At 42.0% G+C, this 55,582-nt stretch overlaps 2 protein-coding genes and 1 long non-coding RNA gene across 5 annotated transcripts; 1 reads left to right on the top strand and 2 right to left on the bottom strand.

Moving 5' to 3' along the window:
- Positions 1 to 4,967: 4,967 nt before the first annotated feature.
- LOC136991555 (uncharacterized) lies at positions 4,968 to 14,866 on the bottom strand. 3 transcript variants are annotated; one of them, XR_010883668.1, is made up of 4 exons: positions 14,673 to 14,866; positions 13,971 to 14,134; positions 13,549 to 13,664; positions 4,968 to 7,149 (listed from the first exon to the last, which is right to left on the bottom strand). It is a non-coding gene; the product is annotated as an uncharacterized lncRNA (long non-coding RNA). The 3 variants fall into 3 exon arrangements; XR_010883669.1 differs by having other exon boundaries at positions 13,971 to 14,131; XR_010883670.1 differs by lacking the exon at positions 13,549 to 13,664.
- Positions 14,867 to 15,039: 173 nt separating this feature from the next.
- On the top strand, positions 15,040 to 24,721 carry SDE2 (SDE2 telomere maintenance homolog). The gene is made up of 7 exons (XM_067292937.1): positions 15,040 to 15,148; positions 15,774 to 15,891; positions 18,122 to 18,233; positions 18,775 to 18,944; positions 19,686 to 19,797; positions 20,422 to 20,827; positions 23,935 to 24,721. Exons 1-7 carry the CDS (start codon positions 15,041 to 15,043, stop codon positions 24,148 to 24,150), a joined length of 1,242 nt encoding a protein of 413 aa, XP_067149038.1. The 5' UTR covers position 15,040; the 3' UTR covers positions 24,151 to 24,721.
- Positions 24,722 to 35,667: 10,946 nt separating this feature from the next.
- LEFTY2 (left-right determination factor 2) lies at positions 35,668 to 38,839 on the bottom strand. The gene is made up of 4 exons (XM_067294679.1): positions 38,575 to 38,839; positions 37,423 to 37,666; positions 36,339 to 36,578; positions 35,668 to 36,007 (listed from the first exon to the last, which is right to left on the bottom strand). Exons 1-4 carry the CDS (start codon positions 38,837 to 38,839, stop codon positions 35,668 to 35,670), a joined length of 1,089 nt encoding a protein of 362 aa, XP_067150780.1.
- Positions 38,840 to 55,582: the final 16,743 nt, after the last annotated feature.

The raw sequence follows: 55,582 nt of genomic DNA, 5'->3' as shown, positions 1-55,582 counted from the left end.
ATCCTCAACTAACGTAACTACTGCCACTATTAACATGTCCAGATTGCTTCAGGAAATTAGATTAGGATGGAAAATAGCTGGTCCAGATTGGAGTCAAAGACAACTAAATTGATAGTGGATAGAAATAGGAATAGTCAAATCAAGAGTTGTCGGAAATGTTTTTGCACCTTTCACAGGAAGCGCACAGCCCCCAGCCAGCAAAGAAAGGCACACTTTCAGAGCCCATATTAATTTTGGCTGTCCAAGTAGCATAAATTTTCCAGAATACCATCTTTCACCTTTACCTTGTTGAGAAACTTTCTCATCTTGCTGTGGACACAGTAAGACATGTATTTGTCACGTCAGGCTGGATCAATTGTAACTCATCGTAACAAGCTGAAAAGATCCCTTCTGAACTATACCTGAAAGCCACACTATCCCTAATAATACGTCCAGCAAAAGACTCAAGCTCAAATCCTTCAAATAGCTCCAAGTCAGCCTCAAATGCCAATATAAGGTTTTGGCCCTAATTGGCAAAACAGCTTACAGATCAACCCCAGCAACATCAAAGACAGCATGAGGATGTACAACCAACTGCAGCAGCTGCTTTCCTTCGCAACAGCACAGATTACAAGCCCCAAAACAAAACGGCAGAGCGGAAGATGAAGTGTGCCTTTTTGAGGTTATCTGGCCAAAGGAGAACAAGCAAATCCAGAGCATGATCATTACTAAGTAATGCTGCAGATATCTTTCAGAAACATGTGAAAAAGACTTTCCACCACAAGAGGCATTCACAGATTGGTATATTACCAAACAATTTCTTCTCTGATTAAAGAAGAAAATTTTGTTCCCTGTCCCCCCCCCTTCCCAACAGCACAAACAAACTAAAAAAACAAACCACTTAGTCTAGTTCCAACTCAATAAAGAGAGAAAATTCCCTTCCTATTACCCAGGGGAAGTTAGGGTTGCCATTAATTTTATTCAAAAGACACTCAGATATCAGCGAGGGCAGAAGTATAAAAGATGAGCTTTATTTATCTACAACAGACTCAGCCCAACTCGGATTTCCACACATCTCCTCCCACACCCAGTTCTCTCTTCCCATTCTCCTTCGGATCTGTCTCTTTCCTCTTGCTCCTCAAATCTCCAACCACCTTTTGGACTCGCATTGTGCATCCTCACTCCGGTTCCCTGTCTCGGCTCTAAGCTTGTTGGCCACCTTATGACTTCACATTCCCTACACACCTTCCCTAATTTAATGTATTTGCTCAGTTTCACTTTTTTTCTCACCTTGTCTCTATCCCCTCCTTCCATCCTGCTGATCTGCATGCCAAGCCATTCCCATCTTCACCTAGTTTTTCATCCAGTGCCAGTCTCTCCCCACACCTGCTGTGTTTCTTGTTTCCTTCTGCAGCTCCCAAATTCAATAGTCTTTCCTGGCCAATTCTAATCCCCATCCTTAAATTCCCGTGTTCCTTCATCCCTGCTCCAGTCCTGGCTCACCTCCAGTCCAGTTTCTGCCTGTGGCAGCTATACAGTTCTGACTTGTCCTAGAAATTTAAGTAAAATATACCTACAAAACCCTAGAAAGTTTTTTGGATTGTATCTTCCTCTTACCATATATTTTGGCACAATTAAAACATTTGTAAACCTAACTTTGTATTAACATTACATTTTGGTAGGGGCTTAAATTATTTTCCTAAATAAACATCTACATAAGAGATATAAATACACTATTTCCAGTGTTTTTACTAGGAAGTTACTTAGTGTAGAAATCATCAGCACTTACGAAGGAAAGTAAAAATTTAAAATTTCAAAATGATTAACAATAATTTTGTCTCTGTGTAAACAATTTTCTTTTATTATTTATGTTTTGAAATTGTCTATGTCATGAACTTGTAAACTACAGATGATATAGCATTGAAATAATGGCAGCAATGCAAAGTTCTTTGGTATGTTGGATTGCCTATTATACCAGACAGTGCATGTATCTATAATTTGTACTATTTCTACTCTCTGTCAATATAGATACAAAAAATACACAGGCCAAAGCTAGCAGGTGTATAGTATACTTATCTAATTTGCACCTACTGGAAATACAGATAAGAAGTTGCATAACAGTAGAATATACTGATTTTTTTCTCCTTTTCTTCTATTTTCATTGGGTCTTTGAATCATGTATTTAAGAGAACAGTGAAAGGCAAAATCCTTCACATAGATTAGACATTTTGGTCCTGTGTTTAAAGAAAGCATTTAAACACACATATACTTTTAAGCACCTACTTAAGCTCCATTGACTTCAATGGAAGATAAATGCACTTAAATTTACACACATGCTAAAGTGTCTTCCTGAAGACTGAACATTGAGGAAAGACATGCTATATAAATAATAATGAATGAATACATGTACCACATTAAGATTTCCTTGGACTTCTTGGCTTCTTTAGGAAAGCTTAAAAGAGACAGCTACTTTAAAATGCAGAATTTTCAGTCTTATGATTTCTTTTCACTCACTGAGCATTACACACTTGCAGAGGTTTCAGAATAAACCTCTCTATTTTTGGAGATGAACTGTATTTTTCTAATGTCTCACAACCCCAAAACAGTAAATCTGATTTTTTTCAATTTTTTTTTGGATTTATTCTATTTCACTGAGACTGAGGATAAAACGTTTCTTCCAATAGGAATTTCAAAGACAGTCCTAAGAGAGCTGAGATATCACAGAGAATAAGATTCAGGACTCCTGGATTTTGTTTCTCTTTCTGGATTATCACTAATTTTTAGGAGGTTTGATGAGTACGTCTCAGCCTCCACCTTTGTGGTCCCTCTCCTGCAAGACTTACCAAGTGCTTTGTTTCACTGATTACAGGCCTACTTCTACATACAGATTCCTGTCTCTAATTTCCTGCATATCATCCAGGATCCTCTTATTATAATCTCATTTGTATTGCCTATTATTAACATGCATGCACTGCTGGAAATCAGCTCGCATCCTCTAATGAGGTCCTACAGAACATGAAAGAGTAAATAACATTACATAAAACAGCACTAATTCTTTCTTTTCTGTGGTCTAGTGAGTTTCCTCTGGAGAAAAAAGCATCACACAGAAAAATTGTAAGGCCACCCAATAACAACATCCCTAAATTACATCCCTGTTTCTATCTTACTTACCTATTTGTTTTATTTGTAATATCCTTTTCAATATGCTTAATATTTTAATACCCTTAAAAATCAAGCCCATTCCGTTTTAAAGACTGGAGGTTAAAAAGTATCTTTAATTGCCTGATATATAGCTAACAACAGAGTTCCAGGTATATAAGATGAATTGTAACTGTAACCATTGAATCCATTTTTACTTACCAGCTTTCAAAAGCTTGTACACAACAATTGATTATCTTAAGGTGGAAAAAGGACTTGGAATATAATTACAGCAAAGCAGCAGTATTCCTATTATACTGACGCTACAAAAATCCTAAACAGAAACACGAATAACTTTTTTAACAGCTGTACTTCATCTTATATTATGTTTTCGTTTTGTATGGTTCACATGCTTACTCTTACATAATTATATTCTCACTTGTTTCAACATATGGGATGATAAAGGACAACGATACAAATAAAAATAGCACTACATATTTACACGGCCATGGACCTATCCTTGTCAAAAGAACTTCTGTTTCTTATTGACTTCTCTGAGCTTAAATCTTTTCTTCCTCCTTCTCTCAGCATTAGCATATGCTATTTTTCTTAAACAGATATCAGTTCACAATGCACTAAAGGGTTAACTGAAATAGAAATGGAGTCCTAGGAAGGGATACAGAATAGTGTACAACAGATAATTGTGAGGTTATTGTACAGTCTGGCCAAAGACTAGAAATTATGTGATATGGCAAAGAGTATCTGTGATTTTTAGACAAAATATGATCGAATACTTAGGAAACGAACTGGAGTTAACACTGTCTTCCACTGCCCCAAATGACCACTTAATCTTTAACTCATTTTACTTGTCATAATGTATTTCTGAGATATGCTGTTAACTTCAAATACAGAAACACACCTAGGACCCAGAGTGAAAGGACTGATGGACAAGCAAAAAGAAAAAGGGGGTTATTCCCTGCAAGATTTTGAAATTTACCTTATCTGCTTGAGTTAGTTTGCACTGCTAAACTCATGCAAAGTGGGCTTTTGCAAGGTTTTCTGCAATACGGGGAAGAGCAATTACTCTGGCGAACATTGCTTCCTAAAGTTACAGCACCACAAAATTATTAAAGTCATTTTAGCTCTCCTGGTCCTTCACACATGACTAAGTTGTCACAACAACCTTTTCCATCTTTTTGAAACATTGTATTGTCCTGTGGAAGGAACTGGATAGCCCACGGGCTTCATCCTAATAGAGACTACTGTAAATTCTTTTATTTCCTAGTACTTCTGTGTTGATAGATTCATTAAAGCTGCCAAGCAGAAACAACCAGGGCAAACTCTAATTGGTTCCCAAACAAGATCCCTACCACTACAATGATTTACTTTGAGCTCCAGTTCTAGCAGAATTTCAGCAAGCTGATTTGCCCCAAGATTCATATGCACTGGCAAATAAACCCCTGTAGGCTTGCATTAGGGAAGAAGAAAAAAGGGCTCACTGTTTTCCACCCGTCAGGCTCTCATTGGCCTCATTTTACAGTGCTGTTCTTGTAAAGGATGTCTCCTTTTGCACTGATGCTGTACCCAGCCCATGCTGACACTGCCTTGAAAGGCTCTTTCTAAGAGCTACTGTATTTGAGAGAACTAAAAGAATCGTATTATTTATTTCATTTCTTTGCTCAGTGGGGTAATCTCAGGAGATATGAATCTTTTCTTCATGAAGGCCCTGGGGATAGCAGTCACAGAGTGAAACTCAGTCATACTGTAGTACAATGCAAACAGCAGAGACCACAATGCTCAGGCTCAAACAACAAACATCAGACCAGAATAACCAGGTATGATCTAGAGCATCATAATTTATTTGGAACAGCAATATTCTGTAGATTTGCTATTTTCAAAACAGGTCTGCTTCTTCATTGTGAAAGCACAAGAGTGAGGTTGTCACAAGCCTGATTTCTGAAAGTCAGCTGAGGTAGGTTCTCAGAAACGAAATTATATTATTCTGAGGTCTGACCCTAATGTAGCTGTGAGGTGTTCTGCCACATCCCATCTCTCTTAAAAAGTACTCCCAAATCCCTAAATCCACTTTCAAGAAAAGTAGTCTCCCAAGGGAGAGCAGAAAAGGGAAAGAGAAGATGGAGTGGCAGACAGCGTATTTTAAAATGACAGCAAAGAATGCTTAATTAAGTTCTTTTCAGTCTGATGAGACTACGGAATTTGGTTTTTTTTATAGAAATAAAACCTTCCTATTTTCCTAACATTCTTGTAAATCACATGCTTTGTAGCCTGTACACTACTGTGCCACATTTTTGGTTCGTTTTTCTTCATTTCTCCTCCTCTTCTCAAATACATATGTCATGAGGCATCTCAATGTGAAAACTGCAATTGCTTTTAAGAACAGTGCTTCATATTAGTGTTGCTCATGCTCTCCTACATAGACATACAAACACACACACTGCAGAGCTTGCTAATGCTTGGAGACTTATCTGATATTATTCAAGTTCAAGCCTTCTGAAGAATAACGAACTTGCCCTGATCACACGTTGCTCAGTATCCGCCGTCCCAGCTGAAAATAAAAGGATTTGCAGGTATTCTGAAAATCAGGCCTAGTATACCTCGAACTGCATACCCAAATTCAGGTACCCCAAATTAGAGGCTGCTTTAAAAAATGCTTTAAAAATGCCCATATACATGCTTTCATGTCATGAAGAAGTCAGTGTTAAAGGCAGAATTAGAAGTTCCTGGCTCCCAGACAGGCTCTGACCACACATCTCTTCTGATAGAGATGAGCCGGAAGTAAGGGTGCAAAGGAATGATGTGGCAATACGTAGTTCCTTTTGATCAAACTGTGCCTGCCAAGACTTGCTCTCTTTGGGGGTACTGCAAAGCTACTTTAAAGGGGGCCCAGCTGCTTTAAAGTAGTCCAGCGTTCTTTGGTGCACAAGAAGAATTTGTCAGACAACACCAGATTTCCTATGTGACTTGGTGTATCTTAGCCAGTTGCTGACAGTACTCCCTTTTAAGTTTTACAGCAGGTTTGGGGAGTTTTAGTAAAAGCCCCAAATCCCTGCAGACAGGTAATAACATAAAAATTTCCTCTTTTGTTTTTGAATTCTAAAGAAAATGTCAGGCAGTTGTGCTTGCAGAGACAGGCTTGATCCCCTAACAGCTCAAAACCCACCAAAACAAACAAACAAGTAGCACAAGGTAAATGAGAATGCAAAAATCTATTGTGTTGACATTGTGTGATTTTGGCAAATCTTACGTTCTGTGGGGACTGGCTCCAATTTTGGTACATTAAGTCCTGGCAATACTACTTAACACATACTAGTGATTTGTTAAAATACATGTCACAATCTAGGCAACTAGAGTGGAGAACATTAACTGGGTTTACCATGGCCTGGGACTGCTGAGCACAGATCTCCAGACAGAGGAAGAGAAGAAGCACCATTTGAAACCTTAGTAACAAAAGACTAAAAGGAGAGGTTGCCAACTTATTTCCTTTGGGCTACATGGTTCATGAGCATGGTTCCCATGCTGGGACTGTCCCCCACATCCAACAGAGGGGCTGGGCTTACATGTGATAAATCCTCACTGCGAGAGGGAGTAATTCAGCAGATGCTACTGAATTTGACATTAAACACTTCGTCATACCTTGAAGTTACACCCTTCGGCCTAGCCCTGACCCACAATGGACGGCTAGCATTCCTGGGAGCCACTGTCACTTCCCCCTGCAAACAACACACAGCACCTTCTCCCGCGGTTCACTGAAGTATGAGCTAGCTGCCTGGCAGTGCTAGATTGTGGTATGCGGCTCAGAGGGCCAGGAAGGTTAGCCACCCCTCATCTGCAGGATTTAGGATTCTTGGTCATGAGACCCACAAGATCACTTGTAGAGTCTTTACAGATAAAGGGGCGCCTGTACAGCCATGCAGTGAACACACTTCTGTTGCAACGCCCACTTCTGCAGACCTGAGACATGGGTCTAGGGGCATGAAGGCTTCTCCTGAAAACTGTTCCTGTAACTTCCTCCTACAAAAGAACATCAACAGGGAAAAAAAAAAAGACCATCATTAACAAGATTTTTCAGTAGTGACTTTTACCCACTAGCAAGACATCTTCGTAGCCTTGTTTTGTGAATCTAGCAGTTCTGACATATTCTGAAACCAGCATCACTCCTAGGCCATAGCCCAAGTCAGACAGGAAGGAAAAGAAGCACAGCCATATTACTGTCATGTTGCTAATACTCAAATATAAGCACGTGAGGACACTGTTCTTCCAGGCCTCATATACATATGACTTAAGAAAGACCCTCAAAGGGCATGATGCTATATTACAAATTCCTCATAGATGACACATAATTACCTCCCTTTTGGAAAGGATTAGAAGAAACATTAGAGTCCAGAACACACCAGTGATATTTCTTAAACACCATACTAACAATTTCATTTCAAAGGCATAGTGCAAAAAGATGTTTTATAAACAAAATGGCAAACTATGCCAGTATAAAGCTGACAAGAAGCTATTCATGCCTATAATGTCATCAGGTCAGTGTTCTCCAGGTTTCAATTTATCATGTAAAAACAAACAAGGAAAAACAAGCATTTTCCTCCAGAAATATTTTTGTTTCTTTAAGAAAGAAACAAAGAAAAAAACTGCATCCATTGCTATTCATTTGCAGGTCCCCTTTAAGCTAGAAGAATATTGTCTAAACAAGGAAATAAATGTTACTGGTTCAAGAATGTTGTCTAAATATAAATGGGGCTTACGGTGATCCAGTTGAAAGGAAGCCATGCTAAATTCAGCATCCAAAGAATGAGTCCTCTCTATACTATAGACTGGATCCTTAACTTAGACTTTTCTTCCTTAAGTCAATGGAGCTTTGACAGTTTACACCAGCTGAGGATTTGACTCATAACATTTTATCAAGGGATGAACCAATTGGTGATATGGGCTGCTTTAAACAAGATTTACAAACACCCACAATGTGCCATGATGCCATGACCAGTAACGCTGACCACTAACTGTGACCTCTGCTGAGCATAACTCAAAATGAGGGTGTACCTGCTGGACGAACTCTGCTTTAAACCTTTGTCTTTTTAGGCTTGTCCTCTGTGCTCTCCCTTCCTTTTGTTGCTGTCATTTTCTGCTTTAGTTTCCTTGTAGTATCTCCCCCGATACATCAAAAGCAAGCAGATATGGGTGGGGTACTGTAATTTGGGAGCTCCTCCCAACTACTGGAAAAGCAACTTCAGTTTTAGTAAGGAACATTTCCATATCAACTTTCATCTCAGTTGAAAAACAATGAGGATACCTGACCTTTTTTCTTTCCTTTGGCTGATCACCTCAAGAACAGTATAATTTGTTTTGGTCTGGGAGCTTCAAATTATTGCAAACTGTGTCACGATTGGATAAAAATCTCACATTGCAAGGGCGTGCAATCTTCACTCTCTCCTATTTCTTAAAAACTTTAAGGCATAGGGATCTGAGAGATAATAGAAATACATTGTACATGGTATACATCTCATACCATATGTTGACTCTTAGCTTTGGATTTCTGCAGTGTTGCCAAACGTTCAGATGCCAATTAAGAAACTAGAATCCAGTCCTTACACAGAGATTAAGTAATTCAGCACAGTGTCTCTGCAGGCTATAATTAAAAGCAGTGAGCTTCATTATAGGGAGAGGAAAAGTAAAGAGGTAGAGACTTGGTTTTGGTATTGTTTTTCTATAAAACATACTGTATACTACAGCTAACCCATTCACTTTTCTCCAGCTCTACTCAGTTTAAATTAATTGGAAGAGATCAAACCTAATCACTAAGAAAACTAGCATACAAGAGGAAACAAAGTTAAGCAAATTCTAGAATCTGACCAGCAGAGAAGTATTAACTTCTGGAATATTACTTAGGTATCTAATTAACCAATTCATCTCAAAATAATGCTGCCAAATTTAATTATTATTAACAATACTAGCAATGCTGATGGTGATGATATCTATGGCCAAACACAAAGGGACCTTAGTGTCTCAGGTTCAATATACATATACAGAGAGCAGTAGATGTTCCTTCCCTGAAAGGGCTTCAAGTTTACACATCCTTTGATAGGATGGAGACAAAGATATTACACACAAAAAAGACAGTAATATGAGAGCAAAAATGTTTTACAGTTATTCTAAAATCTAGATCATGTGAAAATATCTGCATTATTACCTACTGCGGTCTATAAGAACAATAAAATATAGTTGTTAAAAGATTGATTTCTAGGCATTCACTGTGAAGTACCGAGTAGATTTAACAGTAGTTATTGCATTAATACAAAGATACAAAGATGGGTGTCTTCCCACCAAGTGTTCCCAACCCAGTTTCAGGTATCATAACACATTGTCTCTACCCATTGTGCTGATGACATAGAAACTGAAGAAGATGAGTACTGACATTCGGCAGGAAACTGCACTTGCAAATATCAACTTAGATTCATTACGGTTAATTACATTTCTGTCAAATGGTATGATGTCATACTATCTGAAGTGAAAAATGTTCCCTCAAGTCATACAGCATCTTACTTACTGTCCTGAGAGCACACACACACAAAGGTTTCTTTTCCTGCTATCCTGATCCTCCATGCAAAACTAATGTGAAAGTGTGTAACATTTAAAGCTTGCAAATACACCATCTGCAATGGTATCTTTGGGATACCATTAAAACGTAGAAGAAAATATATGTGGATATTCAGCTGAGCCAGTCTCTATATATACTGTAGTACTTGCCTGATTGTCTAGCAGATAGAAAATTCATTCTTGAAAGATAAGTTTTCAAATTCTTGAAATTACTTCAGTGGACAAAATTTACCTTTGTTAATGTCTCTGCACTTTTAGAATATTGTAAAAAGAACATACATCTGTTTCATATTTTAAATGATATCCTTTCTCCTTATTATGTCTAGGAACACTTTTGGAAGTGAGAAACTGATTTCTTATCAGAGCATCTTTTGACTTATCCTTCACTAATTTGGGTACCTTGCAAACAACATTTTTGTTCTTCCCTCCCACAGGCACCTTCCCTGTGCAGATTACAAGTCAAAGGCCAATGAGTGTCTTGCACTTTCTTTCTGGACAAGAGCCTTGTATAATGTGACCCTGGTCTTGACTGAGGCCCTTACTAAGCATTATAAAGTACTGTTACTACTATTAAAATGGAAAATACTAGAGGAAATAGTAAGGATGAATGAATGACACAAGGATTACATAGCTGATGGCTCCAGACAGATATTAACATTTCATGTTAAATGAAGTAACAATTTTAAGCAGAAAATAGTTTTCTCTAACACACTGCATATTATAGGCCACAGAACCACATCCAATAATTTGGGCATCAAAGTTTGGGTATCAAAATGAAATAAGAAAAGCATGGATAGTCTCATCTCTTAAGTACATTTCAAGATAAAAAGAAGTTTTAAATTCTAATCCTGGTCTTTCCACTGACTTGAGAAAGTAAGATAACCAGTTTGTCTGAGTTTTACTATTTAAAAAGTTGGAATACTTACTTATCCCATAAGGATGCTGTCAGGTTTAATTAATTATGTCTGTAAAATCCTTTCTAAATGAAAAGTGGTAAGCATGATTTATTAATTAAGTCTAAAACACTACTGTAGAATCAGAGAGTGATCATTGTTTTATCAAGAGAATAAAATTTCCAATAAAATACATTTCAAAATGGAAATTACAATAACAGCCTTTTTGACTTTTTAGACATTTTGTGGGGGGAGAAGCCAGGCAATAGGCTTTTGATGAGTTCTAGGAATAGGACTAAAATCAAGAACAAGAGATACTGAAACACTCACTCTGTTCTCCCACTGGCTTTAATGTGGCACTAGCTAAATGGCACTGCATAAATCATGAGAATGTGGGCCATATATCCAGCGCTGCTGTATGACCAAGCTGACAGAGAACTACTTCTCCTCTACCAATTAGACATCACTTGCTTGTATCCTGATTATGCGCAAGGCTCTGTGCAGGTCACCTAGATACAGCCACCCAGGACTGGGGAGACTACGTGGTGTTAATAGACAAAAACTACTTGTATGGTGACAATGTATGATCTATAAAGGGCCCGACCTTTCTTTCACATATTTGAAAGTTTGTATCTGTATGACTCTATTATAGTCAGTTCTAATGTTCGCTGGTGTATCAGAGTTACGGCATCTACATGTAGGCAGGATTCAGATGTCAAAGAGCTCTGAATGACAGTTGTAGGCAGGGTTCATTGACCAGACCTCCTCACCAGGTACAGTGGGCCCTCTGTTTTGGTCCTCTTTTGCCTGTGATGGCAGCTGTGTTAGCTAAGGTACTCCTTTGCAAGGAATTATAATTCAGTCAGAGCTCATTAGGACCTGGAATTCATCAGTCCAGATAGATACAAGTAGTTTGAAACATTCAGAAAAGAAGTGGATTAAATGATCTGTGAGTTACAGTGATTCAGCACATCTACTGGACAGTCCTGTGGCCCAACTCCTTCCTGGACAACTCCGCCTATTCTCCAGCCTGTACTGGCAAGCTCCACACCCTCAGTGCCAATAGCAGGAGTTTCAGAGAAGGAAATGAATCATGCCCTTGGAATGTAACTGAAATCCCTCAGATCTAAGAAAATAGTTATTCGTGTGTGTGTGTGTGTGTGTATATAAATATATATATATAGATATGGGGATACCTCATATATTGGCAATTATATTTAAATCTTATACTACGTATGAATAAGAATATCTCAAATCCAGGGGAACTCAGCATGAACTGCCATTCCAAAGATAAAGCATGGGATTATAAATGAAACAAGCACTACCATGTGACTTCAAATATAATGTAGCCTGAAATTGGGTCTGATCCAGCACAAAATAACCACAGCCCTTCCAGGCTACACAGACATCAGGTTTGAATGGTTGCACTGTAGCAACACGACACTTATTTCAGAAATATCAACTTGTTATGGGAACGAAGACAGTAAGGGATTGTCTAGCCTGGGCCAAAGCATTTTGTAAAAACATTTTAGCTAAGACTAATATAATAAGCAAGGGTCAGTGTAGTTTGATTTGTTAGATGGTCAGGAAAAACGCGTGGGGAGAGCCCCTTAATTAATTACTAATTTGTTTACATTTGTGTCTAAAGTCCCCGCTTGGAAGTCACATTACCTCCCCGCCTCCCTGCTTCCCAGCTCTCTCCTTTTTTAGCACACCTTAGACTGTTTGGGTCAAGAGCTACATATCTGCTTGGCCCGTGCTCACACAGGCCTGCCAAGCTCCGCTCGCTGCCATACCGGTAAAAATGGTGGGCCGGCCGCAGCGCAGAACTCAGCCACGAATCCCACTTTGCTTCTTTAAAGCAGCGTCGATACTCAGGGCCTGAGGTTAGTCCCAGGCTGTTCCCTAGACCTATCTCACCTCCGAAAACGGGGTATTTAGGGCCCGGGTGCTCCCCCTCGCAGGGACGCCCCCTCTCCCCGCCCCCCCGGAACCGAGGCGTGCCGTTTCGGGGGGGGGGGCGGAGGCGGCAGATTACACGGCCAGTGAGCACCAGATAAGCCACCCCCGCTCGGTGCCCCGGGGACCGGTTGCCCTCCCCGCCTGGCGCCCTTCCGCCGCAGGGGGGCCCGACGGAGCTGAGCGGAGCCCCCCAGCGGGCCCCACCTCGTCCAGCCCTGCTGCGGGGGCCGCCTGCCCGCGGGGGCTCGCCCGCCCGCCCGCCCGCCTGCCCACACCAGGCACGCTTCTCCCCTCCTCTCGCGCGGGACCGGTTTGGATGTGGTAAAGCAACGCGCTTTACACGTGAGCTGGTGTGGTCACCCCGAAGCGACTATCCCCTTAGTTTTGCTCACTAACAGAAAGCCATTTCAAGTAATCCCATTATTTGGAAATAATTTGAAAGGCATATTACTCTGAAAAATTTCCCCTAGCTGACTCACTCTAGTTACTGGTTGTGTTCAGCTCGTAACTCCAGTGTCAGTGTTAGCAAAGAGCAAATACAAAAGGCTCAAATCACAAATACACATCTGATTTTTCAAACTTGGATTTAGGCTTTACTGTGACTTCATTGAGCAATCATAATCCCATTTACGTATGAGACTAATAGGCCATCTTTTATTTTGTAAATATTTTGCCCACTATCCAATTTCAGTCACTTTGGTCTCAGGCCAAATTTGTGCATGTTTTTATCTAGAGAAAAGCTCTAGCTCTTCAGGCTGCATTCGCTTTTGCAAGGATGCTGTCCTCAACCAGAACGTGTGAGGCCCTACTTTATAAAATACATAATGATTTTTAAGAGGAAAGAATGAAATTAAACTCTGTCCTAATGGTTAAGACAGTAGGGAGGGTTGCCAAGCCAAACTATCTCTTCACCAGCAGCTGGAACAATTCCAACAGGAGAGAGTTGGTAGCACCCTACCTCCAAATATCCTCTAGTTGGACAGTCACTGAAGATGTGAAGGAGATTTGAAACCACAGAAGAATGCAGCTGTTACACTGTCTGGATCTCCATCATACCCTGGTATGGATCCTTCCCTGGAGAGCAAGAGGTGTACACTTCCTTGTAACCACTCCTCAAATCTTCCACTACATGTCATGAAGAGCCAAGTGTGGCCTTCTGCTCCAACCCAGCTTTTACCCCAAATTTAAAAATATTCTATGTAACTATGCTCCTGAATCAAGTCACCTCTTCCCAAACTATGCTAAATGCATGCAGGATTAAGCAGGACAGAAAGTCATAGGGACAGACTCCCTTGTTCTGTAAGTTTTTACATGAAACTTGCACCATAGCTGACTGGGCAATTAACAGCTGCACATTTCCATTACATTTACTTCACTTACCACATCACCAGTATTTGTGCCATGCATTCAGGAGGCAGGAATACCAGCAGCAGCTCACGTGAGCACTCAGCTGTAGTGCTCAGAAACAGCAGCACTGCCACCTCCCAGGTGCCTGAGGTGTTACGAGTGTTCCCATCCTCACGCGGCAACTGCTACCACCACTACTAAAACGGCAGAGTGGGTGAGCGCGTTTGGAGCCATGGTGCATTTTGTCTGCCTTAACATCCTCAGAGAGTTGACATAATAGACCATAAAAAGTCTCTACAGCATCATAGGCTGCCCAGACCAATATGCATTGGGTTGGCACAATTCTCTGGTGCACACAAGGTAAAGGGCAGGAACTGCCTTCTAGGATTGCTTCACCTACCGCCTACGCTGTAAGGTAGTAACACCTCCATGCTTTTCTCCGACAAGCACGCTCCCAGGGAACTGTGCTCAGAGCCATTTCATACAACAAAATCCTCAGGCACTACCTGCAAAAGCCTGCATGGTATGGTTAGGTCTGTTCCTAGGCAAGGATGCTCTCGGGGCAAATGCAGATTCCTGGATTTTAGCTAGACCCCAGCAGACATCCCTACCACCACGAGCTAACAGTAAAAATAACCTGAATTCCCAGTATGACCTTACCCCTGTAAAAGTGACTACTGGGCCCCTAAACGGACTGCAATGTCGGAAGCTTGAAACACGAGAAATGCAGCTTGCCTTAGGCCAGGTTTGAGCTTCTAGTGCTTGAGAAAGGGAAGCCCAGGCTCCAGGCCGCCCCTCTGAAGCGCCACTACCCGAAAGCTCAGCACGGGGCGGCGGCGGCGCAGGGGCCGGAGGCAGAGACCCGACAGGCAGCGCCAGACCTCCAGGAGCCCCTGCGCCGCCGCCGCCCCGCACCCGCCGCCGCCATGACCAACCGCCCGCCGCCGCCTGTTATCGGCCCCGCCAGCCCGCCCCCTTCCCCCCCCCCCCCCCGCGAGCCGGGGGCGGGGCAGCCGCCCGCCCTGCCGCGTCACCTGACCGCGCGGCCGTTGGTGGCGTCACGGGCGCACGCGCCGCGGCCGTTGGCGGCGGCGGGCGGGGCGATGGCGCTGCTGGTGCGGGACCCGCTGGCGGCGCGGGCGCGGCCGCTGCCGCTGCCCCCCGGCGGCGGCTCCGTGCGCGGCCTCCTCCGCGCCCGCGCTCGGGCCCTGGTGAGTTGGGGGCGGCGGCGGCGGCAAGGGGGGGAACCGAGGGCGGCGGCTGCTGCAGGGCCGCGGCGGCGGCGAGGGGCGGAGGGCCGCGGGGCTGACGGCTTGCTGTCTCCGTCTGGGGCTTCCCGTATGCCCTCCTTCCTCCCCCCTCCCGTGAGGCCTGAATCGCTCGTGTCTCTGCAGTTGCTGCGTGGACCGGCGGGCTGCCGCCTGTGGCAAACTGCGGCTCGCTTCTTTTCCTTGTTTGGATGTAGCAGAGCAGAAGACTTTCCTAGGGGGTGGAGAGAGTACTGTAATGGTGAAGAGGTCAACTTAAACTCCTTTCAGTCCGTTTTTTTTGTTTTTTTTAACGCTGTGTTTAGCATGGTTTACGCTGAACATTCGGTGTAAACTTGTATCAGGAAGCTGTGTTATCTGAAAAGTTGCAAGTTCATTTAAAATGTGTTTAACCCCTTTAGTAAACAGGAATTAAAACACAATGGCATAAAGAATGTTTATGCTTTAAGATCTTTGGGGTTTTGTTTCTCTTCTGTTCCATTAGAAAGAAGAAAAAATCCCTGATTGTTTATTTTGTCAGCATGTTTCATTTTCAGTCAGTCATATGACTAGATTTTATTGTTTTTAGAACATTCCTGAAGAAAGTTTGTACGTGAAATGTAATGGGCGACTGGTTAATGCTGAAGATGCACTGCAAAATGGAGCTGTTTATAGCCTGGAACCAAGACTTTGTGGTGGAAAAGGAGGTTTGTTGCTTTACTGCTTCATATTGATTGGAGCCTTGGTTTAAAAAAACATATACCTTAAACTATATGGACAGTAGCAGTACCAGTATGTTAGCAGGTCTCATGTAAATGTGCATGACTGGCATAAAGTTTGTGAGTTAAAAACCACGGTCTACGTGTAAAGCTGAGACTTCACCAAGGAATCTGCAGTTCTGCTAACAACTACTGCTGGCACAGCTTTTCTTCACATCCCTGCTCAGCTTAGCTTTGCTAGTAGAAGTCTCTAACATGTACCAAAGTGACTTCAGAGTGCCCATTCTGTGTTTAAAAGCATTTGGTTCCTTAGGTTCCTAAATTTCATTTGCGGTCACAAGGGTAAATATTCCATGTACAAATAGCCTGTGATTTGAGTAAATTATTGACCTAAATTGACCTAATTGACCTAATAATAAATTGACCTAATTTATTTTGTCATGAAAACCTCTTATTTGAAAAATTACCTAAATGCCAGGAAGTCAGTATTCTAAGAACTAAAAATGTATCAAAAACAGGCTCCTTGTATTGTCAAAATATTTTAACTGTGTTACGGAAGCTGTATTGATACCACAGCGTGCAGCCACCGACAGTATAGACATTCTGTAAAATGGAGCGCGATTGGTGAAGCAGGTTTAACAGAGCAGTTGCATGTAATTGGCATCAATGAATCTTTGCTTTTTAAATCTAGTTCTCAGAATTTTCCAGCTGTTGAGCTAAAATGCTGAATAATCATACAGCTTTGCTTTGGAATCCATCTCAGTTTGCTTTGCCTTTTTCATAGTTTTAGACAGAATTGAAAATAAATGTTGTTGCTATGGTTTTTGAATTTAAATGCCCTAAAAGCAGAGCATCTGGTATGCTTCTTCTCGCATTATGTCAGCTTCAGTTATCCTGGAATGACACAAGATGCGTATTCTGTGATATACTGTGTGTTACTGACATGCCACTGGGGTTAGTTAAAAATGGCTCTTTAATGATATTATCTGTTTTCTTAAGTTTTCTTACTGTTTTGATTTTATAACTTAAAAGCCTGATAAAACCAGGAAAATGGAAACAGGTCAGAAATATTGAGACTGACTTCATGATCTCAAAGGATTATGCATCATGCAGGCTTATAAGAAAACTGAGCATTTTATTATCAGGCTTAATTCAGCACCTGTGACTGAAAGCATTGCTGTTGATTTTTTGGGAGCACTCTTGGCTAGGTGTAGCAGCTAGGTCCTCATATTCTTCAAAATGTAAAATTCAGTGGAATGTTTAATGAGCTACAGAAATTCTGCTCGCCTATGACAGTAATTGGTTTTATTAGCTGAACAAAGTTCTTTTTCTGCCTCCTGATACGATAGACTGGATTGGTAAATGTTTGTAATACCCCGTAAAGGTACTTTTGGGGTACTTTAAGACTACAATACAGATTTGTTCAGCTTCTAGTTAAAGAACAGTGCTTGGCACTTTCATATTGCTTTAAGGGTTATGTCAATATTAATCCATGTGGTGTCTCTTTGAGGTAGTTAAGCAAGTGTCTTGTCTCTAATTTTAGAGAGTATGCAGTGGGACTGAGGGACAGAAATTACGTCTTGCGTCTGAGTAACTACAGGCTGAAGAGTGTATGCAAATCTAGTTTTGGGGGCTGTCCAGAATAATATTGTACATCATGATCATCTTGATGAAGCAGCTAAGGCTATCTCCTGAAAAAAAAACTTTTTTTTTTTTTGAGGTTAAAAGGGGATTTAAGTTTTACGTTTCAAGATCAAAGGGGCCTAAGGGGGAGGCGTATCCTGGCTAAATTGGGAGGGACCAAAAATGCTACCTTGAGAGGAAGAAGACAGCAAGCTATTGTGCTGGGGGAGTCCAGGAATAGCCTCTCATTTCAGAAGCTCAACACAGGTTCTGATAACTTGAGAAGCTATCTGGCATGGTATCAGGAGCGCGAAAGTGAAATGACAGGTAAATGCTGGATGCCTTTTTTATTTGGTATTTCAGCATTTGGCCCAACAACACAATTCTAATATGTAACTTTCAACTTGCCTTTGGTTTCAGCTGAGCTGTAGGAGGGTGTTGGATTGACTATATTCTTCTTCTGTGATTAATTTTTTTTCTTGCGTAATAACTCATTGTGATCCTAAATGCTACTTTGGAAGATAATGATGGTGTTTACCTTCTAAGTTTCTCCATTTGTTTCTCTTCAGCTAATTCTTGATTACTCTTTGGTCAGGTTTTGGATCTATGCTGCGGGCGCTTGGTGCTCAGATTGAAAAGACAACAAATAGAGAGGCTTGCCGAGATCTCAGTGGAAGGAGACTTCGAGATGTCAACCATGAAAAAGCGTGAGGCACTTTCTAAAAAACTGTCATAAAATAAACTGATCATATCAACAAAAGAGGTTGAATAGAAGGCTGTTGTAGCAATTAAATTTTATTATTCTTTATGCTAAATGAAGCAAAAGTGAAATCTTAAACACGGATAGACTGGCAGTTCACAGAGTTCTTCTGCTTGTTTTATTATAATTGTCCTCTATTACAATGTAGATGTGATTGTATTGCAGCCTGCCTCTGATAGAGTGGTCTGCACCTCTTAGATTTCTCATCTGAAAGTCTTAATTCTTCTGTCTAAAGCTACAAGACCGTGATACTGGGGAAATGTGACCTAAATGCTGTTTCTGACTTCCAAAATAAACTTTACTCTCTTCTCTGTAGTAGAATCTCTGTATATTCGTGAGATAAACCCACTGGAATTCTTTTCTTCTTCTTTTCCCATTCTCTTCTATCCTAGCAGGTAGTGGAAGCATTAAATAATTGCAAAGCAACAAATTAGTATTAAGTTAAATGTTGGAAACCCTCTTATTTTCATGGATCTATCTTTTTGCAGGATGGCTGAATGGGTGAAGCAGCAAGCAGAAAGGGAAGCAGAAAAAGAACAGAGGCGCTTGGAAAGGCTGCAGCGGAAACTTGCAGAGCCAAAGCACTTTTTCACAAATCCGGACTATCAGCAGCAGTGTCATGAGATGGCTGAGCGGCTAGAAGATTCAGTCCTTAAAGGTAGTGAAGTTTAACTTCACTTATTTTTTCTTTCCATCAAAAAATAAAGGAAACTAAGAAACCCTTAGTCTCTCTCCAGTATGAAAGTTAAAAAAAAAAAAAAAAAATTGCTGACAGCCACTGTTTCAATCAAATGAAATTTTAAATTCCAGTAAAACTTGTTGGAATTAATTTCTTCTCTTTACTGCTGCTGCTGTTAAATTGCGTCAAACAGCGTAACACATGGAAGTGATGCTTCATTGTACTGTGATTTAGTATCTCATATTAAATGCAAAATTCTGTGGAAGTAGTGATGCTAGTTCAGCAATAAAATTTTATGCCATCATTTTCAGGGAAAATATAATACATAAACAGATCTTAAATAACAGCTGGAAGTTGAATATAAATAGAAAATGTCTTGTTTCACATACTGATCTTCGTATTTATTTTTTTTAGCCCTGATTGTTCCCTTGCTGGCAGCTTGATAATGAAACTTTAGGCTGAATGGAATGTAGTAGCTGAGAGTTCAGTTCAGGAATTAAAATTTAAGATGAAATTTTAAGATTGACTCTGTGCTTTAGTAAAGCAATATAAGAAGGCTTTTGCTGCTGCTGAGTTTAGTTTGAACATTTGAGCCTCTGTTAATGTGCACCAGTAGTGATTTTTTTCCCCCCAAAGTTATTGTTTTAAATTACATATGAAATTTAAAAGATAAGTAGAATTTAAAACAAACGTGAATCATATGTTAACTTTGTTTTGAAGGATTGCAGGCCACTTCCAGCAAAGTAGTGTCACCGGGAACCAGCAATACTCGGAAACGTCCAAATGAATCTGAAAATAATGGAACAAAATCTGGAAAAAGAAAATGTTTTTGGTAAGCACTGTGACTTGATAAGGCGGTGAGCAGGAGGTAAAAGTTAGATACATATAAATAAGCAGTCAATATCTTAATCTGAGATGCAGACTTAAATAACAATAAGTAAATTGAACCAGTTAAATTGGAGAACTGAAAGTAAATGTTGCTGCTTTTGTCTGTTTCTGTCCCAGCTGGAGCAAACAAACCAAATTTACAAAAAACGGGCACCCTCTGTCTTCTAATGTGGTTATATGCTGTTAGCTTCAGTTGTCCTTCTTTCATTAATGGACTAATTGAATTTACAATGAATTTTTAAAAAGTGCATATGAAATGATTTATTTTTTCTGTCCTTTTTTACCTAATGTAATGTGAAAGAAAAGTCTTAATGATTCCAATAGCGTTTGGAGTAGCAATAGGTATTGCACACTTCTATACTGGGAAGCTGTGAAAACGATACCTGTTTTTTGAGGGTGTTAGATCCTGTTCAATATTAGCAGCTCTTCCATTTAGAATGTAAACTGTCCTAAATATTTGGTAGGGTAGGTCAGGGCATCTCTCTGAAGCAACATTTGGAAAGAGAGAAGTGACACTTTTTAAAAAAGTGAGAATGGGTGATTATTTGTAATGTGTTGCTTGTGCCAGGCTGGGAATGGAAGGACTGGATGATCCTGACAGTTCAGAATGTGATGATGACAGTGAAGATGATTCTGCTCATGCATCTGGAGGAAGTTGTCCATCAAGCATCAGGTATAATGAAAATGCTGAAAATTCAAATGAATGTTCAAGTAGCTCTGTGGATTCAGTAGAGTATAGTTCAGCTACCAATGCTGTGAAACCACTGGAGCATCCAGAATGTACTGGAAGAGATCTGCAAGGGGAGACACTCACAGGGGAGCAAACTGAATTTCCAAGCGATGAGAACAGCGAAATGGCAAAGACCCTGAAAGAAGATGTCCAGGAAAAGAATGAAGTAACCAAAGCTCTGAAAGAAGGGGAGCAAGAAAACGTTTCTTCTAAGGCACAGGAAACAAACCAGTTACAGAGCACGGTAAGCATAAAGCACTACAAAATATGCTATGCCTTTTTCTTCAATTGCTTATATTCAATCACTTTTTCTATCCCCACAAAGGGGGGATGGCATTTGTGTCATCTGACTCTAATGCATAAGATCCAAGTGCCTGAATTAAAATCATAATCTTCCTAAGCAGTTAATAGAATCTCCAGAGAATGATTCAGACCTCATAAAATCCCAGGGTTAAAAAGGGGAAATAGTTTAACTGAAGATGCATTGGTGCTACTTACAAAAAGGGAATATACTAGTTAATGGAAACTGCAGCCAAAGAAGGCTCTCAGCTGACAGCATCTTCGCTGACCCCCTATTAATTCCCCATGGAGATAGTTGAATTGTAGTGTAGTAGCAGAGTCTTGAGAGATTCTGAGTAGAATGGGTCAAGGGAGAACTTTAAATCTATAACATGGATTAAGATTTTAGTATTCTAGAGTTTCTACTAAGGTGCAGTTGCTCTTGGCCATCTAGTGCTATCTTTCCTGAGATGCTTGGTGTCCCTCCCCGCCCCCTTTTTTTTTTGTTCTCCTTTGCATAATTAGACACACTCTGGGCCCAAAATTCTCTATTTAGGGGGAAGGGAGTAAGGAAAAAAAAAAAAAAACTCTTCTGTAGTATGAAAGACTTCTTTCCATGCTTTGGGGGACTTTACCAAGCACTGTCTAACTTTAGTAAACTTACTTAAAACATAATTTGACCTTAATGTTTATCATGGGCCACATTGTTTAAAATAGATGTTGTTCCAAGTAGAAGCCCCCTAAACCAATCAAATGATCAGTCTGTCTTAGTTTCTTGCATGTATAAAAGAATTGAATCTTGTTCATAGAGAACCCTGCTAATCTGGCTCGAACTTCAGTTCTTATTTGAACATTGAAAGTCTGAAAGCAGCAGCTCCTTCACTAAAAAGGGACAAGATTAATATAAGTGAAAGATTTCATCCGAGTTTGCAAAGAATGGTGGAAGAGTAGATTTGAAATGAATGATCTGTTATGTCAGCGATGAAGGTACTTCTTTACTGTTCCGATACCATGATTTCTGCTGCCAATCTGGGCTCATGTCAGAGCTCCCTCAGCCATATCATGAGCAGCACTGACCATGAGGTTGCTTCTTCGGTGACTGATAGCTGGATGACTGGGATTGTTTTGTTGTTGAAGAGTCTTTGAATCTTCCAGCCAGGAGAGAATGCAGCTTTTTCCACTGAGCTGGTGAAAGCCCAGCTAATATTTAGCAGTAAAAGTGGCCAATGCTTGTGCTTAATTGCCCCTTTCCTGCATATTACTACTTAAATTTTGGGAGTGTAAAGAATCCAAGCTTATTCTCTCAATAAAACAAAGCGTGTCTTTGTTTTCAGACTAGAGAGGTGCTTGGATTTTCTGCCTCTGTTCAACTTGAGCAGAAAGTCTCTGTCAGGTGCCAGTGCCAGTGACTGATTTCAGATCAGTGAAAGGAAAATTTAGTATAGTTAAAAGGGGGGAAAAAATCAAGGATCTAATCTGAGAAGTTAGAACTTTGTCGTCTGTTGTACTATTGGAGCTAGCACATTTTAAACCGGATGTTGACCATTCTCCAGTGTTTACCTTTTGCTCAGTATTTGCAAGGCTGTCTATTCTTAGAACAGGAAACTCCACCAGTGCTGTGGCAGATTGCTATTGCAGGTGGAAATATTTTTATAATAGCCCTTGATGGATTTGGTAAAAGTAGGGCTAGAATAATGAGGTAACCAGTCTTTTTTGTATGCTTAGCAGGACAAAGGTTCTAATTCTGTTAGCGCTAATTGTTTTTGCTGAGCTCATGACTGAGTTGTCCCATTCCCACTGCTTGTATTACTTGCTCTAAAGTCCCTTTGATAACTTCAGTATGATACTTATCATAAGAATAATAGGTGCTTAAGTATCCAATGAGTGGGCCTAGATTTGTATTCTTTTTGGTGGGTGTTACTAAACTCCACAGTTCTGAATTGTCCTTGAAGGAATACGGACAAGGACTGTGGAAGGTCCTGAGCAACCTGCTACGGTTGACTCAGCTTTGAGCAAGGGCTAAGACTAGACGATCTCCAGAGGTCCCATCCTCCCTCAACTATTGCGTGATTCTGTGAATACATCAATTTTCATTTTAAGAATCAGTTTCGTTCCCTTTTCGTGTGTCAGGATGAGATGCGAAATTAAGAACTTGCTGTTCTGTACAGTCTTACCAAAAAAAGGATGCTTTATTTTTATAATTCGAGTGTAACTGCTTTAGAAATGATAACTGTTCATCCCCTTTCCTATTACAGCTCAGGGATATGTGGTTATAGTCTACGTCTGGTTAAAAAGGGGCTGATAGCTTTGTCATGCCTCTGGAAACCAAGCTTAAGCTACTGAACTGCTAGATGAGATGATAGCTTATCTATTTTAATTCAGTTTTCTTGGGAGTACTTCTGTAGGTATAAAAACTGTATTGACTATTTTGCCATCAGAGGAAAAGGATTAAAATACTGACACGTAACGTCTTTTATTTCACTCTTTTCTCATTCATGTATTGGAAGTAGAATGTGTTGATTCTGGTGGGACAATTTTAAAAATTCAGCTGTTTATATCATTTAAAATGACCAGGGCTTCTCTCTTGGAAGCAGTGTACATTGCAGGCCTGCGGACATCTGCAGCTTGTCTAGACTTGTTAGAGCGAGCCTTTAACTAGCTAGCTAGCACAGGCACTGCGAGGAGGAGAATTGTAGCAGCACAGCTAAACACCGGGAGCCAAGCACATCTAAGCATTCACCCAGCTCTTGGGTATGTTACCTCTGCAAAGATTTTCATATTTTATGGTTAGGCTGCTAGCAGTGCTCGAGCTAGCTTCAGTTTGCTACATGATGCATAACACTTTGCTGTGGATACCATAGATACCCCTAACTATGAGAATACCCAACATAATATATATGGCGATATTGCTCAGCTGTATTACCCAAAATAATTAGGGCTTTGAGATGATCCTATTCAAAGGTCTACTGTAAAATGAAGTGTTTTGTCTATACTTTGTTTCTTTACTGCCTGCCTCCGTTTTCAGGAAGAAAATAAAATAATAGTAGTCATGGGATGTTTTTCTCTTTACAGGAGGTGGAACCGATAGACCTACTGGCATTCAACTCTGCTGCTGAAATGGAAGTGCTGGGATTAGAAAAACTGAAGTTGGAACTGATGGCTTTAGGACTGAAATGTGGAGGCACTTTACAGGAAAGAGCAGCAAGACTTTTTTCAGTGAGAGGTCTATCTAGAGACCAGATTGATCCTGCCTTATTTGCAAAGCCCTCTAAAGGGAAAAAAAAGTGAATTTTAAAATTATTTTGTGTCTGAGTGCTTTTAAATTTTCCTTATTCTACTGTCATTCTGTACTGCCACCTAGATTTCTTTGGCATCTCTAGATAGTTTCTGGTTTCTATTTTTAATGAAGTTTGATTAATGTAAAACAGAGTAAGTTGCTAGATAATTATGTGTTCAGTATTAAAGGAGTGAAACTATTTTCTTTTGATATGCTTTACAAATGGTTATAACAAGTCTTAATGTAAGAGGTAGAACACACTCTCTGCAGATGGAAAGAAATAACCTGACTGTTTTCCAGAAAACTAACGTATGACACTGTCATCACCTGTTTTAAGAAAAACAGCACTCCTTTCTTAGCTTTATATTGAATGTCCTTTAATGTTTATTGCAGTTAGCACAGTTGCAACTGTCAAATGACAAACATCGACCACGCGATAAAGAGAACATTTTTATATGGATGAGGTTAGTATAAATAAATGCACTGTTTTGTGAATTTTGTGAGATGTCACATATCAGTATGACAATTATTAATTGGTGTAAGTATTTCTTTTATAAGAAGTTAAATAAAGGAATTTGCTTATTTTGCTCTTGAAAAGTACCTGAGGGAAAAGAAGAAAGTCATGTCCTTAAGAAATTAGAAAGAGTAAAGTACATTTGTTGTTTACTGAAGTTAGTAAGATGCAGAATGATCATCTGAAGTTGAAAGGGAAGTTTAGGATAGGTTTTAATTTTAATTTTATTTTTTTTCCAAGGATAAAAGCAATGGAATAGTCTCCCAAAGACTTGAATATCTGCACTGGTGGTGCTTCGGCCTGGTGCAGTGTCTGTAGCCTCAGTGCCAGGAGTTATCCTGTGAGGTGATGAGGACTGTGCTGGAAGGGCAGTGCACTCGCATGACTGCAGATGCAACTTCCACCTGTCTTGAGAGGCTTTTTAATAATGTTTAACTCAATGCCTCAGATGTCAGATTTTACCACCATGTGCTGAAGAATGTTATATGATCTGCTTATCTGATTTTCTTGGATAAATACTTGAAAAATTAAAAATTACTTGTGTCCTGTCCTGACATCCTACCAGCAGTTTGTCTGTAGTAAAGTTTGACTCAAAAAGTAAAGTTTTTTTGGAATTGCAATACTGAAAGGAAATGGCTTTGAGTGCCAGGGCATCAATTTACTTGCACAGTATTTAATGTTTCTAACATGAGCAATTCATATCCAGTATTTTAGTCAGCAGTGACTCAGTTTTGCAATCTTAGTATATAGCCTTTCTTCTTCTCAGTTAGAATTTGTTTATGCTTGGAAGTTAGTTTTGGATTTAGAGAGCATATTAACTTTAAAGCTCAAGGATTTATTCTGACAAACTCTGTAGGCAAGCTGTTAAAACAGTTGTGTTCATGCAGCTGCTCCAAAATGCTGGTTAATCTGACAGTTTTATGCTTCCATCAGCAGTGTGACCTGTTCTGCACCTTGCACGTATGCTGAGGAAGGTGAAGTCACAAATGGCTCCTCATTAGATCTGCTGGAGAGAGATTATTGCTTCTGGTCACAAGTAATCCCCCAACAGAGTCTGTGTCATCCAGCCAAACCAAAAACTACACAGCAGTGCAGCGCTCTCAGTCTTCATTGTTCCTAGTTACTTCATTAGAAAACAAAGTTGGAAGATTTGTTGCCCTAAACAGTTTCTAAGTAGCCAATCCTGATGTGTATTTTCATCCCTGTGACAGTTACCTGGGGGGGGGGCCACAGGAGCCTCATGCCGCCAGGTGTCGCTGCGCCCCGGGACTGCAGGGGCCCTCCGCAATTCAGTAACCTGCAGGGAGATCTGTAGGGTTGTGAGCTCTTTGTTAGCGGACCTGGGAGCCAATTTGTCTAGCACTGTTTTGAGTAAGTTCTAGTTCATGGGGGACTATGAAGTGTTACTGAGGAAAGATGTGGAAATTAGGAAGTACAGAATTCATTTGTCATGCAGAAGCTGATGCTTAGGCAAGTCAAAAAACATGTATGTGCCTTAGTTTTTCTACCCATAAAATGTATTTGAAACTATTTACATATTTGTAAATGCATTTTAGGTGATTAAATAAAAGGTTCTGTAGAAGTACAAAATATTATAATAATATACATCTTGGGGACACTTGGTCAAAAGTCCCTTTGGGATACCAAAGTTTTATACTGGCATTCACAATCTTAAGTTTCATCAGCATCCCTAGGGCTTAAGAGAAGGACAGAGAGATGTTTGCAGTGGTGTTAATTATACCATCGTATGTGAATCCAGCACCTGCAGATGTATTTGACACTGTTCTGAAAATAGGTCATGATATTTAAGTACCAAATTATTAAAGCACATTTAAACTTTTCTCTATTTACCTACATATGTGATTCAAAAGTAATGAACTTGCCATTTTGCAGGTTGCATGTAAACCAGATTATACTAATGATAATGATTTTCATACAGCAAATGATATCCTAGGAAAATGGATGTTTGGTTGAAAAAGCTGACTTGACATGTCTGACACTGCTTTATAAGGGAGTCTTGGACAAATTAGAGAGAGAAAAAAAAAAGAGACATTAAGGCTCTGAAAATCACATCTGTTGGGGGTTATGACAGGACAAATTGTCCTTGGGGAGAAAGGAGACTTTTGTTTACTGAGTATGCTTCCCTAGGAAACTGGAACAGAGGGTATCTAGGAGGTCAACTCAACAAAGTGAAGTTTTGGTGGCATAAATGTGTCAGCTGTAAGAACACGTATACCAGCAGCAGTCCAGCTTATGTGGCAAACCTTTAGCGTGTATACCACTATTCTTGCAAGGGTGTATACATCATTTGGGTCAGGAGAGTACTCAGTTATGTGAACCCATTGAAACTAGGGCTGTTCCTCTGTAAGGGGGCAAGGCTAGTATGAAATAAAATAGGATTAGGCCAGTTTAATGGCAGGTGTTGGCAGCAACTCTTGCCTAAGCTATTTCCCCCTCACTGCAAATGCAGTCTTTCTTCTGTTGCACTCACATAGCTGTTTCTAAGACCACACCACATGCTAAGTCACATATTTGCCTTTTTTTGTTGTTATTTTTGTTAAGCCAGATCAATTCCCTGATGTGGTGTATAATGTGACTTTGACAAATCTGTCGGCACAACTGAGGTAGCATTGCAGTGGGTAGGGAATAAACATTGGTTGGTGGAGAGGGACTGGAATATCTTAAACCAACAGTACCACCAAAAACTCTGTATTGTGAAACTGTCTTCAGTAAGGCCATAATTAAAAGAATTACGCTACGTCTCGTTTAGAGAATAAGGGCTTATGCTTACCTTGAACTGTTCTTGACTAGCTTCACATATAGGCACGCTTACTTGGAATAGTTGTTTAGCTCCTGTTGAGCTAAACAGGAACAAGTGCTTGCTCTGGAGCATGTCTACGTTACGGGTTAGTCTAGAGTAACTCTGTGTAGGCAGCCTCGTGGGCACTCACCTGCAAGGCTAGACTCTTACATGTCCATAACACATCCTTCAGAAAAGAGCAAGATAATAAGCAGGACTCAAGCTGATCATTCAACAAACAGAAACAAAGTACTTGAAGCTTTCTTAAGAATTAGGGCAAGAAAAGATAGAATTCAACAAATAGCAGTAAGAAAAAGAATACAAATTGAAACTGTTCCAAGGTAGTATGGGCCATTTCCATAGGACAAGGCAAGGACTGAGGGAGCCTGGAGAATGAATGGCCTCATAATAGAGGTGATCTTCCTAGTTCAGGGCCAGAAGTTAAAACAGAGCTTGTGGTGTTCCTGTCTGTATCTTCCTTATTCCAAGAATTAATGTGGCTTTGGATTTCCAAAATGTCTTTCTGATTGTAAATGCACCAAAGCTATGAATGTCTTTCTAAAGAGAAGATTCGTGCTCCTACACAAACACTTCCCAAACAAGCAAGAGGTGTGTATTACAGAATTCTTCTCTAGACTGTCATTTTAAATGCATTTATTTCAAACATCTGAAAGATTTAGAGCGCTGGCTCATGTTTTCTCTTGAATTCTGAGGTTACTAATGATAAAATTAATTAGAAAAAATACCTGTACAAACCTAAGGAGGGGCTTTTCCTCACTTCATATGATCCATATAAATGGAATGAAAATAAGTACATACATACACAAAAACTAGCATGCTGGGAAAGAGGGCAGAGGTCATTACTCAGGCAAAATGTCCAGCTTGGATAAGAATTCGCTTCTGGCTGGCAAGTTCAGAATTAGAATATGCCATTTCCTTCTATGTTGCTTTTTAACAAACCTTCTACTGATCATTCAGTGCTCCAGTTCCAGAAAAACAACTTTCTGGACCGCCCAGCATCACCAACGGCAGCATTCGTTGCTAAACCCGAATAATTTATTTTGGGCTTCTCTACCTGACACAGAGGACCAGAAACTTGCTGCTGTTAAATGAAAACTGATATTCTCATCCCTGTCAGCACAGAAGCAAGAGCTTTAGAAAAATCAAATATCACAAGCCTGACTTGACTTAACAACAATTTGGTTTCCACTAATAATTTCCATCTTGGGATCTCAGAGCAATTTAAGAAGTACTGAAGAGTTAATGTTCACAAGGAGTACTGTAATGTTAGGACTGATTGCCTGTTTTTTCTAAACTGAGGGACAGAAAAACAACTTGTGGAAGTTTAGAAAGATCATCAACAGCAGACACGGGAGCAGCTGTCTTCCTTCAATCAGAAGGCTCCTTTCCTATTTCCCTCAGCTACAGAGTCCTCTTCGCAACATAGACAAATAAATGAGTTAGTAAAAAGCCGCAGAAGAGTTTGTCGTAAACGTGGCTTTGCTAGCACCAGTAATAAGAATACACAGAGCATGCAGGAGTTTCTTCCTTTCATTTTCTTAATATGACAGCTTCTACGCTTGCTACTGTAGGTGGCACTGAACTAATGGAAGAGGATGTGTCCTGTTTCTGGCAGTGCTGATGCAACAGCACTTTGACTGAAAAAAATACATGACCATAAGCCCCGATTCTGCCATGTGGTGTACACGCACAATGTTGCTGCAGGGCTGGGATATTAGGTCACATTTAAATGATTCCAGAAACAGTCAAGATTGAAGTTAATCATTTTGATCCAGCTGAAATTCATTCTTATCCAAGATTTCCTTCCCGGGAGAATTTTGACATTTGAAAGGTATCTTTCTTAACAATTTCCATTCTCAGTAAGGTGCTATTTTTAAATTATAAAGGATCCTCTGAAACGTTTAACTTGAGATGTTAAAGATAGCACCCTGGTTAGTTAACACAACCGCTTCACAACTGGCTTTGCTTTCAATTCTAGCTGATTAATTATGGCGAGTTTGCAGATTAACATAATTAATGGCACCAGAGCAGAGGGAGGTGTCAGCTATTCTGGCATCCTCCAGCTATCGGGGAGGGGTTTGCCAGGCACCGCTGCTTTCCAGCACTGCTAGAGGTTCAGCAGGGGCTCGCACTGCTCGAGACGGTTGGTCTGAATTTAGGCTGAGCAGTTGTGCCCTGTTTGGGAAGTGTCCAGGTGGTCTGAATACTTGCCTGCACTTTGTCTCCTGCTTCTGCCCTCTGTGTGTGCTGCGTGTCTCTAGGCAGGCACAAGGAATTGGGGCTTTGCACAAAACTTGGAGTACGAAAGGCAGCAGGAAGACCTTCAAAGACCTACCTGCAACGTGTGGAGAGAAAAGCAATGTTTATAAGGAGCAGGTCAGCCTGTTAAACATCTGCTGGAAGTATTACACAGCCCAGTAAATGCATCACTGGATTTCCAGAGGTGATAGATGATATTTTATGGCCTGTGTGATATTGTATCCAGGGTAAGGTAATTAGCTGAGACCTCATAAGGGTGACAGAGACTGGACTGGAAGTTGGCAGTTGCCTGAGGAATAGCAATTACGACCCAATTGCATTCAGAAAGCAAATGCTAAGGGGAATATAGGTGCTTGGACTTTCAAAGGGACAGATTTATCATCACTGAGAACATTAGAAGGAAGAAAAAAGTAGGCAGAAAAATGCAAATAAACATTAGGAGTGTCTTTAAAAGAGCTAAAAAAAATAAAATACTTGACCCAGCAATTGTCAAAAAGGAGACTGTGATCCTTGACTTGGTGACAACACTTCCCGGTTCCCAGTGTCTCCAGGTAATTTACCATTTACTGCCATGGTTGAAGACTGTTCCTTGGCCATTTTACACCTGCTGCTTTAGCTACTGGAGACCCCAACCTCTACACAGCTCTGGAGTGCTGCTGTATCCCTGTAGCTTAGGAACGAAGGCAGCAATTGAGAATACTGTTTTATTCTGTTAAGCCAATAGGTAATTTCTCTTCTTCTAGCGTCCTCTGTTTGTTGAGTCTTAACCTTGTATGAATCCTGGGAGCTGCTCTGCAGTGGACCGTGGAGTTGCTCTGGTGGGTTTAACCTTGGTGCTTAGATGGGCCCCTTCTGCTTAGCCCCGGCGCTTCCTGACCCTGCGTTTGAGGGCGCTTGGCAGCTGTTCCCGGAGGCACTGCCCAGCTGGCGCAGGGCAGTCCTCCACCGCCGCCCTCAGACACAGTCCATCGCCCATCCTCTGCGAGCCTCGCGCCGGAAGGTGGTTGGGGACCAGCAGCGGGAAGAGAAGCCAGTGCTCCCGATTCGTGGTGCCTTGCTTTAATTGCTACATCGGAGTGACTTGGGGCCCCGGGGGTGATGTTGCCTGAGAGAAGGGAGGTTAGCAGTTGCCGGAGGCTGGGAGGGCAAGAGCCACTGTAGGGAGCTCACGGCAGTGCCCACCACAACGGGAAGGGCAGAGCTGCCCTTGCTGATCATCGTCCTCCGAGCTAGCACCGCAGCCTGGAGTCCAGAGCAGCCGGGCGCTGACCGGCGCGACCGAAATGCATGGGGAAAGGCTGTGAGCTGCTTGCCAGTTTATGCTGACGAACCAACAGGCCGAGGCCAGTGTCTATCTAGCGGTCCATCTAATCTGACGTACTTCTATAACTGATGTTGATTGCCATCTCCTCAGGCTCACGCGCAGATGTGTGTGTTACAAGGCACAAGCATAACTGCTGCCTGCTGGTCAGGAGAGAGGCCATGGGGTGACTGGGGTATGGGCCCTGTTTGCGCCCAGGTGCTGGTCCCAGCATCCCAGCCGGAATACACTGATATCATGCATCTGCTCTCCTGCACCTGCTCCATGAATGGAAGAAGGAACTCCGGTTCCTGTCTGCGAATCCAGCACTTTTCACAGGAGTTAATTTTACATTTCATTAACATCAAAACCCAGAAAATACTGAAAGAGGCTGTTAAACAGCTCCTTAAAAATATCGTAGTCCTGAGGGATCACACAGTAGCCTGAAAACCTCTGCACTTCCCCCTTTCTGTTTGCCTTGGGTTCCCCTTTCCCAGACTCCAGCTGTTCTCAGCCAAAGCCAGAGGAACTTCCCTGATTATCACCTTTGCTCAGATGTGGATTGGGCATTTGACTTTCTACTTGCACCAGCAATCAGAAGGCCGCCATGAAAGGCGAAGTGTCAGACACTCTTTGTAGGAGTTTGTGAAATGCAAAAGGGGGAAAAAAAAGAGAGGGAGAGGAAATAAGGTCTCACCAGCAGGATGAAGGTGCAACTGATCATAGATTTTGAAGGAAAATGGGAGAACAGCCTTGGTTCTAATGAAAATGTGGAAGGATCAGACAGGGCAATTTAATTCAGCTACTAGTGGCATTTAATATGGCATGAGATGTCTGTTCTTGCTCCTAAAATGTAATAGTAATGGAGAGGGAAAGCTTCTGTCACAGTAAAGTGCTGCTGTCCTGCCTGAACCTCTGCCAGGAGAAAAGCTTTCATGAGACTTTATAGATTTCCCTGTGTCCAGCTCTATTAGGTATTCCAGGACCTCACAGATCATCCTGTGGGAAATGCTGTGAAGGCAGCTCAGAGCTCACGTTCATGATCAGCCCTAACCCAGATATTCTGGCACTGCAAACAATTACACAAGTGCTTAACTTTAAGCATGGGACTAACAGGGCTGTTTAAGCACTTAATGTGAAAGGCACACATTTCTTTCTTTTTCTTGAGCGCTAAGTGGGTGAGCTCTGCTTTCAATATTGCAGGAGGTTGACCTATGTTTTAACACTGGTTTTGCCTTAAAACATCTTTGCTTTTTTTTTTGAAATCACTTCTACTTATCTATGCTTCATTAAGGCCCTGCACTGCTCTTCCTTTTTTTACAGCGGAACATAAATGTTAATGCTGAAACAAGCTGCCACCATGTACATAAGATGTACTCTCTTTCCTCAGGGACTGTGTTGCCACTCAGACGGAAAGACTGACATGACAGCTTGACAGTGTACGTATGTGTTACAGCTTGTACCAATATAAAAGCAGCAAGATAGCACACAAAAAATATCACTGAAGGTGCAGCCTGGATCAAAGATGACAGGCTGGGAGGTAATTTTCTGCAGCACTGGCTGATGTCTGAAAAAGCCCCAGGTGTGGCAATATTGCAGGGACAGCCCAGTTCTGCCTACAAGTCTGCACTATAGAAATCTCTTGAGTCTTCCCCACTTCAGACAGGTCCCTGAGCCTGCTGCATTTTCACTGCAAAACCTACTAAAGTTACAAACACGCTTAAAGAGACAAGTGCTGTGTGTCCCATGATACATGCATGCTGTGCCTGTGCTTTTTGGGCACATCATCATGCTTTTCATTTCCAAGCTGTTGTTGCAGAGAGAGGATTTAAGTAGCAGTGTCCTGTCCCCCACAAAAGAGGGGATTTTTAACCCAGGTGCAGGTTTAAAAACCAGCCACGGATTGTTTGCAGGTTTGTGCCCTGTCCCCCCACTGCAATACCCACAGCTCTCCCCACAGTAACACCACTCTCCTCGGGCCATCGCCGACCCCCTCCCCATCGCCCCTAGCTGTGACGCATGCACGCACAGAGCCATGGCACGGCTTCATACGCCTTGTTTCCATAGGAATCCAGAGGAAAAATGTGTTTGGCCTCTAAGCCAAAAAGATTAGCCGCTGTGTGCCCTAAATAGACCACAAAGTCAGGGTCCCTGCTGAGGTCTCGCTCTGGCCCAGGCAACTTTGTCCCCTCACTGCCTGATGGGCAGAGCGAGAGGACTTGGACACTTCAGGGCGCAGGTTCCTGGTGGTGGAGCAGCAGAGGAGGTCCCAGCCCGTGTCCACCCTGCTTTGCCCCCAGCCCCATTCCCTGAAGAGCCACCGCTGGGAACCGAGACGCCCCCCGAGTCTGGCTGGGCAGCTCGGCTCCCTGTGTTGCTGGGCCGCCAGGATTGCACAGGATTTCCTCCAGGCCTGGGGCATGATGCCGTCCCCTGTTTTTAGGTAAACAGAGTCAAAGCGCTTAAGGTCAGAAGGAAGCCAAGGTTAATGCTCTTCATTCTCATACAGGGACCAGTCCCAACACTTTCTTCAACAGGAGCTGACCGGTGTGCGGATAAATGGGCTGCTTTGTTATTCGTGGTAACAGCTGAGCTCAAGGCCTTCGGGCTATTCCCTGCCCAGAGATCATCTGGGTCATCTAGTTCAGATTCAAGGAACCCGTGGTGCTCTACATCCCAGTGCTGGTAACTGGTGAGTCTGTACTTTCATCTTTTTCCTCTCCTTAAAACAATTTTTTTTTGTCATGAGTGTTTACACTAGCGAAAGGTGCCAGCCTATCCACTGGCCAAGGCAAGGGCAGGGATGACTAGGTGACCTCAGATCTGACATTGCTCAGGGTAGCAGGGATGCTTGGCTCTTCAGCCTTCCTGATGAATGAGCAGAAACCACTGCTGTGTCCCACACATCCCCCTTTTCATCTGATTGATGGCCCACAGCTGGACAAACTCATTTAGGAGTCATCACACCAGCCTCTGGGGCAGCATCTTACCAGAGAGGACAGCTGATGACCACCTCAGCTCCGGAGTGGCCAATACCTTGGTGGATTTAAGTAGCAATATACTGCCCCCCACAAAAGGAGTCTAACACGGCATGTGGAACTCATCATCATTAGTAGCACTGAGGCCAACAGTTCAGTATGATTCAAAACAGGATTAAACCAAATTATCACTGCTCTTCTTCAGGGGACCTGTTACTTAGATGTCCATGAGTAAGGGTCAGGATTAACACACTTTACCTAGGAATGGCGGGGAGGGAGGCAGCTCATACCTTTCAGGATGACAGTTTCGGTTCATTGCCTGAACATTTTGTGATAGCACTACTGCAGCTCACGCTGAGAGCATCATCTCTTGCCTGTCAGAGGAGTCTCTAGATTTTCTTTTCGATAGATTGTTAGCTTAAACTCTGCACAAGAGCACAGAGACACACTGGTGGTATGCACTCCACCTACTGATTCAAACTAGTCCCTGTCTGCTTGAGTAGATAATTTTTATCACAAGCAGTCAGAATCATACACATAACTGAGAAGAGTTGTTACTTGTGTGTGTGTTTATAGGAGCTGGACACTGGAGTACATTCAGAAATATTACGGATTTTGTTTTCCTCCACTTTCAGACATAAGAATAATTATAAGCAAATACATGGCTATTTTAATATTTACATTTTATTGCTTCTTTTTCTGTTTGAAAGCACATAAGACTAGAACAATATCCCTAAACTGAAGTAACTGTAACACACAGCCAGAAAAATAAGGCCTGATTCTACAAACCGTTACTCATGAGAGTAAACCTAAGTCCTAGTATTCCCATTGATTTTAGGACTCTAAATTCTGCCTTAAAACTGTGCTAAGCCCATGGTACAGGTGCCAAAAATATACTCCTTTGAGTTCTAGACAATATTTTATGTACATATATATGTATATATCTATACAATACATATATACATATATATTCATATGCTATATATCTGTGTGTGTTTGTGTGTGTATACAATATATACATATAAGTGCTTCTGCTCTACAATTCACAGTAAACATGACCTGGACAGACATGGACAAAATTACAAAGCACCAGGAGTCTAGAATTAAAAGCTGAACCCATGCATTAGCTCTTCACCTAGCAATGATCACTGTCATTTTTCTCTTTTGCCTGTAGCTTTTTGCAATGCTCTGGACTGACATAAATCAGAAGTAGCTCCATCAAATTAAATGGAATTAGGCTAGCATAAGATTGGCCCAGAGAAGCATTAGGCTCCATATGTACATTTTACTGCCCCACATATATATCTCTGTGAAGCCTGATGCTCCTCTGAGCCCATCTGTACGGACAGTGCCTTTAACCACGTCCTCTCTATAGACGAGCAGGGGGTGTAGGAGAGTCGCAGCCTCGGCCACTGCTGACCATCGCAACTGTGCAGCTGGAGGTCCTTGCAACGCCCACCGCCGCGAGAGCAAGGGGCTTAGCCAGGCACAACCTCCCCTCGGGGCATCCAGCAGCTCCGGCTGTCGGCCTGTAACTGCTGGACCGCAGGGTCTGGGACCGCGGCAGGCTCTGGGCAGGGCTACAGAGAAGGAAGGGACTCAGTGACATCTCATTTTTCCTGCAAGAGCTGCTGGGCCCTGGCTGGTTATTTGCACTTACACCAGTGCCATGTTGTCCGTAACACAGCTGCACTTCTCCACAATCATGTTCGGAAATTCGGCTACTTCGATTTCAGTGTAGTTGTCCCGCTTGACGAGGTACATCATGGGGAGAGGAGAGCTCTCCACCACGGCGCAGGCCCTCTCCCCATAGCCGAAGCGACGCAGCAGGCTGCCAGGCTGCAGGCAGCCCCCCGAGCACTGGTAGGCCTGGTACCCCGCCGGCTCGATGACCCAGTACTGCGTCCACGTGAGCTCCCGAAAGTTGATGTAGTGTTTCTGCCGGCAGCAGGTGGACTTCCCCTTCCCGGTGTCCTCCTTACAATCGCCAGGGCCCCTGCGTGCGAAGGAAACAAAGAAGAAGTGCCTCTCTTAGTGGACGTCAGGCAGGTGCGAGAAATAACCCCTGCTGGTAATAGTGCAGGTGGGCCCTCAGTCATGAAGCTTGGACCCAGCCCTTGTTCAGTTTGAATGTTCAAACAACAAAATGAGGCCGGCAAATCTGGGAGGAGGGGGGGTACGATTCAGCAGCAACTTCCAGCTATTCCAGCAGATTACTTCTGAGGGCAAGAGCATGCATTCAAACTAGTCCCTGCCTGCACACACTACACTATAATTTAGCAGCAAAGTTACATCAGAGAGAGCAGAGATTTAGGTTTCATACATACCCATAGTCTTCCAAGTCGAGGGTATAAAGCACCAGTTCAGGTTTGCCTAAGGCTTTATCCGTGGGGTCCTGAGAGGTAAAACGCACAGCTTTGGCCATTTCTGAAGCGTAGCTGCCTACTCTTTCTCCTTCGATCCAGACCTCCAGAAGCATTGGCTCCCGCCTCTTGTTTCGTAGCCAGTAATGCACAGCCTGCGTCACATCAAAGTTCTTCCAGCCCGACTCTCGTATGGGAACCAGCCTGTGCGACAAGGGCTCAGTTGAGGAAAAAAGCCCATCAGGTAATGCCTGGGCTCACAGCACTATTGCAACAGAATAATTTGCTTCCTGTAGCTTGTCACATGCCTTGATTATGAGATATTTCTTGCTGAGCACTTGGGGCAAGCACCCACGGCAATTAACTAATAGCTCTAAAAGAAACACACAAAGCACATGAATCGAGCAGACACTGAAGAGCTAAATAAAAGTCTTACCATACACTCACATCAAGCTATTCATTCATGCTGGTACAGAAATGTGGCAGTGCAGGATTATATGCAGCTGCGGCATTCTTGACTACAGCCTGGTAAACATGACTTTTCCCAGCTGCTCATGTTCGAGCTGTATTAGGGCCATAAGTTTCTACCCACCCAGAAAATTTGTGTGATGTCTAATCCTGCCTTGAAGTATTGCAAAACTTTCACAGAGCTCAAGGGTACAGAATCAGACTCTTTTTGCATAATTTATGTATTTAAAATGGTTAGTGAAATGGCCAGCAGAAAGAATACCAGCAGCCAATAACCCATTTGAGGTAGAGAGTGAGAGATAAGTGAATCAAATAGAGGTCTTTAGAGAGGAAGTCCTAGCCCTACATGACATCATTTGAAACAGAAATACATCATTTCAATGAATCATTGTATATTGCTGTCTTAACCTAATATCTGCTCTTAAGGACTCAATCTGGTTTAGAGACTAGAGAGCCTGATTCTACAGACATAACCGCATCAGACTGACTGGAGGCACAAATACATGACAGCTGAACCTGGCCCAGAAGGCTGATACCCCATAAGCTACAGTCCAGCCTTCAGGAGGGGTCCCTTCCTTACCGGGAGTCTATCAGGGAGGTCCTGTTGGTCCCATCGAGCTGCCGTTGCACCCAGTATACGCTGACTCTGGCGTTGGAGACGGGCCTGTGAGACTGCTTGGCAGGCAGGTTTGTTCTGTCCAGAGGCTTTTTGAAAAGTTTCAGTTCAGCCATTGTCACTTCACTGTTTTTAGGTATTCTCCCCTCCATGTCAAAGATGAGATTCTGGCGCGTGGTATCAGAATAGAGGACTTCTCCTGGGATGTCTGTGTATATTTGGAACAAAAAAGACAGCCTGTCATTGCCATGAGCAAAGCTCTGACACTTCATCCACAATTATCATCACAACACGCTCCTTCCATGCTCCCGAGATGATCTCTTGTGTCAGAGACAGCCACTAAACACACCTTTTCTAATGCATACTTGATTCAATGTCTTGCAAATGCCCTAATTCTTCTTCTATGTATTAGTCTCTGCAACCTGGAGACAACAGAAGGGAATCTCCTGTATAATTCACCCCGGAATGGAACAAATGCTGAAAGGTGCACATCTCTGTGGCGCTGTTGTGCATGAAAACAGAAAGCTGCACCAATAGCAATGAAAAAGTGCTTTCACTAGCTGCCCAGAACGCTATGTACACCTTCTGAAAGTGAAGCAAACTTTAAGTGTTCTTGTACAGACACTATTATTGAAAAAGTGAGACCGATTTTCTTGTTGATATTTTTCCCAGAAGAAAAAAAAAAGACCAGGGAGAGTGAAATAGCCTCAAAGAGGTGTGATTCCTATAAGAATAAGAAGGCATTTTGACCAAAAACTGCAAGGTCTGCACTTCCCACGGACATTTTTTTGCATCTTTTTCCCACTTGCCAAAATGTTGCCTGGGCATGAAGACCATCCTGTCAAGCTCCAGTAGCAGTCTGCTGTTTGGGACTGTGGGGCTACCTCCCCCTGTGTGAGGAGTTACTAATACACGTTAATCTTTAAGCTGCTATAACATGCACCTCTTCTACCCAGCTCAGGTTCAGAACCAGTCCCAAACCTCATTTCCCCCGTGGCTTTGCCTCTGCCCACCCTGCCGCTTGGACAGGAAAGCATGGGCACAGAGGTGGGAGTTACCATCCCCTGGCTACAGCACAGCCGCTTTGATGCACGACAGCCACAGTGGCAATGTTACCTGCATTGCCGGGGATTCCCCTGAGGATGCCGGCCAGGCTTGGCAAAGCTCTGCGCTTCACCCTGTGGCGCTTCAGCAGGGAGATGTACTTGTTCTTTATGTGGTCTGGGATAACCAGGTTCACCAGGTCTCTCTTATGAAGTTTAGGGACCTCAGAGAGCCCCAGCTGCTTCAGCAAAATCTCCTTGACCCCTTCCTGGGTAAACGCTCTGACCGTGACGAGCAGGCAGAGTGCGCAGAGCATCCAGGCGAACCTCGCATCCATCCTCCTCCGTCGGCAACGCAGCCGCCCGCCCAGCAGGGATGAACGGGTGAGTCTCCCCGGGGCTGCTCTTGGCAGAGACGCGGTCACAGGCTGCCTGAGCGGGACGGAGGTCCCCTGCGCTGGGGTTTTATAGCCAGCCTCGTCCCACTGGCACAACAAATTCCACAAGTGGAGACGAAGCAGAGGACTTAAAAGGATCACTCCCCCATCAGTAGACACATGCCAGTTTAACACCTTCATGTACCACAAAGTTAATACAAGGAGGCTTAGGAGAACTTCCAGATTCCTTCGCTGTGAAGAAATTTCTGTTCTTCTTTAACTCCCTGCAAACTTTTGCCCAGAAAACCTCCTGAGTGATCAGTGTCTCATATTCAGTCTAGGTCAGAGAGGAAACACATCTGCAGAGTGCATTGCTTTATGTACTGCACCGTACAATTCATAAAGGAAGCGTCAATCTTTACTGCAGGGGACTTGCTACCTAAAACAGCCAATATCAATCAGAAGAATAATGCTTCAGCTGAAAGTCCATCTTTATGGTAGACATGAAAAAATCATTTAAAATCCTTTTTGGGGTAGGTACCCCTTTGATCTCTGAATATTTGTATCAAGCATATGAATCACAGCAGTGAATCACAGCAGTTGGATGGTTTATGGCCTTTTACACTGCTTCCGAATCATAGAACGTGGAAGATGTACAGGCCTGACATTTTAGAAAAATGTCCCATCACTCTTTATGGTTTCCTGTAGGTTTAATAATACTTGTGCTTAGAAGAAGATGGCTTTATACAAAGGCAGATCATCTTTCAGTGAACATGAAAAACCACTCTGTTTTTGAACAATATGGATAAAGAGTATTGGTATTTTGAACAGCATCAATAACTGCAATCAGAGCAATCTCTGGGGAGTAAAGCTGAACTGGAGGCTGGGTCTGGGGAGGTTGTTTGTTTGCCTTGAAGTCAAACTTGAAGCTTTAAATTCGTGCCCTTCGCTTCACCAGCATTTGCTGGCATGAGATGTGGAAGTCTATTTCTTGAAACTATTCCCAGAAGAAGGGAATGGAAAAATAAATATTGATCGATAAAAATTGTAAGAAGCATGGCACTTGGGGCAAATTCCCTGGGGCAGCAATAACACAATGTGACATTGATATTTTTTTTCAAGTATATATACAAATATGTATACATACATACGGGAGCCTGAGTATACCTATAAACGTCTTCCATGTCAAAAGATTTCCCAATTTTATATGTCTCTGTGAATGAGTCAAAATTGGAACCATTTCATCCAATCTCCATCTTGAATGGAGTGCCCTTAGAAAAGCGTGGCTTGAGGACCCAATGTAATAAACTTGTACAAAAGCACCCCTTTGGTTCATCTCTCATTAAAACAAGTGTGAGCTGAGTCAACCTGTTCTGTAAAGAGAGGAAGACAACAAAACCTTCTGAAAAAGTCTAAAACTTTCTGTCACCGCCCAGTTTGCCTTCTTAACCCTTCAGCAGACTTCTCTCCTTAAATATGATAAAGTCTCCAGTAGATGTTAAAGGAGCACCTCATTTAGTTGAATTGAATTTTAAGGCTAAAATGGAAACATAAGAGAGGCTATAAACTAATAGTTATGTGCATGGCCCAGGGCAGTACCTGGATCACAAACTCTCCCAAACCTTAAACTCTTTGATCTTTCTCTTTTCTCTTTCTCGCCTTTCTCTGAACAAATCAGTATTTTTTGTTATATTAATTTTCAACACACTAATAAGGAGTGAAAAATAGGCACTTTACTTGACTGCTGTAACTCCAACTCATGTCAAAAATGCCTGCTCTTGCAAAGAAGAGGGAGGATTTCTCACTGAAATCTTTGTGATTCTCTCAGCCTCTTGGGAAGGCTACTTACGCCCTGTTGCTCCCTCCGAGCTGCCTCTCCAGCTAAACAGCACGTTACTGATTTGCATGCTCGTACTCCAGGATGTGATAAACAGCCACACGATCTGCTGAGGCTTTGGTGGCAAACTGCATCTAAGTAATGTTCAGGTGCTGACAAACTTTCCTTCAGATGTGTTCTACAAATGGCTCCTAACTCTATTCCAGCAACAAAGTTGGATATGTTTTTGCAGTGAGGAGAGTCACCTCCTGTAAAAAATTGCAGTCCATGCATTTGTAATGGTCTCTCATTAAACATGTCAGAAAACCTAACCCTGAAACCTTTATCCATCCAATTAGGCTTTACTCCAGCAAGTAGTCTAACTGTTTAGTGACAGCTCTTCAAATAAATACGATTACATGAAATAAAAATCCCTGATAGCTCCATCAGCACCCAGCTTTTCTGGATCCAGATGTGACTTCTCTCGTGGCTGATGTCTAATCTACTGGGATGAAGACTCTTTGCTGTCCAGTGTGTATTGGAAAGTGATTTATGGGCTTCACACATAAAATAAAATTATTGAGCAAACACAGTTGAAGCTCAGCTAAGAAGAAAACAGAGGATGTGGATTGTAGGCTTTTCACAGGACAGTGATTATCTGGTCCAATTGGAGGATTTGCCTTTCACCCTTTGTCATGCAAACAAGAAAAGTCAGGAATTTTATAATAGTTCTTTCTGTGTAATGTGTATTGGAACCTACCTGGTACTTTCAAAATGTCAAACAGAGGATTTAAGAGGCTGCAAGGGATGAAGTATGAACAACTTACAGGTTCAATAAAAGCCAGTACACAGTGGAGAGAGAATCTCTATATTTAAAATTTTAGTTTAGTTTCAAATAGTTCTTTAAGACACTCTGAGCATATCTATGCAATGATTTTTGGTAAATAAATCTAATGGGTTAAAAGAGAAAGTGTGAAAGGCTTAGCCTAATTATATAGCTATTATCCTGAGAAACAAGAATGTTTCAAACACATTTGCAGTGTGTCAGTGAGGATCTGAATTTTTCAGGATTTGTATTTCCATGGACATAATTATTTCATACAGCAGTTGGGCCCACATTAGAATAGCCTTTGCTTGAGTGATGTTGAAGGCCACAGTTTCTGTGCTCGATGAAATGCCATGATGGGTGCACCAGGTTTATTGCATAGAGATGGGAGCATATCTCCATGTTGATTTCAGTCTGTTTTTCCAAAAGTCAGGGTTATTTGAATCTAGGAGTATGGAAATAAAACTAATGCTGTTAAGATGCAGGTGTAAGCTTTCCCAATTTAAAGAAGAATTCAGGCAAAGGTTCTGTTTGACTATTTCTAGTATTTTCTTACTTTTTTTCTGTCTTAAGCACACTGAGTTTCACATAGCTACCAAATAAACACAGAATAGACTACTCATGTGAAGTGCTGGCTAGAGGTTTCAAAAATGGGAATTAACTGTCTGCTATGCATCAGGGCGTGCTCTCCTCACCTTGCCTCAAAAATAAACCCCAACAACCTCCAATCAGTGCTTTAAAACTAATATTCCAGTCAGCATTTTAAACCCAAGCTACACAACTTTAATCAGGATTTCACAGGCATCTTTGGCTTCCTTCTTGACTAGCGCAGTCCGTGCTAGCGCTGGCACTCCTGCTCCTCCGCAAGGTCCAGTCCTATGTCAAACAAGTCCAGACAGCAAGCATCAGCCCCCGAGCCAAAAGGAGCCACTGAGTCACTGTGGGAAAGCCACCCAGCTGCCATCAGACAGCACCTAGTTTTTGCTTGTTTTAGATTTAGGCCTAAATTCTAAATAGTGACTAAGACGAACCACTTCCCATTTCCTCCAACACAGTACGAGAGTGAGATGTTACCTGGAGCGGGAGTCGGCGTTCCCTGGGCTCTCGGCTCAGCCTGCCCTCGGTGCAAGCACAGCTGGGGCACCGCAGCACAGCACTGGTGCTTCAGCCAGAGAGGCAGCCCTGTATTTTGATGATGCCTTTATGCAAGGAGAAAAGGGCAGTGAATGTCTCATCCCCCAGCGTGGTTTCAGTGCAGCAGAGCAGACAGTTTAGTCCCATTCCTCCTCTGGGTGGTTTTAGCTCTTTTGTGCACGATCTGCTCAATGGCCCAAATGAAAACTACAACTTCTTTTTTTCAGGGTTTGTTTTCAGTTGGATCGCCAAGTTGCTCTGGCTCACTGCCCAGCTCTTTCTTAAATTAGCAAATACTGAATCTAAGAAAACTCACAATCTCTGGAATAGGCCACAAAAAACATTTAATCTAAAATAATCTTAGTAACTCAATCTAATCTCTCCCCAAAATGGAAAAGGCTGGACAGGGTTTCCTTATGAACCACTCTGGCTGGAGAGGTCTTCTAACAAACTATGCCAAACACTTCTAACACCTGGAATCAGACGCTGGGTCCAGTTCTCAAAAGTAATGAAGCAAAAAAACCAGTGGCAAGCCCTGTCTCCTTTTATTTTTCCACAGCTGCAAGACCTTCACTTGAGAAATTCCTCCACCGCTAAGAGCAAGTGAGCAGGTCACGGCGTCATTATGGCATGTTTGCCACTTCAGCTCCAAACACCACCAGCCTGGTCTGGAACTGTTTCAATTTGTACTATACCTCGTCCTTGAAAATGGCATACACCTACGGAAAGATACTGGGAAATTATTTTGCTAGGGTGGTGGCTTTCCTTCCTCCTCTGCTTTTACAGACAGCTCTTTTATTAAGGTATGAATAGCTTGCACAGTATAAAGAGCCAGAATAACAGTACCCAGGACTTCTGTGGGGCCGGTATAGCTTGCTAGAGTTTGCATGAATGCTGCCCATGGCCTCAGCCTGCTCTGCAAGCATCCTGCATGGAAGAGTTTCGTAAGACATGGTCTGATAACATGAGACATCCAGCTTTTGTCTGGCTCCCAGCGCCAGACTGAAAACAGCACCGCCACTTAATGCAAAGTGCTGATCTGCTCTCAACTCCGTCTGCTGGTTCTGATTTGTTCTAAAAATTTGGCCATGTAATTTTTGTGCCAAAAGGCTTTATGCTAGATCGTGTATCACCCGGCTTATCTGTCCTTCTGTATGCACCTCCATGAGTCCCCTGCAGTGAGCACAAAATCAAAAAAAACCTGACTTTGCACCTGTATTGTCTAATCTAGCTAATAAGACTCTGGGAAATACAACTTTGTGTCTCACGTCTAATCTGAGTCATGTTTATTCTGCTGGGTGATCTCCCAGCGCACAGCGCTCATACCAAAGACACTGCAACCACAGCTTCAATCCCCAGCGTTTACTCTGCCTGCCACCAAAGGAGCCGATTTCAGTGGCAGGTTTTGTGGTAAAAGCAATTGTCTGCTCGAGCTATATAGAAATGAGCCTGCATGCGGAGAATAAAAGCTTTTCCTCATCACCAGCCTAGGCCAGATTTGAACTGTTCCCTTCTGTCAGGAGTGCATTCACCCCACAAGTTATCCAGTATAGTAAGAAAACCGTTTTATTTTTAAGAAGTCGCAAATTTGGTCTGATCTTGAGCTCAGTTATACTACTCACACAATTCTGCTGCTGTATGACTGATATTGCATTGACATACTGCACACCTTCCATAGGCAGAGTTCTGCTTTTACTTATGGGCTTGTTGTGGTCAAATGGCCCAGACAAAAGCCTGACTGTTTGAAGAGAAATGGATAAAAAGCCCAGCATCCCACTATGCCCGTGGTCAGCTGATGGCAGCTGGCTTCCTCACAGGGTTTGTGTTGGCAGCATTTGCAAAGTGCCAGTGTTCTGGCAGAAAAGAGCTTTCCAAGTTTTTTTTTTTTTTTTTAACACAAAACCAAACACAACTGTTTAAATACAGCTTTTTTTTGTCCCTTCAGCAGTCTCCTCCCCACTGCCCTACTCTGTGTCTTGTTTGTAGCTGGGGAAGCAGGATTAGTTACCAGTCTAAAATGGCAATAGAAAAAGCTGCAAGCAAGAACACTGACATTTGGCAAAAGCTATCAAATCAAATAAATATATTTGCCAAGCACATGGCCCTACGTGGTTTGCTTTACACCACTGCCTGTATATTACTGAAGAATGTCCTAATAACTGAGGAATATCTGTATTTTGCAGGAGCACCACTTTCTAATACGTGCCATTTAACTGCCTAGCTACAAACGCTGATTTTTTTCTTCTTTTGGTTGGGTGTTTACACTGTAGAAGCTTTATCAGCCCTTTTTAAGAGCATATTTTTTCCGACTGAGAGAACCCAACTCCGGCTGAGGCAGGGATGGAGGGGCTCTGAGAAGCTGCCCCGGCGCTGCCTCCCCCGGAGAGGCTCCACCAGCACAGTGACGATTGCTGCTGAGCTGGGTTTCAGCAGACACGCTCCAGCGAACGTCACCGTGACCGCTCACGGTGGGACCCCCCTGGCTGCCTCCACCACGCTGCGGCAGGGCTGCGAGCCCCAAGCACGGCTGACGGAAGGGAACGTGTGCGTGAGCGAGGCCTCGGCTGTGCAGCACAGCGCCTGTTTGAAGTGCCGGGGAAGGTTTTCATGCAGACAGTGCTATCGATACAGCTGACGGGCTGGGCCAGCTCTACAGGCTTCTCAAAGCTGGGTGATGTCCCAGACTGGGTGCCGGCGAGGAGGTACGGGGCCAGCGCTGTGCCAGCGGGCTGGGACCGCACACGCCGTACGTCGCAGGGCTAAGGAAAACCTGCAAGCTGCTTCCCCTCCCGACCGCCTCCAGCTCTGCCCCTCGTTGTGTCAACGTGAAGAGACGCGGCTGACCCCGCCGTCCCAGCAGGAGCTGCTGGTAGAGACACAACAACAGCGGCAATGTTGTGCGCCTGCAGGAATAGCCTGCTTCATTTGTGGGGCAGCTTTGCTGTAGCGGGGCAGAGCTTCGGTAGCTCGGCTGCAGCTCTACGAGAAGCGCCGTGCCAGTATAAGCCGCTTCGTTTCCGTACAGTGAAGCACTCCTGGCGAGGCCGAGCACTGACAGCACTCCGGTCCTGCAGCACGTCCCACACCCCTTATCAATTCTGCGCCAAGCTCGTGGACCAAACGGCCTTCCTACAATTCAGAAATACCCATGCTTCCCTGTCACACTAATGAACTTTGAATACTATTAATATTATTACATCTGTGGCAGTGAGTTGCCTGGCTTAATTATGGATTTTATTTTCTTCAGTTAATTACAACTGATGACTTTTGCTTCACCGAATATTCTTTCCTCTTTTGCTAAGAAAAAGAGGAAACTAATCACTTTTCCCCCCCTCAAATAGATATAGAAAGAATAACACTATATCCTAGCAGCTGTAATTTATTTCTATTACCAGGAGAAGCTGCAGAGGCAGAAAGATTATGAACTATATGTTAGGGAAAGTTAGAATAATTTGCATTACTAACTTTGCTGGAAGGTGGTTTTCTGCAGGCCAAAAATAAAGATGAAAGACCAAGCTGAGTGAGATCTAAAGCACACCTCTTCTGCTAAGCATTGTGAGCTGTTGTGCAAAATAGTAATTTTTTAGTTTAGTTCAAAAAAGAAAAAGGGCTGCTCCTTGCACTGAAAATTACAAAAGCCAGCGTGAGATTGTTGAAAGTGAAATTAGGCCATAATATGCACAGAGAAGACAAGATAGAACTGATAAATACTTTAGACTTTACTAATTTTGTACATCTGATTGATAGACTGCAGATTAACTGCCAAACGGCTTCCGTTCGTCCTCACTGAGATATTTAACATTAACTTGGACAGTGCCTTAGCAAATATATCAGGGAAAAAAAGATACCTGCAACAGCAGGAAAATGAGCTAAACTACTCACATAGGGTTTTTTTCTGTCTGTAACATCCTGCTGCTAAAGTGACTTTTTGGCTATTACGTGTCAGGAGGTTTTACATTGTGGAACCTCGATGTATTCAGTTCCAAAATAATTACCCGCACACACTTTTTTCCTTGATGTTAACAGCACGTGAACTCCCCAATCAAAGGGATGGGGAAGTGGAACTCTGAGCGGATCCAGCACCACCACCCGACCTGCGTGCCGGAGCCCCGAGCGAGCCAGGGCGACGCAGCGGAGCCATGTCCGGGAGCCTTTCAGAGGGGCAGGAGATTCAGGAAGAACAAAACAATAGCCTTAAAAATGATGATCTGGATCAGACTATATTCCCTCACCTTGATGCTTAACATTCATTCTTTTAAAATAAAAAAAGACAGGCTCCACATGGGAATTTTTTGTCTTCAGAGAGTTCTGCCCTCTCTTCTGGGAACGGTCTTAAGGGGCTATAGAGTAAAAAGTATGTATTTTAAAATATTTCATATCTATTATCAGATTTCAAATGATTAACATTAACTCATTTGGGAAAATCTAATAAACTGTTTACTATTTATTCTGATTTATTATTTATGCTGTTCATGCTGTTTCCCTTCCGTCTAGATTGTGTGTTCATATGGTACCCTGTTGCACTTCTGAGAGTTGTATAAAAACAAATAATAAAATAAACCCCTAATTTTCTCTTGCCTTCAAACAATGCTGCAATGTTCAGCAAGGAGAGTGTTTGGATAGAACGCTTCTATTCGAGCAGTTACAACAAAGCTGTTTTCACTTAAGATAAATATTTATACTAACTTTATATTGTTTTTGTAATTTTTTGTATGTTATTGCTTTTTAATGAAAAAAGACCTCAAAAGGAAAGAATTGAAGAAAATACAGTTCTCTGTGTATTTGATTCCAAAACAGAACACAAAGGGGTATTCTACTTCATGGCACAGGTTAAATTATGTAATTTCCTGCCATGTACCCATATCTATGTAAACAAAGGGTACCAACTCTTGGTTTAGCATGGCCCTTAAAAGAGTAAAATAAAGCTGTGTGACCTGACTAGTTTTAATCCTTTTAGCATTCATACTACAGGACCCTGGGAGATGCATCGTGTTCATTTGATTTTAAAAGGGAAGTCCACACTTTGTCAGGCCACTTGAAGCGTGAAACACAAACTTTGGAGTTATTTTTTTCCTCCCTAACCATTTGCTTATTCAAATGTATTAATCCAGGAATGGCCAACATTTAGTCTGCCAGCACAGACTTCCATGTAGCAACCAAAGGCATTTCTGAACCTTAATACTGGATTCAGCACATGATTCTGCAGGAAATGCCATTCATTTGAAGACGATATCTAAGTCTTCTGTGCTGAGTAACTACAGTAAAGGTATGGTGATTAAAATTTGCTCCATTTATGCAGCATGGCTGTTACTTTAGCAGTTGCCAATACAAAATCCAGAGCCTTTTGGCAAATCATATGCATGGAGAAGATTTTCAAAGGCACAAAAGGAATTAAAAGTCCATTCTCCATTGACTTTAGGTAAAACTTGGGTGCCTAGTCCCGTTCTCACCTTTGATTCTACAAGAGAATGCAAAATATTTTACCCCAGTGACAGCAGCCTACAGATGATAAATTACTACAATCAGAGCAAAAATATGGATAACCTCGAATTCATTTGAAATACTTACTCAGTTTGACCTGATCTGTTAGAATCCCTCAATGGCAGACTACAGGAACAGTCACAGTGTTTTCAATAAAGTTTAGATCCTGTAAATCCCATGCATAGAATTTTCCTTGACTTCAGTGAAAATTCTGATGTGCAGCAGACCTGGAAGACAGGCTCTTAAAACTCTTCAGTGGCTGCGCTGCTTGATTTTTTTCAGCCACTGTGATATGAAGTCCACCTACCCATGGACTTCACTACGTTCCCAGACTGGAAAATGCTTAAACATATGCTACCCCAACAGGAAAATGCTCAGAGTCACAACGGACTATGAAAATATGGTATTACCTGGGCTTGCCCTAAAACTGATGCAGAAACTGTAGCAACTGCAGAATGTGGTTGATTTGTTTCCTAAGAAAAGCAGATGGGAACTGGTTCCTTAATGTAATCGCATTCCCTCCAAGAAAAGCTCTCACAGTCATAACTTGAATAATAAGTTCAAGGTCTTACGCTGACATATCAAACCCTTCTAATCTTCACAGGAACTACAGTGTGAAAAAATTATGATTAACCTAGCTTGCCATTCACCAGAGCAGTCAGTAATTTGTGACCTTAAACACCAGCCTGGCTCATCTCTGGGCTCCATGTGCAGCAGTGCCAGTTTACACCTGCTCTCACAGCTGCGTCCATACAACTCTCTGTAGGCCAGGCCCAGGAAACTGCTCAGGGAACTGATCTAGCTAGAGTTAAAAAAAAAAAAAAGTATATATAGTACCATCTTATGAAGGCAGGAGCAGTTTACTCTGGTGTTGTCATCAGCTGTGGATGTTTCCCTCCATCCTGGAAGCCATCTCACTCCAGAAGCTCCCCAGAGTGGCTATACCTTTTAACAGAACCTGTTTTTAAAGTCCTCCCAAATTAATTATGATCACATTTAATCTGGCATGTCATCCGAATATATAAACATCTGCTTTACTGAAACTGTACAGCATATCAATAAGAAGCGAGAGTTGAAAAGATGTGAGCTCTCTCCCCACTTCTGTCCCTGACTCAGTACAATGACCTTGAGCAAACTGCTTTGGCCAAAATTTTCAAGTCCATGTTTAGACACCAAAATAAACAACTTGATTTTCAAAGGCATTAGCTAACTGTAGCTTCTATCAACAAAACTCTAATCACCAATGCACTCTAGAAACTTACTGTACAATAAACATCTTAGTAAAACAAGCAGCGTACCTCCTCCCATCTGTTACTGCTCACTTACGGGGAAGAAAGTTTTTCTCCTCCGTTGATTCATAGCTCCATAGTTTAAACTCAGTTTACATTGATTACATTACTTTGTCCTTTTACACAGATCAGGCCACGCTTTTACTCACAAGGCAATGTTAAACATGCCATCTACAGCTGGTAGAGATGCAAGAAGTACCTTTATACCCTTTGCTTACATTTAAAAGGAAAGACAGAACAGAAAAAAATGAAAGATTCAGAGAAAATAAGATCATCACAAGAAAGGAGAGACATGACAAAGGAAAAAATGGGAGGAAGCAATAAGCTACTACAGAAACAGGAGTGAAAGGGTGGATAGAGAAGGATGAGAATGGAAAAGTCAGGAGGTACTGTGAGAAAGCACATTACAGATAATACATCCAACAGGTGATCACATGCTAAGGAATGAGCAGTATTTAGATAACTCTTCTGCTCCCCTGCAAGTGGAGCTGCTGGTAATTGCCCAGCAAGGACCCATGTGCCCACCACTCCTGCTGTGGTGCCTATGTGCAAAGGAGCCAAGCCACTGCTGCAGCAGTGACTTGTAACACTGACCTTCCTGGCCTTTTACAAAATCAAAATCTAAAATTAACAGATCAAGCCTATTTCTAATGGCTGCATAGTAAAATTTGTGAGTCACACAAATCTACAGAGACAATTATTGATGCAAACTCCTAGGCAGTTCACAGAAGTTGATAAAGTATAATAGGCAATCCTTGTTCTGCTGCTTCTGGTTTGCTTTGAATTAACCTGAGATCAAAATAAAATCAAAGCTCTTTGAAATCCTCAGAGGCTGCATGAAGATTTTTTCATCTCTAAAAGCAGGAGTGGGAAGGGGGAATTCTTGCACAAGGAAGACAAAGATCACTCATTTTAAAAGTCCTTCTTCAAAAATTATTTAATTCAGATTTCTATTTCAATATATTCTAATTTTTTAAAATATACTTACTTAAATTATAACCACCTATAATAAGACTTAAGCTCATGACACTTTAAAAGTATTATAAATTATAAATGAACATTTATAAATGTTCAAGCAATGTGTTTGATACTGAAATTTTAATGGAACCAAGCCAGTGAACCACGGAAGGTCATCACTAAGCCCTTGGAACCCAGTTCTTAAGGATAAAAGCTTTGGATCCCACTGGATTCTTTTGTAGGTATAGGGAGAATAAAGCAGACCGACCAATTTAATGATTAGTATGGGGGGGGAAGCTAGCTTTCCTCTTCTGATCTATGAATAAAAACAGGATTTGAGAGGTTGGTTAACAAACGTGACTTCTAATCCATCAGAGGCTCCAGCAAACCCTGCAGTCTTGACTCTCCAATGATTCAGACTGCGAGATCTCCTGGAGCGTTTTGTAGCTCCTGTTCAAGCAACCACCCAGCCTTCTTCTCTGTGGCAAGCAGAACGCAAAGCAAAGACATCAATGTGTGTCCAGGTCTGGTCACAGTACTCTTGCAACAGGAGTTGTTTTGCAGGATCAGGACAGCTGTGGAGCACAGACGCAAGCACACTAGAGCTCTCTGCTAAAATTAACATATATGGTGTGCAAGAACAGTAGGACATTACAAGCTGTAAGTGGTTTGCTACTTTAGGCTGGTGATAAATACACCTGCTTGCTGACTCACCCAAATCAAACCGGTCACGTGGCCAGGTGTTGTCCTTTTCAGTGGAAGTGACCAGATCCTGCCAGATGGCTTCTCCCTCTCCTTCTCTCTCAGGAAGCTGCCTTCCTTTATAATGTTAGTGCTATGTTGCCCATGCATTTCTCCCTTCAGCCTCTACATATGCTGGGTTAACACATAGATAGGCATTATCAGAATATGTATATTCAGCAAAACAATTAAGTCATCCACGTTTCAGCCCTAGTTTTGTCCTAGTCCTTTTGTCCTTGTCCTAGTTTTGTATCAAAGTTTGTCATATCAACAGCAGTTTCATTTCAATGAGCTAACAATAAATCTAAAAATCCTATACACCAGCAAAAGATTCTCCACAGCTGCAACTACCAGCAAAATAAAAGTTTAAAACTTTACACTGCACAGAGGTGAGTGATGAGGAAGTCTATGTGTTGCCCTGTGGTAAGGCATAGGACCAAAGTCTTGCCTAGACAGGCCTATGGCAACACTTTGGCAGTTCTTACAGTGGGTTTTGGTAGTGTCTGTAATGCTGGGTTATCAGTACAGAAACCTAGAAGTACTCACAGGGACTCCCCTTTAGACATAGCCAGAACAATCAAAAACAAGGAGCTCAATTAACAAAGTAGGATAATTGTAAATCAGGTAACTGATTTAAAATCAGTTTTAAATGCAAAACATGTTGTGATAAGCCTACTTTTTTCCTCTACATTTCAGTATTTCCATTTTAAATGGCAGTTATTTGAGCATTTCAAAACAATTCCAGCTCTCATCCAAACACAGCATGACAAAAATGATGACAGAAATAAATCATGTTAAAATAACCAATGCATCATTCACCATTTCCTATCCAAGACAAAACGTCAAAGAAAAACAAGGGAAATTTCTATCATATATAATTATGTACGCTTGCTTAAATATTTTGTATAAAAGTGGTGAATTCTCTTGAATAATAAAAATATATTCCAGCTTTAATGAAATACTATTTTTAGCGTGAAAATCAACATGTTATCCGTGAATGGGAAGCAGCACTAAGAAAAGAATTAAGAACTACAGAGAGAAAACAAGTGTAAATCTGTTAATTTAAATCAACTCTTGCCGCTTGCTTGTTTGTATTGTGATTAAAAGAGTTCATTTAAGTGTCTATCCTGTTCTAGATTCTTCTAATTGTTTGTTTTTGTTATAAACATATAAATGCTCAAATCCTTCAAAGGAAAACTCCCTAATGCCCACACTAAGTCCTTTGGTATATTGAGACCTGTAAACAGATTGCTAGATGAAAGCAAAGATTAAGAGGTAGCAACGGGCTGCCAGGCTACAAACCTGAGTTAAATCCATTAAGGTACACTTGAATAGGCAGATAGGTAAGGAACAGCAAGCTGGGTTGACACATTTCTTCAGAGAGCAGCAGTGGTGAAAACTCTGCGACCACAGAGCTGCCACACATGGTAAAGCACCAGGCCACCTGCTACCCACGGTCCTGAGACTATTGATGTCCTGTTGGGAGTTCACCCATCAAGGGAAGTCCTGCTGTGAGAAATCAAGCTTAAAGTGACAGCTGAGTTCTTCAGCCATAAGGTCATTTAATAAAGTACCTTTGCTAAGGATATAACTCATGTAAGGGAAGAGTTGCACGTGTAAGTGTAAATACTCCGCACACTTGTTCAACTCGGTGCTAAAGAGCCGTCAAAGGGGATATGGAACATGCAAAGTACAGTAAAGATGGAAGAATTTTAAATTTTGTTGACCTGCTCCCTAGGTCCTGACACTGGATTTCCATCTGCTCTAGCAATGTAATTAAACGTTTGCTAACTAATGACAGTATGCGGCTTTTGTCACCAAAAGAACAGACAGTGGTAAACAAAACCCTATTTACAAGAGGTAGGGAGGAGGGAAATGTGACTCTGCTGTTGAAATTAGAGATAAACAAAATCACACCAGTTAGCTAAAGAGCCTGTCTAGACAGAGGAAGAAAAAAACAAATGACAAAAGCTTGATGTCCTTCTTGTGAGAAAGAGAGAAGGAAAAATGATTTCATAGCCTGGCAAAAGTCTTCAAAACGAAGATCTACCACAATGTGAAGATTACTGAACATCACCTATTTTACACTACAGAATAAGATAGTCTAGCCATAGCAAGGCCTCCTTTATTCTGGGGGTGGGGGTGGGGGGACAAGAATCTAAAGTACAAAAACAGCTTATGAAACCAGTGAGAAAACCAAGCAGATAGATTTAGGTTCTAGAAGTATAAAAAGTACAGGCATACACTAAGGCCTCACCCACATGGGAGATCTACTCTGCTATAGCTACATGAATAAAATGTAATTACTACGAAAGTGGTTGTAAGTATCCTGCTTCTAGTTCCTGTTTTGAGATAAACTGGCCACATGGAGAGTTATTGCAGAAGAGCCAAGATAGAATAATTAATTACTCTACTATACTCATGTCAAAAATTTTTCCCACCAGCATGGCCCTAAATAGAAGAGAGGGCATTTTTAAGCTAAAATCATTAACATCGTTTCACAACAATTGAACTTTTTTTATTCCAGCAGTGAATCCGAACCACACTGCTTTGAGCTAAGGACTTCTATGACAATTTGTAACTAGTGCAAATGTTTATGGCCAATTTAAATCCCAAATTATCTATAATGCAGCCACTAGATAAATTAAGCATGAAATTATGCCTTGAAATGTCTCTTAGTTACTGCAGATGACTGGGACTTTTTCTCTTTTTGCAGGACAGAGCAAAGGTGAGGAAATGCACAGAAAACCTGAGGAGTCACAGCCCCGCTATATGCTGAGGACACATTCCTCAAAAGTGAGACAGGGATTCGAGAGAGAGAGACATTTTTCCTATAAGGATTAATAAAACGGCAAGGAGTGGGGCACAGGGTATGCATGCATGCATGGACTTAAGAAATACACGCAGTGTGAATACACAGGGACAGTACCTACGGTGTTGAAGATGGAGAGACAGGAGCAGGAGCATCAGGACTGTCAACTGGAGGAGATGATGGCTTTTTGGCAGCTGGGATGCTAATTTATTTTAAATACAAAAATCAACAGATGACTGAGTACTGGCCTGAAATTTTAATTGACAAGAGATTGAATCTTGCAATGCCCTGATGCTTCTGGTTTGCTGCTCTGAAACATCACAGCGACTCCATCTGTGAGACTGGATGCTGGATGTAAATCTTTTAGGGCAAGCATCCTTCCTGCCTCCCTCTGAACAGTTACATTTTTATCATCATCATCTTCTTCCTCAGATGCCTAGGGCTTATCAAGAACAATCAAGTCAATCAAGGGTGAAGAACAGAAAAACAGGAGGATGATGATGGTTAGCAGGGCAGGGTATCAAACGATCATTGATGGCACACCAAAATAAAGGGTAGAGAAATGGCAGATAGCAGGGCCTTACTGCACTGCCTTTCTGGCCTGTTGGCTAGCAGCAATTCATTTCCATAAAGGACGTCCTTGTGGATGACTGGGAATCGGTTTCAGCCCTGCCCTACCATAGATACATTAAGTTAAACTCTCTGGGTCCCATTTTTTCCAATCTACAAATTTTGAATGCTATTTCTCTCTTTATAGGTGTGTGGAGACAAGAGGCTTTGAATATTTAATGGAGCATTTGTATTACTACTATTACTTAATTTATTTCAGAGTTATCTGTCTTTGTGTATGGCCTGCTCCACATCAGGCCTGCATGCTTGCTCACTTCAGCAGGCTGGGAACTGTGAAATCCTGCGGCCTTCTTGGAATCTCACCTTTCTCCTTTTCTGCTATAAAAAGCTCTTTTTGGATGCGATTACTTAGAAGGTTCATTGCTAATGCAACTCATAGAGGCATAAAATGATTTCCTCCAAACTAGAGAACTGTAGTTCATGCTATCCTAACATTATAATTTAGAAATCCCAAGTAGTTTGAAAACCCTTCATTCTTCAGTATTTTGTCTTTAGGATTCAGCATAAAATTTTCATAAACTGTGAACATCTAAGACGACTGGTGTAATCCACTATTGATGTGATTTCAATAGAGTTACACAAATGGAAAACTTGGCTCAAGATGTTTTAAAGGCCATTCTGGCATACGCTAGCCTCCAACCCAAAAGCTTTGCTGACCCAGCCATGTGGGGAAAACACAGCTCCTAACACAGCTCACAGCTACTGCTGCAATAAAATAAAATCTGGCTGCTGCTTTTGGCTGACTGCATTCCCCAATTGCCACGTAATATTCTTGGCACCATTAAAAAAAAAAAAAAACAGCGAAAGAAAAATAATGGGAACCTACCCCCCAATTATTTTAATATAGCGTCTCTTCCCTGAGGGAAGCATTTCAGCCTGGAAAACAAGGATAAAGTGGCTACGGAGAGCAATATCCCCATTTAAAAACAACAAAAGAAGGGCCTCCTCAGCGCTGAGGCGGCAGCGCGCAAACTACGGGCTCCTAAGGGTTGGAGGTGGGGGAGCAACGGCCGCGCCG

Source organism: Apteryx mantelli, chromosome 3 (assembly GCF_036417845.1).
Source record: "Apteryx mantelli isolate bAptMan1 chromosome 3, bAptMan1.hap1, whole genome shotgun sequence".
NCBI lineage: Eukaryota > Metazoa > Chordata > Aves > Apterygiformes > Apterygidae > Apteryx > Apteryx mantelli.
The sequence above is the reverse complement of the archived record's forward strand: the minus strand, read 5'-3'. Positions and strand labels throughout refer to the sequence as shown.

Bases quoted from the DNA above. Each gene is read 5' to 3' on its own strand.
- LEFTY2 (XM_067294679.1), bottom strand. From the start codon at position 38,839: ATGGATGCGAGGTTCGCCTGGATGCTCTGCGCACTCTGCCTGCTCGTC. The intron at 37,667-38,574 runs GTAACATTGCCA...AAATATACACAG, and splicing joins GGGAATCCCCGGCAATGCAG to ACATCCCAGGAGAAGTCCTC. The intron at 36,008-36,338 runs GTATGTATGAAA...CTTCGCACGCAG, and splicing joins CTCGACTTGGAAGACTATGG to GGGCCCTGGCGATTGTAAGG.
- SDE2 (XM_067292937.1), top strand. From the start codon at position 15,041: ATGGCGCTGCTGGTGCGGGACCCGCTGGCGGCGCGGGCGCGGCCGCTG. The intron at 15,149-15,773 runs GTGAGTTGGGGG...TATTGTTTTTAG, and splicing joins GCGCCCGCGCTCGGGCCCTG to AACATTCCTGAAGAAAGTTT. The intron at 18,945-19,685 runs GTAGTGAAGTTT...TTTGTTTTGAAG, and splicing joins AGAAGATTCAGTCCTTAAAG to GATTGCAGGCCACTTCCAGC.